The sequence below is a fragment of the Mercenaria mercenaria genome, chromosome 11 (genome assembly GCF_021730395.1).
Source record: "Mercenaria mercenaria strain notata chromosome 11, MADL_Memer_1, whole genome shotgun sequence".
NCBI lineage: Eukaryota > Metazoa > Mollusca > Bivalvia > Venerida > Veneridae > Mercenaria > Mercenaria mercenaria.
This window is the reverse complement of record NC_069371.1, coordinates 44,410,056-44,482,144: the sequence shown is the minus strand read 5'-3', so window position 1 is coordinate 44,482,144 and position 72,089 is coordinate 44,410,056. Positions and strand designations below refer to the sequence as shown.

The 72,089-nt window shown below is 32.5% G+C and overlaps 1 protein-coding gene across 1 annotated transcript; it reads right to left on the bottom strand.

Annotated features, from left to right (window-relative positions):
* Positions 1-16,301: 16,301 nt before the first annotated feature.
* LOC123532511 (uncharacterized) lies at positions 16,302-60,302 on the bottom strand. Its single transcript, XM_045313967.2, has 4 exons — positions 59,665-60,302; positions 20,681-20,782; positions 19,938-20,030; positions 16,302-19,379 (listed from the first exon to the last, which is right to left on the bottom strand). Exons 1-4 carry the CDS (start codon positions 59,866-59,868, stop codon positions 19,209-19,211), a joined length of 570 nt encoding a protein of 189 aa, XP_045169902.1. The 5' UTR covers positions 59,869-60,302; the 3' UTR covers positions 16,302-19,208.
* Between the last annotated feature and the right edge of the window lie 11,787 nt (positions 60,303-72,089).

Genomic DNA, 72,089 nt, shown 5'->3' with positions numbered 1-72,089 from the left:
AAAGTCCAATTTCTAAAAATGGAAATGGCCAAAATTGCGACAAAAATGTTAGCCAGAGTTATGTTTTTTGACCGACCTATTCAACAAATATTTAAAAACCTGTAAAGTTTCAAAGTTAGACAAATAGTATTTAAGAAAAGACCTAAACATAACTTTTACCAGGAAATTCAAACTTTCTTTGACCAAAACTAGCCCTAGTTTTTAGAAAATCTATCTGAATGTTATTGTTCTTTGACTACTTACTCAACTACTGATAAGAAACAGTTATACAAAGTTTGAAAGTTATAGCTCGGGTAGTGTTTTAGGGATAGTTGACCTAAACGAAATATTAACGCAGATGCCGGCGAACCAGTTAAGACACTATCTCGTAGATTTTATTTTCTAACATCATACAAGTTAAAAGCAAATATTAAACTTATAAATTGATTATCTATATGACGTTTTTTATTACATTTTATGTCTTCATATTAAGGAGATGATTGAAAATAGTTTTCAATACGAAGTAAAACTTATAATACAAGTTCCTGGAACTTTGTCTTTTCTATAAGATCTATGTCCTTGAAATCAAATCTAATTTAAAAACTTCAACTACCACTTTCATGTGATCATCAAAGCCATAGAAAAATTGGATTTTAAGTTCCCCTACTACCCATCATAAACATTCATAATTACCTAGCGTAATTGAAACTGAAGGCAGCAAAACACAAATTGCATGCATAAGAAAGCAGTGTCTGCTCTTTAATGAGGAAAATCAATATTAATAACTTCTTTAAATTTGAAACCATCTAATAATGTATCAAATTTTCGCATTGAGAAAGAAAATTTCTGCATGTTATCTTCCAGCTGATTTCATGTCTATGTAATTTTGTTTTTGTCGCTGTATTTAAGGCACTTGAAGTGTCTGACAGGTACAGCTACTGATATAGCAGTATATCTGAATAGAAACATTCGTCAGCTACAATTGTACTAACTATATATTATGGATAATAATTCAATTATAAAATCACAACAGATAAGCTGAACTCAACATACACCACAAGATAAAAGGTAAGGGTAGATATCCCGGAAGCACAGAGCACCCAAAACACAGCCATAGAAACATGCATCGAAAAGTAGGCATCCAACAAATATTTTAGACGGGCTGCTTAAAAAATCCAATAACAAGTACATTTAATTATTAATATATGCAAAATAAAGAAAATGGGGGGTTGTTAGAAAGAGGTCCATTGACACCACAAAACTTATTTAGATTGTAAAACATTATAACAGCTATGTATGATAATTTATATTTTTTAAGATTGATTGAAACCTCTCGTCCTAAAGATTCGAAAATGCGCAAACAAATGAACACTACATGCAAATGGTATTCGTAATTCATCATCTAATTTGTGTAATAGTACAACTTATCTTAAACGTTTTTTCAAATTGCTTTAGAGTAATAAAGCTGATATAAATTCAATATACTTTATTTATCTTTTTAAGATAATCTAAAATAATTTGTCTTTAAATAAAGATAGGAATTTTTAAATTATTTACGATCGGTATATAATTAAATTGTTCTTTTAAAAAAAGAATTACGTTATGCTGTCGATAAAATTTGAATATTGCTATCCCCTTATTCCTCGTATTCCATTTTATTCAAATTGTAATTGACTTTAAATGAAAAAATTTAGTTTTTGCAATAAGTATTTTCTTACAATGCTAATTCATGCGCAATTAAAATCTATTTCAACTAATTCGTATATTTGTACCAATTTTAATTTATAAGATTAAATATCGTACTTTATATAAACAAAGAAATGATTTCAACGTTATTGTCTTGTTCGTTAGAATCATTTCAAAAAGATCGACTGCAAAAATTTGACAATATTAAACCGCAGTTGTTAACATTACCCTCGTGAATATTTTAAAAACAAACAGGACTATTTTTTATTCAGACCAAATTTTTCCTATGTAAGTGGAAACGTATTTAATATATTGATACAGTAAAATTTTAGTTTATATACGCTGCTTGTATTATTCGCAGAATAAAACATCGTTCATTATAATATCTTAAGATGCTTCGTAAAAATAATCATTAAACGACAAACTACAATCAATTTCGAAATCAAACAATCTATACTGCTAATGTATTACGAGATTGTTTGAAAATTAATAAAATATATAAAGAGCACAGGAAATCTTTGAATGCATTCGATTTAAACAGCAATATGCTTTTCAGATTCATGGCTTTACACATGATAATGTAAAATATTGCTACATAGTGATAATGATCGATATACATTTACTATTACAAAGATGCGCACTGCATAAAAGTTTAAAATCTCCATGACACAAACATGTAAAACGTATTTATGCTTAAAACATATTACCCTCGTTCGGTTGCAAAATAACTTAACTTGAAAAAAGAAACAGAGTGAGAAACAAATAATATAACTTGTCGCGGGAAGTATATTTCCCAGAAATTAAAATGTCACATTCATTTTTGTGTCTATGTAAAAGCGTGTGAAAACCGTTATTTGAATCTATATTTGCTAAATTCTTCACAGATAAATGAAATATATCCTAAAACAGTGTTGTCTAAAATTGCTCTGTATTACATTTGCTATGTTCTATGTGTTATTATTTATCTTTGTTTAAGTTTAGTGATAATCATGAATTGTTTTCTGCAATTTATCAATCATGATACACGCAATGCCAATAAACGCATGATTGGTTCATGAAAATTTTGGTAACCACATCTTAATTACTGAACATAATCTTTTACAGTTAAGTCATAAAGGTATGTATTCAAGAAGAACAGAGCAAATAAAACTTGCTACAATGCTCATTAATTTTCAGATTTTTGACAAATATACAGCAAAGAATTACTGGAAATAGGATGTAACAAGAAATAAATATTTCATATTCATATCGGGAAATGGCATTCAGATTTAAACAAAGGCATTATGAGCCTTTTTTCAGATTGCCCAAAACTTGCCTTTTACCACATGTCTAATATATTGCAATGTATATTTGGCTTGATTTAGGACCAATACTGACCTAGTACTCGTAAAACTATATATTTCAATCATTTGCTCATCTCTTGTTTCAGTGCATTACATGTAAATGGACAAGTTTGGGTAATTTTGGTTTTAGAAATGTAATTAAATATCCAGAACCAGCCTAGACGTTAAATGAGCCATTTGCGTCAGCTATTCGCATGTGGTTTACATTAACTGGACAGGTTCTTGATTAGTATGGGAATAGCTTTAGTCTGTACACAGACTGTGGCCATGACATTTCTCAGTTTGATAAATTATCACCATCAGTTTTATTTTTGCATCCGAATGTCTGTTGGTATCAAGATAAAACTTTCCTACAAAATGTCATTTCTAAGCTCTGAAATTAGTTATCGAACAATAACTACATGTATATGAAAAACACTGAAAACAAGCTAAATCTTGAGTCCCATTTAAGTGCAATGGCAGATAAATAGGTTTCTGCAAATAAATCCACTGAGTATAAGATACACGGACAAATGAATATACTTAACACAAGCAGCATGTATTAAGTGGCCTTGCCATTTGAAATGTTTCTTTATACCGCCACAGGCTCCAAATGACTACGTAAAGTGAATTTCATATATGTGACACATAAGGTTCTGAAGTGGACCCTTGTTTAAATGTTGTTTTTATGATAACACAATGGCTCGAAGTTAGTTTAAATCTACAACAAGCATAAAAGATGATTGTGTTCAACTTTATTTCTAGTTTAGTTAAAAAAAACAGACATGATATATGTTAGCTAGAGGTAACCGAATTCAATTTAACTCGTAACAAAGTTGAATATAGTGTATGTGAAACTGTATGTTACAACAAACTTGTTAAAGGCAAATCGTTATTTCAGTAAAACATGATTCATTGTTTTAAGTTATTCATATCATTATTTTGGGAATAAAATGCCAGAACAGCACATGAGATTGTGTGTATATATTTTGTCTTTTTGTCTGTTAGTTTTGGGGCATAAGGTCATTTCAACATTATTTCAAGTGTGTAACGCCTGGATTTTAACCTAGCCACTGTTCCTGAATTCTTTGGTAGTTCTTACCTGTTCTCTGCCAACTTCTTCACATCACATAAAGCATATGTGGAGGATTCATCATTTGTGGCAAAAAGTATTTAATTCAATTCACTATGGAGAGTTACGCCTCGCAAAGGAATAGAACTCACGACCCGGCGATATAGAAGTTTGCCCTCACGCTATTGAGCTTAGCGGGCAGGCTTTTATAATATCATTTAGGAGACTGGGAAGAAGTTCAATACTTAGAGATTCTACATTATTTATTCAAGTATTCAAAGAATTTATAATGGTAAACATTTTGTAATGTTATGTTTAAATTGATTAAATTTCAATCAGCCCAATTAACTCAAATTAATTCATGATCTGTTACCTATTTTCAAAACCTGAACTTCATACATATTATATATTACATAAAGTGTTTACTGTTTCAGTATTTAGACAGTTTTGTTGTGGTTTTCTAAAATTTGTATGTAAATCGACACAATACGTCAATTAAGTATGAACCTATCAACATAGCAAAAGACAAAAACACCAAACAAGAAATATCTTTAAAAATGATAGTCGGCGAATTGTAATAAGGAAAGAAGTTTATGAATTTTTTTATCTAACATTCATCTTTCATCTAACATTTTTCAAATTGAAAAACTAAACACCGCACTGTAACAATTTAAATGGTTCTCTTTTAATTTTTCGCAAAGGTTTCGTAGGGTTGCAATTTTGTTTCGTTTATCCTTAAACGAATAATTACAGCAGTAGTTTGATGAAGATTCATGAAGCGGTTCATGAGAAGAGGTCATTAAACGTGTTTATATTTTTAGCTAAATTGGTCCCTATCCCCCATTTGTAACAAATAGCAGGAGACCTTACGATATTGTTACACATCGAGTTTGATAAAAATCCATTACATTTTAGTGGTTAATGCGAAGAAAGGCATATCTACTTTTAGCTATAGTGGTCCCTAATAGGGCCCAAGTTCCTATATAAATAAATTTGGAAGAGGACCTTATAATGATGCTTCAGACCAAGTATGACAAAAATCCACCAAGCTGTTCATGAGACGCTGTATAAAGGCATTTCTAGTTTTAGCTCTAGCAGCCCCTAAAAGGGATCAAATGTCCCGGCTGAACAAAGTTGGCTGCGGGCCTAATAAAGATGCTACAAATCAAGTTTGATTAGAATACATGAGAAAAAATCAAAGGATTTTTTTATTTATTATTTTTATTTATTTCTAAAATAGGCCAACTGATCCCGCTTTAACAAATGCATATTCGCTATTCATGAATCTTTGGATAATGACGTCACACCTATAAAAAAAGTGAAGGTCAAGCAAACATATAATTGTAACTATTTTAATATTTCTGTTTCATAAGCAAAGTTTGACCGTAGTCATATCACATAGATAACTGTATGCAACGTACCTTCATTTCAATGTAATGAGATTCAGTCATTATAAAGCGTATATATAATATAACAGATTTTCGGTAAAGTTCAATATTTGCATACCATACTAAAGAAAAATATTCATATATAATAAATCAGTTAAATAATTTATAACAAATATATCAAAGCAAACAAGTACTCATTTTAGTATGCAATCTGAAAAAGTCATAAAAGCAAGAAACCTTTTCATCTACAGACGACAAGTGTAACAAGGAAATTTTTTTAAAAAGCACTTCTCTACAAAAAAGACTCTTATCACACCCTTATTCATGTGATACGCAGACCGTATTCAGCTCTTTCTTTAATTTGATATATGTTGGTATTTGAACAGGTTTTTATCATATTTATTAAACTTACTTATCATTTTGAGATATATCAATATTCTTGCTAAATGTACTGAGCCAAAGTTAGCTTTAAAACTGTGAACAGCGTCGGGGGCCTCCGTGGCCGAGTGGTTAGAGTCGTTGACTTCAAACCATTTGCCCCTCATCGATGTGGGTTCGAAACCTCATTTGGGGCGTAGAATTCTTCACGTGAGGAAGCCATCCAGCTGGCTTACGGAAGGTCGGTGGTTCTACCCAGGTGCCCGCTCGTGATGAAATTGTGCACGGAGGGGCACCTGGGGTCTTCCTCCACCATTAAAAGCTGGAAAGTCGCCATATGACCTAAAATTGTGTCGGTGCGACAATAAACCCAACAAAATAAAAATAAATAGTGAACAGCGTCGTTTAGAATAAACGCTTTGTCTACATTTCACTCAGCGTAGCACAATCAACAGAGTGAAAGAAATTGACACTCTCGTCCAATCAGGCAGAGTGTTGCATAAATCTTCCATGTTGATAAATTATCTTTAATGCGTTATCAAGTAGTTTGATTTGCAAACTGAAGTCACGTGGCATAGGTAACGAAAACGAATTTAGACGGCGTCGCCGAAAAATAGCAAATAAAACAATTACATTGAATCGATGTTAAAACACTGACAAAGGCTATTTTTCAAATGATAAAGCATAAAAGATTTTAACTTAATGTATTTTCAAATGACATAGCTATTGAGCAAGCTTAATTACAAAACAAATGCTGAGTCATTTGAGCAACAAAGATAAAAGTAACATTCAGATTGAAAAATTTTTTCGGCGTGCCGTATTAAGCACGATTTTATGATCGCGTATGACCTTATGCCGCCTGAATAATGTAATCGGATTGCTTGGTAAGGTATTCTCGGTATTTTTAGCCAAAATGAGAGATTTTGTAAGAGCGGCGCTGATTGGAGGAAAGGCTGAAAATGTTTCACTCTGAGTCATGTGTGACACTGAGTGAAATGACAACGCGTTCGTCATCTATAACCTCTATAAGTACAGCACCATCGGGTTGTATGCGTACCACTTGAACAGGTGTGCGTAACCAAATATTCATCTGCTCATCCGGACATATTTCTGTTGTGTTAAGTTTTCTTGTTAAGTTATTTCTGTTTTATTAAGTTTCCTTTCCTTAAGTTTTGTTTTTACAAAAAGGTTATTTGTTTTATAGTCATTAACTCTTACCCTGCATTACAGCAACAATTTCTAACCAGTGCAAATCATTACTAACCTGCAACAACATGTCCGTTACTGTTAAATTTTAAATCAATCTTTCCGGTGAAAACAGTGCTGTAAATATTCTGAATGATAGACAAATTTGATAATAAGCTAAAGTAGGGTAAGGGTTCATGTTGCTTCCAACAATTCCAGAAATAAAGTATAGAACGTATTTCAATATCGTTTGCTTACTGTTACCATCTTTTAAGCACCAAAGGCTCAAAGTGAGCTTTTGTGATTGTTTGGTGTCCGTCATGTGTCCCTCCACAATTTCTAAACACAGTCTTCTTCAGAACTACTGTCCTCATTTATACAAAACTTCACAGAGGCCCCTTTCAACATTGCCAAAAGATTTAAAATACAGGTTTCTGCCCATATATAACTTGTGCTTCAGTTACATCACGCCGACCATCTTTTTTAAAGATATTTCTTGGTTGTATTGTTCTCTGATCTTAGAATTACACCAACACAATTTATGTTATATGGCCACTTCATCTGATTTTGATTCAAATGTGATACTTCAAAGTTTCGATGAGGGATGTCAAAGGAGTTCTATTTTCTGTACGTTTGGAATTTACACTTAGAAAATATAGCAAGGATGGGGACCTAGAATCTAACAATCTTTTTAAAAAAAATTATCCATACTTTATGTATGTTATTTTTTATTCATTATTCGAAGCTAGAATATTTATAACTGAAAAGACTGATTTGAAAATCACCAGTGGCTATCGTAGATATTCTACAGAACGTTCTGTTGTTGTTCATGAAAGTATGAAAGTATTGCCGAACGTCTTTGCACTAAAATAGGCATATTATCTAACTTCGCACTGTTTTGTGCATCTGATAATATATAATACTTTCCTTTTTCAATGAATTACATTAGCCTAGTCTGGATGTGATTGAGGTTAATATGACCCCTCCTAAGTTTTTTTCCATCCATCCAGGATGGGTCTTTCGTTTACCACCAACTTTTAGAGAAAACTCTTCTTTTTTTTCCATTACATTTGCCGATTATCAGTTTCAGCTCTCCCTGCAAACACTTCTTATATGGGGAACTATTGCTCAAATCTTATAATTAAACATAATGGCGGGCAGTACTTCAGAGATACTTTTGCGTGCAGGAAACCATCTTTCATACTATTTGTTTCAGAAGGTACGGCAGACGTATGAAACAATTATTGTTTTATATCATTATATGAAGTATCATGGGACAATATAAGTATTCTTGCTTGTTTACGTCAAATACGCAATTACCTAGGCACGTGATAATCCAGCCAAGAGAGGTTAAGTAATCTTAAAAGTCATTAAGCTAGAACAGAAAAACCTTTGGGTTTATTTCAGCTCATTTTTCTTTAATTTCAGTTTATGATATTTATGATTATTTATGATTGAACTCTAGCTAACATCTGCATTAAATTCGATTTAGGACTTGCGAGTATATTGATTGATAAGAGAAAAAGTGTTATATGGCTTCAGCAGCAAGTTTTCATTACATCAGTTCTAAATATAGAACTGTTCTCATATCATGCCAGCTGTTTTTCCTCATATATTCCGATTGAATATTTCTCCCGGCCCACTTAACTTTATTATCTGATAGTGAACCGTGGCGAGATATCAGGTAATTTTATATCGACCTCGAAGGTTATTTTTTATCGACCTCGAAAGAAGAACTAATGCTAAAATTAACCCAAATACGTTAAAATGCCAGGGGTCATATAAGTCTCAATAGCAAGATATTGATTCAGACACATACATTCTTATACAATTTGTTTACAAACAAGCTGTTTTGTAAGAGCTTTAAAAGTAATATGTTCGTGACAAATGTAGTTTAAGAGGCATTAAACGTTTTATGACATAGTTTTCGCTAACGAGTTCAAAGATTCGTATTGTATAATATCGATAAAGACAAAGGGTATAAAATGCAAACCCCATTTAAAATCGACCCGAATAGGAGCCAAACATCACATGAAACATGAACCGATACTTAATTAAGCCAACCAGTGAAAATGCCAGAGGTCAGACAAGTGTTAGCAAGGTATTGATTAAGAAATATACATTCATCTACCGGTGCTTACAGACAAGTTCTTCCTAAATCATTTTCAGACCTTTGTCATAATACTTTTTTCGTGTACTCTCCTTTATATATTTGTGAATATTAAAGTCGTTGGTATATATTTAACGTGATATTTTGTTTATTTCCAAGTACTTGCTCTCAGCGAAACATTTGCTCATCTATACTTTACAGTGGCGTGTTTTGTTCTTAATATGTACAAGCATTACACGAACATTCAACCCTAGATTATCTTTTATAAATATAATTAACAAAAGCTTTTGTATGTACTTGTAAGCATCTTTCTCTTAAAGTAGTAAATACTGGTAATCAAAACCATAACACATTTTGAATAAATGTGCTGGTACAAGGTGTAATTGTTGAATTTCATTTTATTTCATATACATATCTAAACTATTGGTATGTCATTGTTAAACTGCATGCTTCAAATGGACAATTTTATTGATTTTTTTTAAATGTATACCTTGACATATTTGTCATTTTCCAAGTTACTTTTAAGGCGAGTATTATTACATTTGTTGCTCTACAAAGGCATATTACAATTGTCCTTATGCATGCATATATTGCAATTAATATACTTTCAATATAGAGTACTATCACGTTGATACCAGTAATCAAAGTGCCAGACTTACTAATTGCTCGCATATCTTTAGATTTGTCAAGGTCTGACAGAAAGATGATACGATAAGTTAATCAAATGTGTCTTGGGAATCTTAAGTGAAGTTCTGTCTAACATCAGGTTATATTACCATTTCAGTTACTTCTCGTCGTCACTAATGTCATCATTTTACAGAAGATATTTTGATAGTTTCCAAAACATAAAATGTTTATTTGATAACAGACAAGCTATAATGTCATATGTATATTTTTTACAGCGTCAGATATCGTTTTGCTTCTTCTAATGTCTCTTACAGGCTTTGTAAATCTTCGCAAAAGCAGTCTTAAAATGAAGAGTGTCGATTGTCACAACACTCAACATACTTTGGCGCATTGGTTTTATTGTTGCTGGTCCTATATGATTGTGGGGTCCGTTTAATGGAATAGTGTAGACACAGAACTGTGTACGTTTCTTTACAGACTCCATTAAATATTTGAAGTTATGTTCTATGCTTCTAAAGGACCTTTCTATAGATAAGAACTCCTGAAATATGTCAAGTGTAAAAGTACCAAAACGTGTAGCTGAAATTCTGTCCACTAGCATCTGTTTCTATAATGCCAAAAATCTCCTGCCAGGTTTTGACAAAAAAAACAGGTTGAATACTCAATAAATTAATCAGACGTGAAAGAAAACTTCTGATCAAAAACACGTACCAATGTCTAGAACATAGTGTTTTGTGTAAACTAATGATATGATCCAAACAAGCATTTTCACATCTAGTTTTGAAAGAGTCATTACTGACAAAAGACGAATATACCTGAGGCATTTTCGCCGAAAACATTGACATAACAACCATTGACTTCTTCCTCTGTTAAAAAATAATAATTAGATATACATAAAAGCACGTCCTGCACAGTAAAATCGGTTTCCAATATTTATTATTTTATACACACACCACTGTATTAACCTTTCTGTTTTTGACTAGATTTATAGAATTAGGCGTAATTGTCTGTTGCAAATGTGTCTATTTTAAGCAACTAAATTCCTCTATGTTCTGAACAATTTCAAAATAACATTTCGACCGAGCACACATCTCAAACATATATCGTACTGCATAGTACAATGTTAAATATAACTGATTTATTATATGTTATCTATAGCTGAAAAAGTAATCAGACGAGCAAGACTCTATCTATACTGAATGTCAAGCTTATACAAGCTAAGAGCGAGTGGCGTTTTTGACGTTCAATTTTTTGCGGGTAAAGGCATTTTCTTTAAGTTAACACGGGCATATTTTTCCTCGGTCATATTCAACACGAACACTTATTTAATGGTCACACTATTATAATGCAAAATAGTTATTGCAGGAGAAAAATTAAGTAACATCTAAGCACTAGACACTAGTCAGTTGCAGCCATGAAATAAACCATGACCGTTACTACAGTCTAAAGTTCAACCCACTAGAAACTTCCTCACTATTTCCGTGTATCAAGCAAAAAGATTCTTTGTTTGGTTTAACGCCTCACCGACATAATTTTAGGTCATGTGGCGACTTTCAAGCTTTGATGGTGAAGGATGACCCCAGCTGCCCCTCATCAAGCAGAAAGAGGAAATGCTGCAAATGAAACACACAAATTAAAAATATGAAACTATTTAAAGGGCTTGTTTGGCAATATCCAAAAATAGCAAATATATTACTAGAAAACGACCTTTGTATTGATTATATATAAAATGCCAGTAATTTGGCGATCATCGATCATTATCTGGCTAGGAAACTTTTGACGAAAAAATGTATCTCTCAAACAAGGTGTCAGTTATATGAGATATTCTGACAATATTTTACGTATTGTTTGACTTCCAGACAGATTTTTATCAAACAGGAAGATGCAACAATTTTGTTTGCCGACAGCAGCAAATAAAGATGTCCGATTTACTACATTATGTTTGAATGATATAGAATTAGCCTACATATATTAAATTAAAGTCATTAATCTGTTGATATACACATGTGCTAACAAGTCTCAGCAGACTGTTTTCAATAGGAAAATTGTTTAGCTTTTAGATTATACATTGTTTTAAGGACAGGTCTATAAATCAGTAGTTTAATTCAATCTATAAAAAACGTCTTTGGAAGCATAGTAAACAAGCAAGTAAAGTAATATCATTCTTGGTTTGACATGGTCAAATCATAAGAGGTACCTAAATACAATTATCGCTGCAGCCACTGTTATCTAAGGAAGTGGAATTCCATTTTCTTGTTAAGCGATTTGTCATTCGTTGGACATTTATAAAGCTCAGCGCGCATGTAGCTTTTCGTACAAATTTTCCGATTGTTATCAGAGGCCAACTGACTAAAAGCAAAACAAAAAAGTAACACTGCATATGCATTAAGATTTAATGCATATGTGATTTTAAATATAATAAATTTCCGTCTGCTTAGGCCGCTTCTGGGGGCGTGAAGGATGTTGCACATTTCATTACCTCTCGTGTAAAGACTCAGTCAAACCGAGCTTGCTACTATTTTGTTTGGTTGCATTCTTTGTTTGCTTTTTTATATTTATACGAGAATATTGTTAGAAATAAATTACTATAATACAGAGGAAGTGCCAAAGTGCATGTCGCTTTCACTTTGCCAATAAGATATAGAAGGGTAAAATGCCAGTCTTTTATCCACTGAGATCCTGAGATCCGACCAGTTTCAAATCCATATGCAGTGGTTATCGGACATGATGTTTTGTCATTACTGTATTTTAAGTATGTGCGACCTTTTCAATGAAGTAGATGATAAGAAATATGCTTGTAATCCTCTAATTGTGTTTAACATCCGCTTTTTGGCTTCTTTTGATGTCATTTCCTTATCCTTCTTAAACGTATAAATAAAGTTTCTAACTATACCTAAATTCTTGTAATAAGTAACGTTTATCAGGATAGAGATAAGCATTAACTGGGTCAGTCATCAATACAAACCAGGTTATTGTCCGAGTAAAATAAATCAGGTCAATACAGTATGTATGCAATTGTTTGAAAAAGCATCTTTCTGGTCTATGGAGTGTATTGGTGAAACAATTTTGGAAGAAAATCGTTACTGTTTTGTTTCCTTTCTATATACTGGCAGACCCCAGACAGTTTATTATCACGAAGGAAATAATTGAATAAGTACATAGTGATAGATGTGTTCGGAATTGTTATCTTATGTTCACACATTGGTGATAATTGTTCTCCTGTCTTACACGGTACATGTGGTAATGCCATATATGATATTTATCAAGCCGAAACAAAATAAAAAACTAATGTTCACTATTGTTTGCTGGTGATACGCGGGGCTTATTGATACATATGGGTTTTCACCATATCTGGTCATACTGTTGTCATAGAAACGACCACAGTTATTACTCTATTTACTTTTGCTACCTAAACTAATGAGTAATTTTGAGGATATGATAAACATAGCCATAAAATAGAAGGTTGGTGGCCTTACAACAGTCCTATAAATAACTAAAGAAACAGTTCTGATCGGAACAAAAGGAAGTTCAGAATAGGCAAACGCATTACGGTTTACCGGTAATGACTGCTTAAAGTAACAATGAAATTATTTCATTGTTGAATCATTTCATTGTTGAATCTGAAGTCGTAATAATTTTGTACATGTAGCTTGGAATCACTAGTCAGCGGCCTAGTGACTGATATTGCGCTTAATACGCAAGTTTGATTCCTCCTGGTGACTGGCATCCTGACTTCTTTTTATTGCTAACTGAAAAATAGATGATTACATAAAAAGATATTTACACAAATGGGGTATTTGGCTGGAATCTGTAAGGTTCAAATAACTCGTGTCGTTAGATTGGCTGGAAACACAACTTCAAAAAGTATACAAGATATTTATTTAACCCACCCCAGCACACGCCACCAAAATCAATTGTACAATTTTCTCCCTTAGTATTCGAGCGCATAAAGTTGGCTTGTAGGTCAAAGGTCACGGTCCCAAATTGAGTTCAAATGGCAAATCTGTTGTTTGTTTGTTTGTTTTGTATTTTGTGTCCAAAGCACTCTTTTACAAGGCATTGACCTTAAACTTCAAAATGAGGGGGGGGGGGGGGGGGGGGGGGGTAGTAATGAGACGATGTGAGGACACACACTCTTTAACCGTATATTGCGCCTTTTTGCGGAGCTGTTGTTATAATTGATTGCACTGCTATCCATCTATATTAAATGTTGTTATTGCGCATTTTCTCTATTATATGCTCTCCTATTTAATTGAATACACTTATTAACTAAATTCTGCCTAAAACCGTTTAGCGTAGGAGGACGTTGTTTGTTGTTATATCCAGATGTTGTGCAAATTGATAGTCTGACATTTACTTTTGTTTTCTGATACTCATGATATAAAACCAAATATTATTGAAGTAAGAAAATGTTAAGTGAAGTTACAATGACTGACTTTTGTGCGCTAAAACGGATATAAACCACATTCGGATTTCTGGTGAATTCTTAAATCGACGTTAGTATTTATATTAATTTTAAGACCTAAAAACATGCAATTTCATCAAAACAATATAAGGCTTAAATACTATAAACTTCTGACGACAGTATCCCTTCTGAAACATTTTCCCGTAGGTATACACACTTGTTCTCTGAAAACTGTTTTCTCGAAGTATGTTGACGTAAGCCTCGATAACATTTGTTTTGTTATTATACTGTGGGTGTCTTCTTCTTCTTTTTCCAGAAGATCTAAATGGCTTCCTAATGAATTGACGTTCAGTGTGCCATACAATCACTTACAACCTGGAGTCAAATGATTTTTCTGCCAAGTCTTCACACGGCGTGTCGACTAAGCATGACTTGTGTTGCAGCAGCCTGTGCCCAGCTTGTTGTCACCACGGGAAGTGTCGTACAATATCATACTCATATACCGAATTCAGATTAACATTGTAATTCCATATGTTAGGAAGGCCATGTATTGTCTGTTATTGTCCCGTAAAATAAAATCATACTGTCAATTTTTCTGAAAACAACAATGTTAAATTGGTTTCGTTGTCCAGAGACAAGATATGGCTGAATTGTAATGTATTTGCCTAAAAAGGAAGTTATGTTCTAATATATTTCAAAGTTATAGAATTTGGTTTCGGCAGAATGGCGTTTTGCGTTTTTTAAGGATATGATGACTTCACATTTTTTAAAGTTAAATTTCTCTATGTAGTTACAGTTGTTTATGTTTTAGTTAATTAAACTGTAAAATCTTGCCACAATCATCTCTCACTTGGACATATAAAGACTGAAAAAAACCGGTCGATTTATTGTTCATATTAGACGTAAGATGTATTGTACGCTCGTTACACGTGTCATTGTTCGCGTAATTGACGCTGAATTAAATTTCATGCCATCATAAACTGGAAATGAAACTTTGATCGGATAAGACAATTTATCAGTGTTAGGGAAATGTCGATAGAAATTAGCGGTGATGAGTCTGACGCGTGCTTTTTACCAGAATAAGTGCATTTGATGGAAACATAATTATCACCTTTTCTGTCAGGAACTATGTCCTGTCCATGAAAGACCAGGTTTTTAATAAGTAATTGCGTAAAGTTTTGACATAAGTTTTGATTATATACCAGTGTGAACGGAAGTATATTTTCCCGTCTCTGGTTGAAGTGGCAGTGTGCCGGAGGTCATAAGCGTGCTGCATGGTCGCATCATAACAGGGGCGTGAAAACTGGTACTAGTAGCTTCCTTGTTTGGGGATTGGCATTAAGATGTTAGTTCTAGTACTGGTCAGCCTGCTGTCTGTGTAATGTGACTGATTTTTGATACTATTGCACGTGACTATGGTGTGATATTCCAGTGAGAAAACACTAAGGTCATTATGCTCACTGCTTCAAGTAGGCACTGTCGTTTAAATGAATGAAATTTGTTGAAAAAGATGCTGACCCGAACACAAATACACACATATATTGATATGCAAATAATGTCTATTTGATATACCTGAAATAACTGTGTCCATTATATTTGACTTAACATTCAATGTGCTTTCATAGTCGAAAGGACGTAAGTATAAAATTTACTTGTGCCCATTCCATTTAACTTAATGCTTGACATAAGTTTTAAAATCTGTTGGATAAAGCTGCCCTGCCAGTTTAAACGGAGATACAGAATAAAATGTCTGTCGTCTTCGGGTATAATATAGCGAGTACCACTGACTTGTTGAGTCCAGAGGCTCATTACAGGCCACATCAATTTATATCTGGTACGCTTTCATAACACATATCAGAAAAGAACCTTTTGCTCTTGGGCAAAACATAGTCCTTGCAGACAACGTATATTCCGTTTCATTTATAAGGCTGAATCTGCCTTATTGGTCTCCCGGATAAAGCAGCAACTTTCCATTAACAGCCAGTCAGCTTACTTAAAAATAAGGTTTTGTACCAATTTCAATTTTTCTCTAGCAGCCATCTGTCAAAATTGCCCCCACTTGACTGGCTGCCTACTACAGGTTAGACTGTACATTTAATACATATATAGAATACAAGTAAAAAATGAAAACAAACTACTAAAACTATTTGCATAGCGTTGTTTACATATCATTTTACAATATATTTTGACATATAGACCAGCTGTTTCAACATCATTTTTGTTTCAGTCCAGTATTTAAAGCTTTGTACGTTGTTAAATGTCTTCACATTGATATAATTATCAAAGAAAGATAAATCGTGAGCTCACGATATTTTCTTCCGAAGAAATTAAATATAAAGCAATTTAATATATCTACAAACAATGTAGTTTGAAAATTTAAACACGTACCACACGTGTCGCTAGACGTTTATCCTTACTTTGTACCAAATAAGAGGGTTCATCTAGAAGCCATATTACTGTATCCATAAAATTGAAACAAAGGCGTAGACTAACACCGGTATTTTTAGGGGTTTTTTTTAGATACATTGCAAACTCTTTTGACATTTAACTGCACACAGAGGTAGGTGTTTTTCTTTCATAACAGAACAACAACCTACTCGACAATAAAATAACACACCACATCATGTAAACATTAAAATGGTCTTTCAGCTGTCATCTGTGAAAATAATACTGGTATGCTCGCATCATAAAGTTCTCTATGTAATACTGAGGCATGTAATTACTTAGTGACAAAAACTGATTTTAGACCTTAATTAGATAGTGACATTTGGTGTTTTATCTATGTATTCTGATAACTCTATATTGTAAGCAATATTTTTATGAGATTTACAGACAACATTGCCAAAGGTACCAAGATACTAGGGTAGGAATACTTATTGTTTCTTTTTTTCTTTAGTACCCCTGTTTTATGGCTCCAGAGACAGTACTTCTGAATCAACCCTCTTTTTATAGCTATTTTAGATTGTGTATCTAGAATATGACCTTTCTTGACACGTAATTAATGGATTTCCTGCAATTCCTTCACAGATTGTTTATCAGACAAAAAGCATAATATCACGCTATTACTTAACAAATTTGTTTCCCGCCCAAGACATATAATATGTACCTTGACATTTTCGAATGGTACAATAGTTTAAACTGTAAAGCAGTATACCGCGCATTCATTTGTCATACAAACTATTAAGAAGTTGCTTTACAATTATATTGAACTGTGCTGACATGTATAAGTAATAAATGATCTTGTATTCGCATAAATGTAATGTAATATTTGCATGTATGTCACTAAGGCCTAAAAATAAAACATCTAAATTTTCAATAAATATTCTATAAACACATTTTGGCATTCTGAATTAGCATTTCAACTACATTATTAATTGCTAACATATATCAAATTCAACGCAATAAGATAATGAGTTTATGTACAAGAAATCAAGCCAGTTTGTTGATATGTCTTGTTTAACCCATCAAAGATCATATGCTTTGTTTATAATTTACACTTTCTAAAATCGTAGACATAACACCGTTTCAATACTGAACTTTTAAAAATTACACAGTATTTGTAAAGTTACTCTTGTGGAAGAATACATTGTTTAGGCTGAGCAGCATAAAACACTTTGATATATATTTCAGACAACATTGCAATATAAAAAATCCAGTTTAAATATTGCAGGAAATAAAAATGACACATTTTAGAATGCCACAATTTTAGAGTGCGAAGTCACTTTCTTACTTTATCAAGCTCTGTGACAGATAGTCTGCAGGCTGTATTTCAAATTAGAATTAAATAGTTTCCTTAGATTATGTACTACTATATTAAGGAAGTTAACGAAGGAACTAAAATTTTGTTAATACTATTATCATATTCTAATACACATGACACTTTTATATATTTATGCATCGGTGGTCAAATGGTCTTAACAATGATCAACGTTCTATTATATCAAGCCTGGGTATGTCAAAAATGTATATGAAACGAAAGCCACACTAGGCAAGACGTTAGAACTTTTAAACAAAACTCTATGCCATTCTGTAAACTTTACTTTTATGACTGTGGGTTTAAATGATCGAAGGTATTTACTAGCACTTTGATCAATGAATGTAGTGGTGCTCTTTAACTTACGTTCTTTATTTCTTACAGGGTTATCGAATTAATAAGAACGTATCGCGTCATTAATATCGTTTCCTTGGCATCCTTGCGTAGACATTAGGGTGCAGCTTATAAATCATTCTAAACTTTTTTGAATAACAGTCACACGATGCGCTATAATGCGAACGATGGAATTTAGCATGAAATGTTATTACGAATTCTTATTACTGAAAAATCATTATCTTAGACAATCAGTAATGAAAGTCATTTAACAGGCTAAAGATGTCTTCCAATATTGCGACAAAGAAATCTATTTTTCGTGTGAAAATAAATGTTTATGTAAATGATAAGTCACAGTTTCTCAAATACGTCTACACTAGATATATTTTTCTTTGATACGCCGCTTGCAAATTTGCCTTAAAACGGCTATATAATTATACGTCATTGAGATGAATTTTCTCATCATAAATACAACATATTCATATACGACGTCATTATAACACAGTATACTTAGCGTATCTGTTGCAGAATATAGTTTACAAAACACAGATCTGTTTTTGAAACAGGTATTTTGATACTCTTGTTGCATTTTGATTTGAAAGCTTTGAAAAAAAGAATATCTAAATATTTAAGCAAGCACTTGCTAAATTCAATTTAGTATAGTTTACACACCACACGTATTGGCTTTATATACATTTTGTAACTACAATATACTGATATCAAGCACAAAAGTACCTATTACGTCAAAAATTATATCATATTGGAACTATGATCAACATTCCTTTAGTTTATTTCGTTTGTTGATATCTTTGTTGGTTCTGTCCAGAAACTGTCTTCTGGAATGTCTTCATTATCTAGAAATCTCAAGAACATATCTAAATAGGTACTTTTCGCTACACCAAGTTTAAGCGCGTTAGCACGTCGATACACACGTCTAGAAAATATAATATTTATGTTTTAAGTGACTTATCACTTTGCATACACTTTTGACTGTTTGGTAAAACGTGAATATGCTGATGGTGTCTTTGATCTCTGGATTTTTGCTGACGGCATTTTCACTGTGGACGACTGTCTTAATTTCAATATACGAGTCCTACAAATTACACACTTGAGAGGCAAGCATCGTTGTGAGACTGCAACCTTGAATTGAAAATTTCAGATTTTATGAATTATAAGAATATATATGTCGTGCGAAAGCAACGAAGAACGACGTATACATATCTAAATCATGAAAGGAAAAATCATTTTTTACTTGCGAACATCCATTAATGTGATTTTGTATCATTCAAAATAAAATCGATGCAGAGCGGTGCACTCTGGAAATTGTCATCCTATTTCCCGACGAGAGTGTCTAGAAACAGTTAATAATTATAATATCTCATTAAGGGAGTAAAACTCTTTTACTAAACATTTAAACTTCTCAATGCTTCAGAATATTATTAGGTATCTTGAAATTCAATAAATCAGCTCCTATTGGATTTGTTTCAAAATTTAAAAAAAAAATCAACGTAAATGTAGACCATACCAACAACAACTGAAGACAAGTCATTATCCCATTCAATTATTTAATGTACATAAACGTAATGGTGCAGTACCTGGTTATTGGTCACGTGTCCAATTTTTGGCATTGGCTACCTAAGTGTGTTTTGCACAGTCGTATAACTATATTTCTATCTGATATATGATAAAACTTTATACCTGTATAGTTTTAATGAAGCACTTTCTGCAGATGACTTTATGGCCACATGGAAATGTCTGCATGGTTGCTTTAGCACTCATGCATATCACACACTACAAAAATACATAAATTATATATAAGCAGTTCACAAAATAATGTTACAATTATCACATGTATCTCTACTTCACAAGAACAGTTGAAATATGAGTCGTGCCATGAGAAAACCAACATAGTGGGTGTGCGACCAGCATGGATCCAGACCAGCCTGCGCATCCTCACAGTCTGGTCAGGCTCCATGCTGTTCGCTTTTAAAGCCTATTGGAATTGGAGAAACTGTTAGCGAACAGCATGGATCCTGACCAGACTGCGCGGATGCGCAGGCTGGTCTGGATCCGTGCTGGTCGCAAAGCCACTATGTTGGTTTTCCCATGGCACGGCTCATATGTTCTACACGTTTCAAATACTACGAATGTCATTTTCATTTACTAGAAATATTGTATCAGGAGATCGTTCAGTTTGGACTGATTGGTTTAAGAGTGCTTGTGAAATTCCCCCTTTTTTATAAAAGCGTTACTGGAGCTGACGACATATCAAACTGTATTCGGGAATGTATCCGATTATAAGCTCGGCCATATTAACTGTTATTTCATTACTTAAAGAAATGTTTTGCTGTTCTATCAAATTTAGATTTAACATTTATCCTACTACACCAGAGGTTTCACAGTGATTTTCTGAACTAAAATGATTTAATTATTAGACATACCTCTTCGTCTTCAGTGGTTACTGTTGACTTCACTGGTGTCTTCGTTGGTGACGTCACAGTCTGTTCTGTGTCTTTGTCGTCGATTTTCGCTAGCAATTTATCCTGAAAGCAAACAATAATATCATATGAAGAAACTATTAATTAAAGTGTGTAACCCACGTCAATGTAAATAACACGTGGTTTTAGATGTAGTAACACGACATTGTACTAATTACACAATTTATACAACTTACTGGGCCAAATGGTTCGCACTGATGCAACTATTGCCACATAATTTGATTAACAAACGCCGTCCATTAAGTATCAGCCAGACATTCCATAATTATCAAATGAATAATAAATTACAGGCAACATGCCATTCCGGGATTGTCTTCCTGTGTTCTTTACGAAATTAGAATTAATCTCTTGTAATTACTAGGACGAAGCCCAAGGAATAATAGTAATTAGTGTTAATGCAACTTAATAAATTCCCCAACAAATCACGATTCTTTTAGGACAGGTGATTTTTTTTGTGCTAAGGAATTGTACCACAAGGCCTGGTGCATTAGATACACAAAATATGATAAAACATTTAATTACGAACTGGTGTGCGATGGATGTTACATGTATTTGAAGATAAAAATTGTATATATTCCTTTTAAACGTATGAGAGCAGCAGCGTATTCTATTAGAAAATGTATATATGAATCTTATAAGCATACATTTAATGCCTTTGCAAAAGACAGAGCAACAACAGATGCATAAGAGTCCAATAAAGGAAGTCAGAATACAATGTCCTATAAACTCAACCCCATTATGCTTTACGTACTGACTATCATGGAGTCTGTCATGAGTTTCCACAAGGGACAGTCAAAGTATTTTTCTTAAAAAAATCCAAAGACACATAAAAGTGTTAAGAGAATCTTCCTAAGATATGTTTTGGGGTCAAATTCCCCACGCATGCTTCGAAATGTCTTCCGTTGCAAAACCAAATGTCGTCATTAAATGTGCATCAGCAGCACGCATTTCTTAACAGCATTGAAGTTTTTATTCAAATGGCCTATTGCACAAACACGAGAAATATTTGTTTTACTAGAAACTTGCGTGATGTGATTCTTTGCGTGTGTGTCACACAGTTAAATTCACACTTGCATGTAGACTTATCGTTATTACGTATCGTTAAATTTGTAACAGTATTCATTTTCTATTATGATTAAATATTGATTCAAAATAAAATATTTTCCTTTCCAACAAACGTCTGATTAATGAGAAATGTGTATGCTAATACATCAAATACGAACAATTCTTTCTGTTGCGAAATTCTTTATTTTGATTGCAAGCTTTGTGCATATTATGGTCGTGATGCAAGTTACAATGTCACTAAATATCTGCTATCAAACCATAGTTGCTGTCGGTAATGAATGAGTGTTTTACGGAATAAACAGCACAACCAATTCACCCTGAAACAGCTCATAACTAACATTATAAGACGTGTCTAAATATAGTGGAACACTTAAAAATGTAGAGCATTTATTTTGGGAAAATTGCCATGTTCAAGTTTTGTTGAACTGCCTAACTAGATTCTGAAACTGAAGTAAAGTTTGACATAGACATAGTACGTTTTGGGTTTTGGAAGCAATGTGAGATGTAATGTGTTACAATTTATCATTTATTTGATGAAGTGTTTTACATTTCAAACGAAGAAGAAATAAGGGTTGTTCTTTTAGTCATTTCTGACTTATTTGAAAATAATGATCAATACAGAAAAAAAACAAATATCATCGTGGTAAACTATCATGAGATGAAGTCGTCGCGCGTTAACTAAAAAAATAGTTTAAAAGCTTTTGATTCAGTTTTAGAATCAGTAGTGACGACAGAGAAATAACATGACAGATTTAAAGTTAGCTTTCATATGCCTGTAGTTCTCTAGGAAAAGTATTACAAACAATGAAAATTGATACAAACTGGAGCTAGACTACTAAACATAGTAACTCCTTTTCTAGATCATTTCTTCTATTTCTCTTTTTGCCAAAGAATGTTATCATCAATTTTTATTTAAATCTTATCAGATTATTAAATATAACATAAACTGTTTTGACAATTTGAACAGTTTTGTTTAAGATTTCTATGAAATCTAATCCATTCTTATTTAAAACTAGTTTGACTTTTGAAAAGCATTTATTAAATATATTGTTCGATTCGTATTTAAAATGATAATAAATTTCAAACATAAACTGTGCAAATTGCTTGCATTTTTACATAATAAACTCATACATTAAGCTTGCTGCAAAAACACACAATTGGATATTAAAACGAAAATGAGAAACAACTTGACGCAATAAAACCATATTTAATTTGAAAAATTCAACCAAGTGTTTCATGTTATCATCAAAGCCATTGCGCAAATGAACCTTAATTGCTCATAACCCGCCATAAACATTCATAACTGCATAGTTTGATTGAAATCGAAGGCAATAATGCATTCATTACATGCATTATATTGAATTTGCAGGAAACGTGAAACTAACTCCTGAGCTTTTAACGATGTTATTCGATATTAATATTTCTTTAAACTAGAAACCATCGAAGCATTTTCAAAGCCTTTCAGAGATATGGACATTGAGAAAAGGAAATTGTGAATATGTTTAGTTTCCAGATGGCTTCACGTATATTATTATGTCGCCACGTTATATAACATTAATTATATGTATGGATAATTCGTACTTAGCTGTATTTTAGGTTTTGAAAAAGTGTCTGTTACCGAGAACAAGGCAAACAGTGAAAATTGCAGACTCGGTTTGATTGTGTGTTCATGAAAAGTAACTGAAAATGCAACACTGCCCACGCCCCCTAGCACCGGCTTAAGCAGTATTCAATCTCTAAATCTAAATGAGTTGAAACCAATGATCCTGAAGGACCGGAAAATATATCAACACTGAGCTTCCTTTTTTAACATTTTGTTTAAGTTAGCCCTTTTACTCAAAAGGCTAATTCAAACCTTATCATGAAGTCTGTCTCTGGTTTCACAGGAACTTTAGAAAATAAAACCCAAAACAAATTAAAGCTTCTGAGAATCATCTTAAGTTATGTCTTATAAAATTCGAAATGACTTCCGTCGCAAAACAAGTGTCCTCATTAAATGTGCATTAGCTACCCGCATTTATTGACTGACGTGCAGATATTGTTCTAATGGCCTGTGGCACAAACGCGAAAAAAATTAATTTTAACTAGAAACTCGCGTGACGTAATTCTTTTAACATGTATAATTTATTTACATGAAGACATATTTTGTGAAGCAGTAACAGTACTCATTTACTTTAATGATTGAATTTTGATTCAAAAGAAATTATTTCCCTTTTCGAAGTGTCTAATTAATGAAAAATAAATACAGAGAAAATATGAATGATTTTTTCTGTTGCCAAATGCCTTATTTTAGTTGCAGAGTGTGTGATTGTGCGATGTATCTAAATATAGTGGAACGTTTCCTTCACATGAATCCTGAAAATGTAGAGCTTTTGTTTTGGGAATGTTGCAAATTATGTCTACCAGGTCAACTGAAGTTTGATATACATAAAGAAAGTTTAAGTTTTTGCTTTTTTGCAAAGCAATACAAATGTATTGTAGATAATATTTTTATCAAGTATATCATATGAGTAATAGCATCGCGGTACAATATTCTATTATGATATATATGATAAAGAACATTATAACTGATCAAGTAAAAAGCTCCTGTTTCCAATCAGATATAATAAATGGTCCAACAAAGCACACAAAAAAAGAAAAATAGCACAATATATATATATAATCCTGTTTTTATATTCATCTTAATCTTAGGGAAAGTATAAAAAGTATTACAAACGGTGTAAACATAAACTAAATTCAAATATGAAATATATTTCATATAGTAATAGAACAAGAATTATTGACTACGCAGTAGTTTATCATTTCAGTCAATACATATCATAGTAGATCATCAAAAAAAAAACTTTTCTTTTTATAATCATCTTATTATTTTCAGTATTATTAGCTTCTTGGTAATCATTTCTATGAAATTTTATTCGTTCGTATTTATAAAGAGTTTTACTTTTGAAAATCATTTATTTATTTTTTGTTCATTTCAAATTAAAAGAAAACACTCTTCTTTAAAAACCATATTATTAGATATTAAAACGAAAATGAGAAACAACTTGACACATCAAAACCATATTTAATTTGAAAATTTCAACCAAGCGTTTCGTGTTATCATCAATGAACCTTAATTGCTCATAACCCGCCATAAACATTTATAACTGCTTAGTTTGATTGATATCGAAAGCAGCAATAAATTGATTAAAAGCATTAAATTGAACTTTGCAGGAAACGTCAAATTAACGCTTCAGCTTTTACGGGGTTGTTCGATATCAACATTTTCTTCGAAATATGATTTTAATTACGTAATTATTGTGTCGTCATGTAAAATAATATTTAAGATCGTATTTAGCTGTTCTCGTATTGTTCTATTTTAGGGAGAGTCCCTGTTCAAAGTGCCGCCATAAAATTCTGATGCACATTTGAATTAACATGAAAAACAAATCCAAATGTACTGATCATTATAGCCAAATATTAACCTGGTCGTAATTCGTCGTAAACATTCGGAATTTCCCAGACAAATTAAAAGCAAAACGAAATGCATTTCCATTTATTTGACTTAGTTTCACTGATAAAATTGTAAACTTTTTCTGTGAGTATATCTAGTATAATTATATTCTTCAGCCTTTGAGGACGAAGATCAGTTAAAGTTATTTGAATTATTATTATCTAGGTATGAATCCCAAGTTCACCTTTTTCGCATTTTGTTTAAATAACACTTTTACTCTAAAAACTAATAAAAATATGTTGTTTCAAAAACTCGATACATATCTGTCTTTTAATGATACATATGAGTCATTGACATAAAATATATTTTCGTGCACTTTCACTTATATGCGTACTTGTTTGATGATAAAAAGAAAGTTCAATTACTCTTTAAGCTAGCTGACCAATCTTGAAAATAAAGGAATATGGCAAAACCATTTACTCTTAAAAATATATTCAAGAACAAATTTCAGTCGACACTCTTTGAGTCTCTAAGTAATTAACTTTGAAAAAAAAATCAATTTTGCTTTATTTTAAACAGAATCGATATTAAAGTGTATTGTTGTGAAATTGTCACAACATTCATTCATCTTAATTTAATAATGAACACTCCATGACGCAAACACGTAAAAGTCATTAAAGCTTGAGACCATTAACCCTGCTCTCCGCTCTATAATCAGCCGAAATAGTGAAACCAGTAATTTCAGTTGTCATTGAAAGCAGTTATTTCCTGGAGCTTAAAGATGCCAATTAATTTCTACGCCATAGTCAAACCGCATGAAATCTGTTCATTGCATTTTCATATTGCAAATTTCTTTGAAGCTTTTTGCAGCATTTCAATATTGATTTCTCGAAATATTTGTCACAAAAAAATGCAATATCATTTCTGTCTAAATCAGTCTATGATTAAAACGCTATCCTTTTGTATTTTATAATAAGTCTAATTTTAAAATAAGTGATGTCTTATTTATTTATTGAAACACTAGGATACGGATGAAATATATGTGGCGTCCATTAATGTATAAAATAGAATATAAGCATGCCAGGTATTGAGTACAGAAGAATATTTGATGAATTCAGATTTGCTCTATCACATTACATGTATTGGTTAATACAACCTTGATATCATGTCTTTTCATCAGCTCTTGCCTTGCCGCTAACAATAAATCTAATGAATTTAATAACGAAGCGTCATCATCTTGGAACAAAACAAAAGAATCTGATATGGCTGCAAAAATATGTTGAAATTATGCATTTCAAACATGCATTTATTTTTTGTTTCATTGCATTCCAAAATATTTTTAAATTATTGAAATCACTAAAGCAATTCTTTTGGCGAGACAGAGTATTTTTGTACTTGTAATTAGACATCCAGGACTGCACCAAACGAGAAAAAGCCATTCGCGTCAGCTGCCCGTCCCTGGCTTAGATTAACTTAATAGGTTCTTGATTAATAAGGGAATAAATTTACTCTGTAAACGGACTTGTGGACATGACTTCATTCGATTTAATTAATTGCTTCCCTGAGTTTTATTTGATACCTCCGAACGTTTGCTGCTTTCCGTTAGTATTATCAATAACACGTGTTTACTGAATAGACAAGCTCTAGTGTGTTCGAATCTGCATTGACTGCATGGATGAGACATATATGGAAATCAACATCCCATATTGGTATGAAGGTACAATAAAAAGGTAGGTAAATAGTATCTCTTGTCAAAATGGATGGACTTACTTTCTATATAATAAATGTTACCATAATAAATGCTACACATAAATGATCTTTTGTTTTTACACCAAAATAACACATATGGCCTTTCCAACATGTATAACACATAGGAGCCATTTTTCTATTTTAAGTAAAACAAAATGTGTCCTTATGCTTGCTTGCACCTCTTATTTCTATCAGGCAATGAACTGGTAAAATTTATTTTGCATTGTTTTGAAAGTAGCGACAGTATGGGCGGCGTTCTTTGAATGTTTCTTTTCTTGGTTGCATTTTGTCCTTGTTTTACTTTTATTTCAACAGAATCTACGATGGTTATGTAATTTCAGTTCAAACTTTTTAGGTTAAACAATATCTTTCAGTTTGATACGTCAAATGAAATAACTGTTGGAATTTTAGGGCCAATGTAACAATGCTTCAGGTAATGCATGCAGGTAACAATACATTCTTCATCAGCAACGGGAGGATTTCAAATTTTACCTTATTTGACAAGATCTTTTAATATTGTCAGTGTTGACTTTCGAGGCAACTTTCTATTTTGGACATAAGGAAACATAACTTGATTACATTTAATCTATCGAAATCCAAATCTGCTATATATTTCAATACATATAGGAGGTAAGTTATCTTTTATTATAGAATTACATCGTTTAGTAAATATGGGTGTGGGAAAGCAAAACGTATTAAATGTCAAATTTTGATAGACAAACGTGTTTGTTTCTTTAACCTTTTCATGCTAATTTGACCATTCAAATGGCATAGGTAGGACTATTTAAACAAGAGGGCCAAGATGGCCTTAGGTCGCTCACCCGAGAAACACACCATAACACACAATAACAGTGTAAACATGTTTGACCTAGTGATTTCATGGAAAAAAATATTCTGACCAATTATCATTAAAATTGGAGCAAAGATCTTGAGTATAAATAAGTGTTTTCTTTGATTTAACCTAGTGACCTAGTTTTTGACCCCAGATAAAACATATTCGAACTTGACCTAGATTTCATCAAGGCTATCATTCTGACCAAATTTCATGAAGATCAATTGAAAATAAAGCCTCTATCGCATACACAAGGTTTTCCTTTGATTTGACCTAGTGACCCAGACTACCCATATTCGAACTTGACCTAGATTTCATCAAGGCAACCATTCTGACAAAATTTCATGTAGATCAGTTGAAAAACTTTAGCCTCTATCGCATACACAATGTTTTTCTTTGATTTGACCTGGTGACCTACTTTTTGACCCCAGATTACCCATATTCGAACTTGACCTAGATTTCATCAAAGCAATCATTCTGACCAAATTTCATCAACCTCAATTGAAAAATACCTCATTGCATACAGAAGGGTTTTCTTTGATTTGACCTAGTGACCTACTTTTTGACCCTAGATGACCTATATTCAAATTTGACCTAGATTTCATCAAGGCAATCATTCTGACTTAATTGCAGGAAGATCAATGGAAAATATAGCCTCTATTGCATAACCAATGTTTTCCTTTGATTTGACCTAGTGACCTATTTTTTGACCTCAGATGACCCATTTTCAAACTCGGCCTATATTTTATTAAGGTTATTACTTTGACTTAATTTTAATTGAAAAATACAGCCTCTATCGCATATATAAGCTTTTCCTTTGATTTGACCTAGTGACCTACCTTTTAATCCCAGATAACCCATATTCAAACTTGACCTAGATTTCATCAAGGCAATCATTCTGACCAAAATTCATGAAGATTAATTGAAAAATACAGCCTCTATCGCATACACAAGGTTTTTCTTTGATTTGACCTAGTGACCTAGTTTTTAACCCCAGATGAACCGTTTTCAACTCGGCCTAGATTTCATCAAGGTAATCATTCTGACCAAAATTCATGAAGATTAATTGAAAAATACAGCCTCTATCGCATACACAAGTTTTGAATTTGATTTGACCTAGTGACCTAGTTTTTGATCCAAGATGACCCGTTTTCGAACTCGGCCTAGATTTCATCAAGATAATCATTCTGACCAAAATTCATGAGATAAATTAAAAAATACAGCCTCTATCGCATACAAAAGGTTTTTATTTGATTTGACCTAGTGACCTAGTTTTTGACCCGAGATGACCCCTTTTCAACTCGGCCTAGATTTCATCAAGATAATCATTCTGACCAAAATTCATGAAGATCAATTGAAAATTACAGTCTCTTTGGCATACACAAGATTTTTATTTGATTTGACCTAGTGACCTAGTTTTTGATCCAAGATGACCTATTTTCAAACACGGCCTAGATTTTATCAAGGTTATCATTCTGACCAAATTTCATGAAGATCAGTTGAAAAATACAGCCTCTATCGCATACACAAGCTAAATGTTGACAGACGACAGACAGACAGACGACAGACAGACGACGGACGCCGGACATCGAGTGATCAGAAAAACTCACCTGAGCATTGCAAAACTGCAAGAAATCTTTCAACGAAAACGCATCTTAGGTGGTGTCCCTTATATCGATCTAATGCTAAAAGGTTATTTTAAAACGAGCCTAATATTTTGGATTTTTTCATCATATACCTTAAAGTATAATTTAGATCTATTTATTATTTTCATTAAATGGATATTCTGAAATGTGGCTGTTTTACGGGACCGGTTATCTTGTTTCTGTAAAACATTGCATCTCCAACAATTTGATATATGTTAGCTGTTAAATAAATTCAAATCTCATGTTAATTGAATACGGCATTTCCCTCGAAACAGTTGAATGTCAATAGAATGTCAAAATTATGTTTCATTAAACATTTAAAACTATATGTTAGCTATGGGTTGACAACAGAAATGATTTCTTGTGTCTGTGAAATTATATGGCACCGCAAGGTTGATTTAAAGGCCCGTCATCATTTAATCTCATTAGTAATCAGTTATATGTCAACTACACTGTGTTTAGGTATTCTTGTCATTATCTCTGGAAGAATATCTCACAGAAATGATCCTCCTTTTTCAATATAACGCGAGAGAGAACGCAGTCCAAAACAAGTTACATTTTAACAAGTTACAGTTTAACAAGAGGCCTCCGTGGCCGAGTGGTTAAGGTCGCTGACTTCAAATCACTTGCCCCTCATCGATGTGGGTTCGAGCCTCACTCGGGGCGTTGAATTCTTCATGTGAGGAAGCCATCCAGCTGGCTTACGGAAGGTCGGTGGTTCTACCCAGGTGCCCGCTTGTGATGAAATATTGCATGGAGGGGCACCTGGGGTCTTCCTCCACCATTAAAGCTGGAAAGTCGCCATATGACCTATTATGTTTCGGTGCGATGTTAAATCCGACAAAAAAAAAACAACATTTTAACAAAGATAAACGTTTTTCCTATTGAAATACACCTCTGACCAAATGCTGTCAAGTTCTGACATACCATGAAGTAGATATAAGTATATGGTAACAATAGTAACTGAAATAGTGAAGAATACACACGAATGCACTTCAGTAATTATTTTATTCAATTTTTCTTTGGAAACTGGTTCACTGCAACTGAGTATTTCAAATAATTGTAGATCATTCTTGGCACAACAAATCCAATTTTTCCCCAGTGACAAATTTGTCTGTTAAAAAGGTAATTGTTTCTCTTTGCGTAATTCAATTGTTTTCAGCTAACCTTTCAACTGAAGAGCAATCACAGTCACAGTATCACATTTAATGAGTCAGATATCATCTTAACATTATTAAGGAATTGACTTCTTGCCCATCAACGGAGAGTTCAACTATTTTGACGTATCATTTTGCACTGACTGAATTAATATAGTCTCCAACATTTCCTTGTGATCTAATAATCATAAGTAACTGCTTATGTAAAAATGCACAAAGACTTAAATTACACACCAGATTCTAATAAAATCGTTAGGACCTGTACTCTTACATTTGTCCTTGTCCTTACGTTCGTCCGTACGGGTGTCCGTATGTCCGATTTTGTTTCGTGCGTATCTCACAAAGTAGTGGGCTAAAAGTCATTCAGCATGTGGAGCATGTGAAGCTGTGCACTTAGAGTTTTGTTATGAGATTGCATCCAATCAGACTTGAGTTATTACCCTTGATAATCGCACCTCGACTAAGTAATACATGTATATATGTATAAATAGCTTAGAAATTTGTGTCGCATATACATCAAAATACTATTTTACATGAGTCTAAAACAATACAGCAATGTTGTTCAGCATGTGAAGTTGTGCAACTGGAATATACTTCCTTCTTCCACTTACCCCAATCTAAAAGAATCCCCATACATAGTTTACTCTTTCTGTTCCTTATTTTCGTACCCATATCCCCTCATGATCCACACCCACATTCCAAGGTAATATGGAAGTTTACTTAGTGTTTTATTCCTAACAAGAAACATGGCCATACATTGACATGAAGTGGGGGTTTCAGTGTCCTCTGAATGCACATCTAGCTGATAAATAAGATTCACCTGATTTTGTTTTAAAATTCTTTTGGAATAAAAATATTTTAGAATCTGTCTTATTTTATGGTACAAATATCCGTATGAAGACATTGTCACTATATTACAGGCATGGCGATTGAAACATCTATAAAGCAGTAAAAGCCAATTCCATTTTAAGATATTACTCCTGTGAACTGGCAAAGGAAAGAAATATGTATAATTCTGGCGAATGTGAAACAATGACCCCACGAGATGTACGTAATGCATCATCAAAACCTAGCTTTTACTTTTGCATTCCCATATTAAACACACTGAGAAGTGTCTGGAAGTATCAACAAGATTTCGTTGTATCACCATCCGAAATTCTGAAGTTTTTTCACATACTCCGAACATATAACTGAAACAAATATTGAATGTGCTTGAAATGATACGGATGCATTGCTTAATATCGTTGATATCATTCGTCCAGAAGCCAAATGCTGCATAGTTTATACATTAGAAAACATCTTTGTCTAATTCCCGGCTTAAGTGATCATTCAACAATGTTTTATTACGCAAATAACCATTATAATTTGGTAAAGAAACATACTTTATTCGTACCAATATAAGTAAAATCTTAGTTGATCATATTGCAACATGCTTAAAGAACGGAAACTCGTCTCAAAAATGAGTATGACTGAGTATGTGGATTGCATGTTAATGAAATGGATTTCCATAGGCAGATTTTGTTTACTTGATATGTAATGCGATAAATGACAGAACACACTTGGGACTAAATAATATATAAACGATACAAAATAGTAAATTGCTAAATGTTGTGCGGTATGGCTAATACATACTGCAAGAAAATAAGTTTTTCAATATTTTTAATATTTTCAATTCGGACTGATTTTTTCTAAAAAAGAAAAGACTGATATCATGATTTACTTGTTTTCTAAATTTTGAAGAAACAAGTATAGTGTTTTTTTATACAAACATGCCTGTCTCTAATAATCCATATGTCATTCTTTGTGAGATGTAGGGCTTTTTGCAACTTACAGTTTACAAGAACTAACAAAAATAAGTCCTAAAAGCAGTATGGGATCCAAAGAAAAATATATTTCAGAGACAGTTTATTTCTTTTCTAAGCCAAAGTTTCTCGTTTTTTATCCCCACAGGAATGATAGATTTTCCAGAATATTTAGTACGTCTGTCATAAATCAAATGAAAGGAATTTGTCCAGATGCATTAAGAAATAATACTTTGCTGGTTTCGTATCTTTACGAAACCTCTCTGAACTTAAAAAAAAGTTTAAGGAGCCAAACTCTAAAACCTGTTTTTATATTTTAATAGCTAAAGTGTACACTTTACAACCGTTTCTAAAATATGACAGAAGAAGTCGAAGGCAGCAAAATAAATATGATGGTCCGTCATTTTGTTAATATATTACATTTCGTTTAATATTGCGTTGCTCTTTATGCTCCACCAACATCACATTTATCTTAAATATATCCTGCTCGTTGGGCGAATTTGCTTTAAGTAATAATGACTTTTATGGTGTGATAAGGTAGCTACATATCATGGCTTTGTTTATTATAATGTTACGACTCTGAGCATTGTAATTATATTGCAATTATATTGTAATTATTTTTATTTCTTTCATAGGATCAAGGAATGCTCACTCAATAGTCAATATATATTTAGAATTTCGTTAAAGCTAATGAATTTTACTGTGACAGGTGTTGCACTCCTCACTGTTTCTTATGAACATATTCAAACAAAATGAGGTTGTCACGTTTTGTTTACTTGTTTTCGATTTGTTCTGTTCTTTAAAATTGTCCTATAGATTCATTTAACTCAAAAAATTTAGATTTTTTATTTTGCAATATTTGTGCATATACTACTTATAACATAGCAAGCTTACTTGCTTTACATGTTGTTGACCATTTATTGACATTTTTTGTACTTGAGAATACTTTGTTGATTGCACGATAAAAACACAAACAAATATGTACCATTAGGGCTATTTATTTTTCACATACAGCATACAGCAAACATGGTTGAACATACAGAAATATAACAAAATTTACTTAGCTTTCATAAACGTAGTTGCTATTAAAGACATTAAGATACCTTGTTTGTATTTGTTGTGTAACCTTCTGTCGTCATGTTTAGACCAGTTTTTAAGCTGACTGTATCCGATATCAGCTATCTAATTGAAAGCAAATACATATTAAGCTTCTGTAAGCTGATTTGGCGATCATTAGTGAATAAAGGACTGCATTTCGTGCTGAGAATGAGTGTTTAAAAGGTAGAAAATGGTTATAAGTGAGCCACATTTAAGATTATTTTTATCTCTAACATTATCACACATCAACATTGGCTACGTTTGCCTGATAAAGTTTCTTATGTAGTGATGTTCGTATGTAAACTAGTGAAGTGTATATCCTGAAAATTTGAACAGTTCAATACCATAACAAAATGAAGAATAAAACTGCCCTTATAAATACAGCAGACATGGCCGTTGTTTTTTTTATATTTAAATTTGATTTGACGGGTCAACAACAACGTCTGCAAAATGATATATATTGCCTAACGAAATATAGGAGTTTTGGTAAATTTGGATTATCGTCATATTTTGATGGTGTTTTAATGAAAAGTCTGTGCATTCATTCATTTGAGTGTCGAGTCTATTTGTTGCATCTAACACCAGTACTTATCTTTATATTTGCCCTTAACTGCACCTTATAGAACTTAAACCTTGTCTTGTGACCTAATTATAATCTTTAAGAAGCATTTACAAAACATGTGCTAAAAAGTAATTGTATGCCTCTTTGTCAGAATTGAATGCTCATGGTCGTTTAAATTGACGCAGGTCACATCTCGAAGTATTTACTATCTGTTGTTTTATGTTTCATACATTGCTTTGTCGTAAAAATTACTGACAATTTATTACCTTTCCTTGGGAAAAACAATGTTCATTTCATTCGTAAAATGTACCGAGCGAAACCAACAAGCTATAACCCGAATGTTGTTTTGCATTAAGCATCCAGCAGATCATATTGAGAAACCATGCAATCACAGCGGGAGATGTACCTTCTTAATATCACAATTTTATATTTCACAGTTAAATGATTGTACGGCACGTTGTATATTAATAAATCTGAAAGCTGTTTTAGGCTTCAAGAAAAATAAAAAGGATCGCAGAACAGTAGTACAACAATCACAAAATGTTTTTAATTTTATTGTTCTTGGAGCACTATGGTAGCCCTGACGTTTTTCAAAGCAGTATTTGGAGGACACAAAATTACCCATGTCTCGTGATCGGTTATTGAAGCTCTCACTATTTAGTACACCGTATTTCCACATCTTTAAGACGACTTACTATTATTTACTTATGAACTTAATAGAGTTATTTCAAAAAGAAATGCATTCTCAAGAAATTTAATCATTTCATTTTTGATCCTTTAGTTGTCTTTAAGGAAGTTCTTAAGTTCATAGAAAAAGAATCTGCGAAATTTAAAAGTCACAGTATCTTTTTACCGGCTATACAAAGAAAAGAAATGTTCGATTTTACACTCTCTCTCTACAATTGTATAATTATAACTTCATCGAATGACTTTAGGAAAATGAAAATAAATGTCAGTCATTCGATATTTACAACGTCTGTGTAAACATCCAAAAAGCGACATTTAACTGTAAGTTGCCTTTCGAAAGAAATATATTTCTTTCTATAAAATATCTTAAAATCAATTACAAATTCACAAAGTATCGTCGATTCAATTCTAAGAAGAAATTATATAAAAGAATGGTCTTTTCGAACTTTGGTTACCGATTTTGATGGAAACGTTCGACCTATAACATTTTCTGTGTGTTTTCGTATAATATAATGTTCTTATAACACGCTGACGAATTTAAGGAGCTCAAACAGGCTAACATGAATGTTTGTAAAATGTTTTGAGCTGTCAGTCAAGTAGCGTTTTAATTTCGTCTTGGAATAAATTTGAATAACTTAAAGAAAACTAAATTTATTAAGACAATATTATGAAATGACTAGTATGCGTTAGCGGCCAAGCTGCATAGACTGTAAAACAGCATTTAACAAAGCATTTTAGTTTCCTACGTAGCTTTTAAGATCCCTCTATTCAAATGCACCAACCTCGGAGTTAATAAGAAAATAAACGTTAATAAAATATGTGCAGTCGTGTGCAGTTTGGTTTAAACAATATTTATTAATCACAATTCATTCACAACTTGTATATATATTATATAGATACCATAACAGTAGCTATTTCACTACCAATATCTCATTATTCTGCTATACCAGTGTCCCTGAACTCTTTCATCTAAAAAACTTTAATCTTAAGATCGTGAAATATATCTGACTATACATAGACATACAGTCAAATACAATTTCGTTGATTGTTCTTGACATCGTCTTGTTCACACTCAGGACTTGTCTTAAGTGTACGTTTATTGGATGAATATTGCTGCAGCTTTAATAATTCAAACGTTTGGAGATACAATCGGTTTTCTTTACACCATTCTATTTATGTATCGCAATGTAATATAAACGTCCTGTCCTAGAAATTAGACAGTGATTGCTATCTAGTTCCTACTTGACTGTATCGGAAGCACTGGCTTCAGCAATGTTTACTTTTCAGGTAAGAATTTAACTTAAACTGAAAATACTTCTCAAAGCAAATCAGTTCGAGTAAGGAGTAGACAATCCATTAAGCATCAAACTGTTTTTCTTCTTCTGTTTGTTTTTCTTTATTTTAAAATCAATATCTAATTATTTATTATTTATTTAGCAATCCAGCACGTTTACAAGATATTTCTGTCACGCAAAGTTGTTTGGAACAATCTATGTCAGTCAAACATTTCTTCCAATACCAGTTTATGCAAAGAACAACATAACAAAAGTATAAATGAGCCGCGCCATGAGAAAACCAACATAGTGGCTTTGCGACCGCGCAGGCTGAATTGGATCCGTGCTGGTCGCAAAACCACTATGTTGGTTTTCTCATGGCGCGGCTCAAATGGGAAATATTTCATTAAGCTACTAGTATGTGTATCTTTATTTTGTTTCTACAACATTTATATCTAGTGCAAATATTTGTGGCTGGTCGTCTCAGTGATTATAATTATCAAATCTCGGGGTATTGACCTGAATCACACTGTCTAGACATCCATCATAAAAACTGACAGTTCTTACTATATTCTGATACAATTGTATCTATTTTGCCCTTGCTATTTCTTTGGTATGAATCATATACTACAAGAACAACAGGAAATGTCAGATTATCATCACAAAGAGCAAGCAAACTGATCGTTAAAAACAGTTCTTAAGACTTTTGCGTGCATTTATCAGATTTGTGATATTTGAGCTGCAATTATATATTACACACATGTTAACTGTCTTGTCTTACCGGCATAAATATTGCCCGATGATCGAATAATTTCTGCTATTGACCGACAATCCATTCAGTATGTTTTTAGTAATTGATACCAAAGATAACTTTTCATAATTTCATTTCTATTTTTTTTACTTGTTATGTAGCACAAACATTTTTACTGAATATCGACCGGTCAAATAGACAGTTATATAAAGGGTCATGTAATAATAACATATATTTGCGCCGTGGCAATATTTCTAAGCTATATTTAAAGGGCCCCGATTATGATCGCCGCGCAATTGTCGGCGTCGTCTTTATTTATCCAAGTAATAGATCTGCCATTGCAAAAACCGTTTCAAAGGCAACAGGAACTATGTGAAACATAAATAGTCATCAATGTGCGAATATTGGATAACGATTCCGTACTCATCCATCACTGTGTACTTATTCAATTATTTCCCCTGTAATAAAGTCTCTGGAGTGTGCCAGTTTATAGTAAGAAAACAAAATACCAACTATTGTTTCATTAACTTGCTACATAGAAGAGAGATACACTTGTTTAAACAATCGCCTATATCAAATATATTGGCCTGTTTTATATTATTCAGTCATTGACCTCTCTTATATTTCTGACTTGTTGGGCTTATGTCAGTTATTGACCTGATATTTCCCAACGCTTCTGTCAATGCTGAAACTATTTTTCTGTATACATCTACGAAACATTAGCCGTATAAAACAAACTGTATGTGTTTCAGGAAATACAATATTATATATCAACGTTTAATACAAATCTAAGATTTTAGTATGTTAACGTCATGGCCTTTGTCCTTTGCAGACTTTTCAGTCAAAAATAAAACACTAAGAAGAGAATATTTGTGTACTTATATAAGCGGTTAAGTTACCCTCTGGCTGTGAAACTTATGTTTCATTTAATTAGTAAAACAGTTTCGGAACAACCGATGTTTTAGACTTGGTATATTATAAGTCTAGTTTGCCTTAATAATGTACAGTCAAAAACGTGCTGCATTCGGGAAGAAAATCGAAACAAACTAACACGTATTTAAAAACTTAGAAATCTAACTTTTCTAAAGATGGGTTTACATGATTACATTCAAAGAACTTCCATAACTGCTTATGAAAATGACCGAAGGGACGTTCAATATATGAGCCGTGCCATGAGAAAACCAACATAGTGGGTGTGCGACCAGCATGATCCAGACCAGCCTGTCGCATCGCGCAGTCTGTCAGGCTCGATGCTGTTGCTAATAGTTTCTCAATTCCAATAGGCTTTAAAAGCTGCGAACATGCATGGAGCAGGTCTCAAAATTAAGTCGCAGATGCGCAGGTTGGTCTGGAGCCATGCTGGTCGCAAAGCCACTATGTTGGTTTTCTCATGGCACGGCTCATATCACTGCCTCACTGCCTTTATGTAAACGTTAACAAAAGCAGAGACAACGACATAAAAAATTACACTTATTACTCTTTAAGTAATGGAAATATATCGTGTCAGATAACCACTTCCTATGGATCTGAAAACGGTCGGATCACCAGGGAAATAATAATAATTTTCTTATGGTCCATTTTTTTAGCAAAGTGAAAGCGACATGCACTTTCGCGTTTATTCTACTGTACAGTAATCAGGATCCAGTTGGTGTATAAAACTACACATACAATGCTATGATTGTATCTTGATGCATATGTATCTTGTTGCTTTTTAGGGGTGGGAGTGGGGGTGTATTGTTATATTTTAAAGAAACAACTCCGGATAGCGGCTGACAAGTTCAAAAAGCAGTGACAGGAAATATCTATGACTAAACTGACGTAATAATTTATCAGGTTCTCAAAAAATTAAGTCGTCTAAATCATTAGCTGCAGGGTAACTTGCTGAACGTTGAAAAGGTTACTTGTTGAATAATTATAGGAATATAAGTTGATATTGTCTATACGTGTTTATATACCAGCTGCTTTAACAGTAATATGTCTGCAGGCTATATCTATATAATTCACACGTCTTAATCTAGACATCTTTATTTGCTGCAAATGGCAAACACTTTTTTCATACCTTTGTTATTGGCAAAACTTTGTCTGGAGATCATACAATACTCACAATTCTGTCTGTAGTTTTCATAAAATAAACACCTTGTCTGAGATACATTTGGCGTTAAAAGGCCGTTCGATTGCCAAATTGCTGGACATTTTCCAGTACTGGTCATTTTCCAGTAATGCATTTGCTGCTTTTAGACATTTTCGCATCAAGTTGTATACGTTACATTTTATATGTGTGTTTTTCTGCTCTCGGTTCGGAAACAGAGTTTCATCCGATGACACAGGACATGCAGGCCTTACATATTCTCTACCAGTCAACGCTAATACACGACATACAATTCGTATATGTTCTATACGAATAAAAGGTAATACACGAACTGCGATTCGTAGATATTCTCTACCAGTTAAAGATGATATATGACATGATTCGTATCTTTTGTCTACCAGTCAATGATAAAACAAGGCACGCAGCTCATGCATATTCTTAACCAATGAATTGTTAGACGCCTGTGCCTTATATTCATACAGGGGTATTTTAACCCCATGACGATAACGATCCTTTGATTAAACTGTGCGAGACACTGTTTTCATGGTGACCGAAACGTGGTTTTACAGCGGAGGAGGAAATTCAGAAAGGCATCAGTACATACAATTTCAACAATATTCCTCATTTAGCAGACAAATACTGTCAGTTGGTCAACATATAGGCCAGTCTATAGTGAGGCAAATCTTACATAATTTTTGGTGGTTTTATCTGATTGTGTCAATATTTAATCTATTACTAAGATCCAGAAGTAATCAAAATAAACATATCATATCACTACATGATCACGTACATGTATCTTGAAATTTTTCCTTTCATGTCGTATGCGGAATATAATTCTTCATCCACTTCCGCAAACTAGAGAACAATTATTTGTGTAGCAGAGCGATAATACGACAAAAATAAGTGAATCGCCCTGGCATAACAACGTTTTTTGACATTTTATATGAATCAGTTTCAGTAAGATTATTCTTCTTTAATAACTTTTTGTATTTACGTACATTGATGAAATGCATATCCTTTTCTGAAATAGACTTAGATCTTCTCGTAATACACTTTACAATGTGGGAGCTAACACTATGTACAGTAATTATGAAAGGTATTATAAATTTATTGCCAAAGGCTGATGTTGAAAAATAAATGTAAGTAGAGAATGTAAAAAGTTAGTTCTGGGAAAACTTAACCCTTTAATTACGTGTTAATATTCGCTGATTGACATATCTTACTGAAAGTCAGATCTCTCAAGTGTGCATAAAACATCAATGAACCAAGTAAATGCAATACGAAAGACTGGTCACTTAATCTGTCTTTGCAATCAATGGTTATGCTCTTATTACTTTAATGGTTAACTCGGTTCCAGCTTTCATCAAATTGCTTTTAACATTGTCACTAGAAAACAAGATACCTTCAACACCCACAATCACAATGTAGCCCTAAACATTTGGTCACCGATTTGAAAAGGAATACTAGTTTTTAGACATTGGCAAATGCTTTCTTTTCATCAATTAGAACTTAATTGTTTTGGTCATACTTATTCTTTTTAATGAGTACTTAACTGATTGTTCACAGTTGTAAATTTTATAATATATCGACCAATTATCATTTTGATGTTAATTACTTGTGTTTTGATGTAGAGTGCACAGCTGTGGAAGTTTCTTTTTCAAAATTTATATTTAGTAGCAGTCAAAAACTGTTTTGTCAATGAAATCTAACGAGCTTGGCTGTATTAAAGAACCTGATTTTAATACCTACATACGTAACGGTAAGACTATAGTTTTGTATCATCATACATTGGTGATTAAACCTATAAACAGATCATTTGGAAGCACAGACATTCAAACAAAATAAAGCATATTGGTTATATGAGGCAATCAAAAACGTAACACCCAAACCATTCACATCTCTTTGCCAGGCATAAGCAAATAATACTATTCACTCGAGTCGATGAGCTTAAAGCAGAAGAACCGCTAACAAAAAAGAGTCACAGTCTGATGCAATTATTTACGACAGCCACTTGTCACTTAAATGCTGCGTATCTAAAGGCTAATAAAATCTGCAAAAAGTTTTGTTTTTTTTAGTCATAGAATAGAACAAAGACAAAACATACTTCTTAATCATTATACATAGATATGTAGACACACATATTAAATCAAAGCTTCCTTGTTTTTATTAAAACACCTTGTATGAAAATATTACGTCACTATCATTAGTGATTATCTCAGTGAAGCAAACACGATGATAAATTGTGTCGAGCATAACCTGATACCCAGACAAATATTTATTTGATATGTTCCCGAGAAGTATTGGATTTACTTATCTTATCATCTTTCTATTCATTCTAGATATACAGATAGAAGATGTGACGACAAGATGGGCAATTTGATTGTCTGGGACCACCTTAGTCTCTTAACTATGTTAGTCAGCGATCTTAAATTTATTGAAATATATATGTGTATATATAGACAAATGTTATCTCTTTATTCAGATTAAAATATGTCATTTGCGTATGTCTTTTTACGCAACGTGGGAAATGACACTTAAGTACCATCTGACTGAGATATCTTTGTCAAGTGTGTGCTAAATACCCGAATGTCTAGTACTCATTTGACCTTTTCCTAAAACATATCTGTTGCATTTTCTTTGTATTTATTTAATGTAGAAAATACTTTCTATTTCCGAAACCAGTGTTTGAGTAGCTTGATATGGACTATTGATCATAATCAACAAGATTTACAATTAGTTTATCCATTTTTTTCATACTTCAACGTCTTAAATGCAACAAAAGCTATTATTTTATTGTCCCCAAAAACTAGTGCTAAGAAATTGCTTTGTGCTGACTAACAATATCGACTCAATGTGTTTTATTTCGATTCCAATTATATTATTCAAAAATAGAAATTTAGATCTCGATGTATGGCTATAAATACTCTAAATACTTGTTTCACAAAATGGAACTCGTAATTAGTGTAAGCTAATCGTCACTACTTTATGGGCGACGGATGTTATGATTTATAAAAATATAACACAGCTTTTTTGTTTGTGAAATCTGTTGGTAGTTTCCTATTCTAAGCCTGTAAAAGAAATATGGTTACATTACAAACAAAAGTTAGGATTAATCATGCAATAACATAATACAGTTGTAATGTCTTTGCACTTGAAAATTGAGCACACTTGGTAAAATTGAAGACAAGTGTTTAATATGAAATCCGCTTCAAGCTAATATAAACTTGATTGCTTGCGTCATGCATATGTGTATAATGGCCCTAAATACCATAAAATCTGTTTTTGTGGAAATAAACAAATAACAAAATGATTGTGAAGCAATTAACTAAAACTAAAGCATAAAATGATTCAAAGAACACTTTTATTGGATCAAAAGCAAATAGATAAAATACACTGCAACCAGAAAATTTACAGATTAACAAAACGTATTGGTACCAATGTCTGAATGTTAGAAATATTAATACTAAAGGGGTGCCATTTCATAATCAAACGCGCGAACATATTAGTTTTGGTGGCTGTTTTGACATATCTTTTCTTTGCTGAGTTTAACCTCACAACGACATATTTATAGGTATTCTGGCATCTTCCTGCAATACCTCAGGTGCCCCTCTGGACATTACTGAATTGCAGACAAGGGTGGGTACCTGGATAGAACCAACGCCTTTCCGTAAGCCAGATTGATGACTTCCTCACATGAAAGAATTCTGCGTCCAAAGTGAGGTTGGTTGTTTTCCGCGACCTTATCCACCCAGCCAAGAATGCCCCCTTTGACATATCTTAGGAACAGCTTGTCTGTAAACAAACTGTAAAGGAATTTATATTTCTGAATCAATATCTTGCTAATAATTGCTTGACCTGTGACATTTTCATTCATTTCGTTAGTTTAAGTATCGATTCATGTTTTTTATAGTTCGCTTTGCTCCTACCTGATATCTCGTAACGGTCTGTTATCAGATATTGAAACAAGGTTAATCGAACATCGGTAGCGTGAATGTGAGACATAAACAATAGAAAAGAATTAAGAAAGATGGTTTGAATGCAATAAAATAGTGATATTTCGAAACATTTATACAAGCAATTGGCTTATTGAAACAGTTTGCTTTTATTTACTGATGCTATTTCGAGTTATTTAATTAGACCATTCCTGTCCTGAATTCGAGGTCAGATGTAATGCAAATGTTCAAACTAGCTTTTAAATGCAGTGAACTTGTTGTGGCAAATGTATTAACAGAAACATTTACTTTTAGGGACAAAATGCACTCGTTTTGCTAAGGTTGATCTAACACGTGTTTGATTATCCATGTTCAGATAGCTAATTGAAAATATATTGATACAGATATCATGTTATTGGATACCGAACGTCTGTCGATTTCCTTTAGCATTCAAATTGCTATACGTAATACGTCTCATTTTTGCACAACCTTTCTTTTCTGGCTTGTCACTACCAAGGCAATTGAAAGTTTGACGTAAACAGTCTGGTACACCTATGTTGTCGTGTGAAACTTCATTTTATGCAGCAAAGTTAGACTGTTTGTTAGACATTCGTCCTACGCATTGTATCGAAATGTCAAAGAAAATGATACTATATTATCTATCGTCGGCACGCAATTTTATCCGAATAATTTCATGTCAGTATTCCTTCCGACTTATCCCTTAAGTATTGTCCAATAATATATTCAAATATGAAAGCATGTAAACATACAAAAACACAGTACAATGAGAGTTCCTTGCTATTCTCAATCAGCACGACGTTTAGTTGTCACAGTTGTATAACTTCAAGGCACCCAAACAATATGCAAAGTACAAGATTGTTGTTAGCCCCCAAGACAACCCATACACTGCAGCTGAACAAGTATTATATGATATTGTCTCTCAACAGTATTCAATAGCTTGAACAGTCATATTACATTAGAACGCAAACTGATCTTTCTATTAGATCTTTATAATTGTAGCCCATTTCTTACATGGTTAACTATTGCAAGCATATCCTTTCTTTTTATTCTGTAGAAGTGTCAGAATTTCAAAGTTATTAAAATGTTTGATAGCAAGGTATGTAACTACATATAACCTATTATCATATTTTAACTAGTTTACTCCGATAACTAAATCCGAATTTGTTCTTGTACAGTTAAATCAAACCAGTATTTTATCGTCTAAATTACATGATCAATGATATATTTAGTTGATTCGAACATTTGACTTTAAGGATATAATTATGATTATCAAACAAGAGTTGTATAAAAAAGATCAACAGTACCTACACTTTATAAAAGCTTATATCCGAAACTTACTTTAAGTTCTTTAAAGTGTCTAAAATTGTTTGCTTTTTCTGTTCAACACTACAAAAAAGTTTTGATTGCAAAACGTGAAAAATGTCACTTTTCTTCGTTTAAAATGATTGCATATATTTATATTATTACTGGATGTAGTATAACTGTGTTTTACAGCAGTTTTTATTTGCATTGCAATCAAATTTTTACCCCCCCCCCCCCCCCCCCAACCCTCTCCCCCCAACTATAATAGCCATATGAATTCTAAAATGATAGGAAATGTTCGTATATTCCAGACTATTAATTCGATTACAAGTTCTTCATATGACCGCTGTTAAGTAAATATTATCCCAGATAACTTGTGTGTGTTTTTTTCTAATATTGTATCAGATAGATAGAGCTTGCCTTTGGGAATCTTTTTCATAAACAAAGTGGACATAAACTCAATTTTCTCTGAATTTTGTAATATTCGTTTACTGGGGTAAAAGTAATCAAATCACGTCAATGACCCGTTTCCCTTCTTTAGTAATTTTCTAAATGTATTTCTTCTCCCTTGTTGAAAATAACCGTTTCATTTGGCGCACTATCCCATAAATACTGTTTCAATTTTACTTGAAATCCTGGGACCCGCTTGACGTAAAGGTTATTTCCAGTGTGTTTACTTGACTATCTACTTTTAAATTTTAAACCATGTCTCTAGCATTCGTTACCGATAGGTCAATCAACTATGTGCCTCTTCCCTCTGCTGGTTTTGGGAACAATTTAATATGAAATGTGTGGAATGTTGCGTATTCCATACTTCCCGTGAACATATTCAGTCAAACCGAGTGTGCTATTATTCTTATGGATTGTATTTTATGTGCATTATTGAATAATACCAACATACCAAGATATAATAAGGTTGTAAAAATTGATTTAGGACTAAACCAAGTTTTCAAACTCATTCATTTAGGTCTAAACACTGTTTACTTTTCAAACGGATAACTCATAGCTTCAAACTATTAAGACAATTATTCTTTTGGATAACACGATAGAAGATTTGGTTCGATTATCCCCGTTTCCGTTTCAGGACCGTTAAATACTACTAAATATTGGACAGAATACTGCAGACAACATGAAAGAGACATGCGCTTTCAGTTATATTTATATCTCAGGTTACAAAATAGGACGTGCGGTATATTTATAATCTTCTTACGCTTATTACAAAGCTTACACTTCAAAGAAGATCAAGTTTTCGTGATAATTTCTCGACAACACAAACAATAAATAATGTTTTGTTAGAAATCGATGATAGAATTTCACGATTTGAATTATAGTAGTACAAAACAGCCTATTACTCATGTGAAACTGTTTGTATGTAAGAGAGTTTGGATTTTTGCAAGATAAAACATCTGCATACTGCAAAATAATGTGTTATATATAGCGTCTAGACAAAAATATTTAAGACAAAGATATCAATAGATGCTACAGTGCAGCGACAATACGTGTTTATTTCATTACCATACAGGAATAGAAAATGTTGTAAGACAGATAAAATCCCCAAAGGTTTGAATTATTAAATGAGCCGCAATATTTATCCAATAAACAAATACTTACGTACACTATTCTTAGGTGTGAGTGAAATGGTACGGAATTTGACCGCGGTTGTTTGTCCACAACTATTACGTCTAGTTATTATAGGTTGTACTGGAACTCAGGAAATGCAGAATAATTCAGACTAATTGAGGGGAAACGTGTTATTCAAGCGCGGAAAGCTAACGTTTGCGTAATGTGTATGCAAATTGGGTAGAGTGTAAGTTTGGTAGTTGATAATTATTACTGAACTGATTGTAGTTACATTTTCCATCTTTTTTATGAAATGACACCAAAAATACATCTGCAATTGAGTTAACAAAACACCTAATGATGCTGATTTTGGCCAAGTAGCGGATTTGTTTTAACCTAAACTAAATCCAGAGACTTTTCTATGATGATCAATTCATGTACACTTAATTATGTTCACCGAGAGTTCCTTAAATATCAGTTATAGTAGGGTTATTTCTAAAATTTAATTTTGCTATCCTACTTGCCAAACCAGTATAAAGATATCTTATCATAAGTATTTATTTGTTAATTTGTTAAACATTCTAAGGCTTGGAAATGATATGAAAATAAGATGTATCGTATAACATTTGTAAAAGATGTGCATAGACAATTAAGTATTTAGCTAAAATTTATGAAAATGCAAGTTTTTTTATTTATTGTTACCACTACGGTTGCAAGTCCAAGACAGATTGAAAATAAAAGAATTAGGACGATGAAGGCGATCTTAAATCTTGTCTTTTTCAGTATTTGACATATCCTAATATCAAGATTTTATACAATTACTACAGAACGTCTAATACTTAGCGTTCACTACAACAATCAGGTGACAGCAAGAACGAACTTTTAAAGGTGGTCAATCAGATTTAATCATGTAATGGATTTGTTCCAAACTTTATTAGCTGGAAGCTTTATGCATGATAGATGATGTTCACTGGTGGTGATTTTAAATTTGATTTTCCAATCCTGTCAGCCCAATCAAGATGAAGTTATCTAAGCATAAATATAAATGATAAACAGAATGTGCCTAAGGAATGATATTAACATAAGACTTATTGTATGATATTTGTACAATATTTGCATTTACAACTACATAAACTTACTTAGTTGAAGTTCATTAGAAATGCAAGTCTGAAATATTATTATTTCTTCCCTTTTCCTACCTTGGTCGCTCAACCAAGACAGATTGGAAATAAATGAATTTAGAAGCCAGACACAGTTTTAAAACTTGTGATTAAATTCAGTTTGTTAAAATATACAGATATTTATCAAATGCAAATGTAAAACTAGAAATTACATTGAAATGAAAGAAAATAAAAACAAATCCATATGAAGGGGGATGATAACAAAATTTTATAAAAGTCAATAAAATATACATTTGTAACCATGGTAACTGGGATATATCACTATGTAATGGGACTTTTTGTTCCTTAAATAAATCTCTAAAAGTATATATTAAAAGTGAAAAATGTCGTAAAAGGTTGCGTTATTACGGTGCCCCTAAAGTGACATGTTACGCACTTTTTTTCCACTTAGGTAATGTGAGACTTTTTTATTTCGTTTAAACGAAATCATTTCGTTTAAACGAATTAGTTATTTCGTTTAAACGAAATAGTTATTCCGTTTAAACGAAATCATTTCGTTTCGTTTAAACGAAATAACTAGTTCGTTTAAACGAAATAACTAATTCGTTTAAACGAAATCATTTCGTTTAAACGAAATAACTTTTCGTAAAAACGAAATCATTTCGTTTAAACGAAATAACTATTTCGTTTAATAAACGAAATAACTATTTCGTTTAAACGAATTAGTTATTTCGTTTAAACGAATTAGTTACTTCGTTTAAATGAAATAACTAATTCGTTAAAACGAAATGATTTTGTTAAAACGAAATGATTTCGAAATAAAAAAAAGTCTCACATTACCTAAGTGGAAAAAAGTGCGTAACATGTCACTTTAGGGGCACCGTACGTTATGTAATTGACCACCTTTAAATCAACCGTTCTGTTTTGCTTATTTTCATAAACTAAATTCTTGTGTTAATATTCGAATAAATTCATTCATTGTATGCAAAAGATAATAAATAATATCCCAATAATCTCGTAAACAATAGAAACGTTGATGATGTGGGCTGATTTATGAATACATTTGCATATGTATTACAATATTAATCAATCTGAAAGCATTTGTCAGGATTACAATCTTAGAGATGTTGCCATTTGGTTATTACATTAAACTATCTGTAAGAATGCTTTGATATCTGCAATCATTGGTAAATCATTATGTGATAAATTGTAACTTACGATACATTTTATATTATTCTATCATTACATGAAAAGTATTTGAATGTGATATTTGGTAAAAACATAAGTATTTGATTAATATATCGAGGGCTAAGCGCGAAAATATTGTATCTTGTTATTGATTTATATACAGTTTCAATAGTTTTGTACTCCGGCCATGATGTGTGTTTACATAGATCAAAATGAAGTAGTTTATATAATAAAGAAATACAATGTTTGTCATCTAAATACCATCACTCCATGACAGGAAATTACAGTGTTTATATATCGAAGGGAAACAAGCGCTTTTATGTTGCAAATGTAACGTTGGGAAATAAATGGAAATGGTTTGCATGTTTTGTGCAATAAGAACGCTATAGAAAACCATAAATCAAAATAACTTATTTCGCTGTCATATTGTTATTGTGCACTTTAATACCAAGGCCGACTTTAACATTCTTTATGTTAGTTTACCTTTTGTGTGCAACCCCGTAGGTGCACCCATACACAGTTTTTTTCTGCTTTTTTTGAAAATTGTAGCTAATTATCGCATGGTTTTGCATTCCGTTTATGACTGCCTAGATTTAGAAATAAAAACGTGTTTTCCCCCTATTTTTATAATGTCAGAAGAAAAGGATAGTTACATTGCATCAGTATAATAAAACCACGCCACTTTATGAAATAATAGTAAAAATACCTAAACGGTATTATAAACACTTAGTCATCGGTCATAGTTTATTAAAAATCAAAACGGAATGAAAATACTCAAATCTGATTATCCGCCACCCCATCGTGTAGCAAAAGTATTGTATGCAAAGCCTGGCGACATTCAGGTGTGTTTGCGCTTGTACTGCACATAAATTTCATGAAATTGCATATAACAGCATTTAGCTTAAATACGTCAGTTAAAATATCCGGCAGTATGTTGAAATGTGTGTGTGCCTTATGTAGATCCATATTTAGGCGATAAGAATAGAAAAATATAGACAGTAGGTAAAGGTCACATTGTCCTGGGAAAATAAATTGAATTGTCTGAGGATTCCGGGGAAATCACGTGACAGGTTTTTGTGAACCATTTGTTATATTGTGTCTGACTTTGTCAAAAATGATATCTCTCGTATAAATATGATAAAATAAAGTGCAAAGTCAAGACTTTCAATATTTCCTTTTGCATGCTCTTTTTGTCTTCTATGTCTTTTTTGTCTGGTTTGATTTGGCAATGACTTGATGAAAAGATGGTACTGATATCACGTAAGGTCTAAACATTTCGTTGAAAACTAGCTATGACCGCCGAAAGTAAAACTGTATCCACAATGATAAATCTACTATTCAGCCCTGTTTTTAAATATACCATATCTTACATACATCTTTAATTGCTTCACATGTAACAACGTAGAAGAAGGCCATAATCGCAAAGTTGTTTACTTATATCTTTTAAAGTTTGATACCACAGAACAGTCATAAGTATAACGTATTTGTCTCACATGAGTTTTATTAACAACTAGTCACTTTTATGAGAGTAAGTTACGGTAAAGTGATCGGATTAACTCCTGCATGATTTAAACATTTAACTGGCTTAAAATCTGCATTCTTGTAACATGCTCTTATGGATTTTGATAAATATCAAAGTTCGGAGAATCCTGAATTATTCACAGACATCAAATACGATCACAATTTACGAAATAGATATACACCGGTACTGGAGGGCACATTAATGGACTGTACTTTTATACATATAGTCAATAATATGAAACTTTTAATATATAATTTTTCGTTACAAAGAATTTGCGTCTGACAAATTTGAGCATACATTCTTAGGCTGCATGGTGGTTTGACGTATTAAATGATGGTCTGAACATTTGCTTTCTTGCAATCATTATGTAATATTTAGCATTTTGAATGTTAGAAATGATGATAAATGTATGTATTGCATTAGTTTTCAAGAGAAAGTTGTATTACATTGTAGGGCGTTTAGCTTCGATTGACTTTGACTAACAAACATTTTATTTCCATCAGATATGAAGCATAGTTACAAAAATACAATTTCTTGTGTATCTTAAAAATTACTTTCTTGTGCCATATGCATAACATTATGTTTAATTTAATGTCAAGTTGTAAAATCATATACTCTCAAAGGAGTTAAGGACGTGTTACACAAACATTAAATGTAGCTTCGAAGAGAGAGACACTGTCTTCGAATCATAATTATACGTTTGGACCCTGCTCTGCTTTTATGATTTTTCTTCATTTGTTGATGACAACTGCTAATGGGAAACGTCATACATCTCGCTGTCATTTGCTTTGAAATTTGGGAGGCAGACATGTTTGTGTCAAGTTTGTTAGTTTTAAATGAACAACGGTTTCAGCCAATTGAATAACCAATTCGTGCCTGTATTTTTTTGTTAATTTAAAGATTATAAATGAGCCGTGCCATGGGAAAACCAACATAGTGGGTATGCGACCAGCATGGATCCAGACCAGCCTGCGCATCCGCGCAGTCTGGTCAGGATCCATGCTGTTCGCTAATAGTTTCTCCAATTCCGATAGGCTTTAAAAGCGAACAGCATGGAGCCTGACCAGACTGCGCGGATGCGCAGGCTGGTCTGGATCCATGCTGGTCGCATACCCACTATGTTGGTTTTCTCATGGCACGGCTCAAATACAGATTGGTGTGTGTTGTAAGAACATAAAGATACACTGCCAATGATGTTATCTATCATTTTTAAGTAATGTAGTATGTGATCAGATTGAGGAATTTCATTTAAACATGCCAAACATCACGAAAAGAGTAATTTTCATAGAAGAAATATACTTATTATTTTTGTTTTTCTCAGAATTTGTAAAATCTGTTTTAGCTTTTTCATCTATAACTCTTATGGAGGGTTACAAATCATTGGCGAAAAATTGGATAATTTGCTTTACGTATAAAACGTGTCTAGATTTCTAGACAACTGGAAATGACTACTAGGCAGGAATTAATTGAACTATCAGTCCCGTAGAGTTATTCAGATTATAGAATTGTCAAAAAGGAAGGACAAAACTACATAATGAACCGATCCTCAAACTGAAATGTTACAGCTATGTACATTATGAAAATATACACAGAAATATGGATACATATAGACAACGCAGACAAATACAAACAAATTAAAGAACACAACTTGGCACCGTTTTTGGAACCGTCAGTGACAAAATAATAACTTGGGCATGGTGCACTAAACCTCAACCTTGATACAAATAATATTCAATAGTTACAGGACAGTGTAAGTAGCTTTATTCCCGCCGCTAGAGGACTTGGGTCATTCAGCGAAATTGATACGGATCATGTATCACAGTCGGGTTTGTATGGATTCGTTTGATCAATGTTTTTCTTTGGCGAACAAAATTATCAACGTCCTTCCTTCCTTCCTCAAGTAACCTTATATTGTTAAATGGTGATTTCTGTCTTTTCTTATATTTTCTAGGCAAATAGCTAACTAAATGTCTTTTTGTCCTTTTACAGAATGTTGTTAAAATTTAGCATTGGAAGCGGCTTAAGTGACATTTTGCACGATGCAAAAAACAAAATCCATGAAATGATACTGCCGACTCGGTACATAATTTGTTAAGACTTGAAAATACTGGGAACCATCCTGGAAAATTGGTTTTCTAAGAAGTACACACTGCTATACACTCTTAGAAAATTACTTTGCCTCTAGGAAATTGACCTTCCTCTGTTAATACAAATACCGTTTTCTGTCGTTTGTATTTAATAATTGGAATCATTCTTGCGAAAACATCTGACTCCTATATAAGACTTGTTCATGTTTGCTCTTAAGTATTGTTCACTTCATTTGTTCTGTTAAGTAAGTAAGTAAGTAAGTAAAGACTTTATTTAATGAGGCTACACATTTGGTTTCCAAATCTTCCATGTGGACTCAACATATATACATATAGACAACAGAGCATTACACAAAGTTACAATTCAAAACAAATAAGAATGGTACATAAATAAAAGTTTTGTACAAACTTGATTGATTGAAGAAAAATATGGATCAATGGCCGAGAGGGTAAAGAACAAAAATGCCTACTTCGTATAATTAAAGGCAAAACATTTCATTCTTGATACTATTAAAGTATTTATCAAATTGTCTTAAAGTGTAATTGAATATTAATATAGGAGAGATCGCCGTGACGTCACGCATTAACACCTGTTTATCTGGTGGCTGGCAAAACAATTGTTTTTACATTGTTTATGTATAGGATCGGAATTTTTAATTTTTAATAACATTTTCGTTTATTTAAGGATTTTAAAAATTCAAAAAGTTTTGAAATGCTTGCGATTTTCATATTTTCTTATGTAATCATCTTTTTAAAATGAATTACCATTTTAAATGACATTTGATTTTAATAGCGGCGTAGCGATGTTCAAAACTTTAAGAAAAACACTGGAAGTTAAGTGTTCATAATTGATCCAATTTACTTCGAAATTATAATTAAGTTATTAATAAATTGCTTGTTTTATTACCTTTCCATTGATTAAAAATTATTGATACAGTATGTGTTTTAAGGAAGTTTAAGCCGTTAGAAAAACATCACTGTTTACAAAAAAAAAACATGGAAGCTCGGCGTTTTCCCACCCGATCCCTGTCTTATCAGTGCTAAAAATAGAAAATACAACGGATTTGTACAAACACGATCTCTCCTATACACTGTATTGTAATCAATTTCTACGTTGTGCAAAACATACACCTTCAAATCGTTTCGCTTAATAAAATCTGTGAAAAAGGCTTTTCATACTCAAGGTATACATTATTTGTAATGATAAATTTTCTAATGCATACTGAACTACATCATGATGATTATGATTTGATGACATTTCGCTTGACGCTATGCCATTTTTACAAAATGTTTTTTTAGCCGTAAAGCAATGTACGATGTCGATTTTGTCGTACTGTAAATTATTTTTTTCAAGTCAGAACTTAATTATGACAGAAAGGTAAATTTTGCTGGGAACCTTTTTTTTTATATCCTGAACTATTGATACGCTGCAAATGTTTTCAATGGCTGGAGACAATGAGAAAATCCTAAATACTTCCGAACGGACAACTGTCGTAATTGCACAAAACAATCAATCTTCTTGATCGTTGCTCAAACCCGAGCAAATCAAAAATATGCGTAATATGTATTTTGATTGCTGATTTATATATCGTCCTGTCGCCGTGCTTACAAGATTTACCACCACATAGCATTTCCTGTAGATATTGAAATGGGATTCATATCTAAGCAATAAGAAACGTAAAAGATTATATGTAAAGTCTTTTTGTATGATTGATTTCCCTATATTATCGGGCAATTGTTTGTAGAAAATACAGAGATAGCAAATTTGTACAGAGGGCATACGTTGTAGAATTGGTCAAATAATGCCATTTTGAAAACGCGACTATCAAAATAATCAAATTATTTAAAATATCTGCCCTTAAATAGTCTTGTTCAATTTTAACAAGAAATAAAATATAATTTGCTCAATACTGCTTCTTCGATATTCATAATTTTAGCAGTAACATATGTTACAAATCCTTTTTAATTAAAAAGGGGGAAAATTAGGAAGATTCAAAAGAATCTAGTAAATAAAAGCCGCATACTGATAGGAAACTTTTGATCTGTATGAGCTGCGTCGTTCATATTATTTATTTAAAATAATTTGAATTAATACAAAATTATGTGCTTTATATAACGTCTAGAAATGGTGTTTTCAGACAATGACAATTAAAATGTCAAATATAGTTCAGTAACAAGGTGTATATGATACATTACGATACACAAATAGAACAATGTTGTAAGACTGCAAATATCCCCAAAGGTTTGAATTATTAAGAGAGCCGCAATATTTATCCGATAAACGTACACTAAAGACAATTTCCGAGTGTGAATGAAATGGTTCTAAATATATAATCAACGGAATTGCCCTTGGTTGTTTGTCCACGAGCTCGCAGGCTGTAGAGGTTAAATAGTTCTCGGACTCGGGCATAATAGAATAATTAGGTATATTATTCATTCAGATTGATATAATTGGTGTAGACTTGAGCGAAAACGTGTAATATAAAGTGCAGAATGCTTTAATTTCGCAATAATGTTTGCATTTAATGCATACATAAATTTTGCGGAGCACACGTTTTGCAGTTAAAAGTTGTTTAACACATTTGTTTTTCCATCATTTTAGGAACTTACGCTATATAAAGAATAAACATGTAAGTTAAATGCCGCTATGATAAATATGTCTTATTGTTTGTCCATAACATATAACACTGACAACAGATTTTGAAGTCTGACTGTTAAAAGTCCTACTACTAACTTGGAAACATCATTTTAACAACTAGAATAAAGGTTCCTTTTGAACGTAGATGGCTTTATGTTTTATTTGACATAATTTGAACCAACAGTTTACCATATGATAAAGAGCGTGTAAATATCCACGCTTTCCGCACTCCGCCAATAAAATAAAATCTGTCATGCGACAGTCTATCTGAACTCTATATCTTCTATTAAAATCGTACACAGATGTGATCGAGCTGTCACTTTTTTATTTAGTTTATTAGTAGGCTAAGAAAGCCCAGCATTTACAGAACAAAATATAGCCTCAAGAGACTTTCTTCATGACATGTTATTTTGTATCCGTAGTTTCAATTGAAATAAATATAATGCATGATTTTGTTCAGGAGGTTTTAAAAGTTTCTGGCACATTATCTTCAAAAGTGTCACACAAACACTTAACTGCGAAACCAGATAGTGTAACATGAACATGTCTGGTTTCCCGCAGAGTATTTGCATGGCTTACGTTAAAACCTGTTATCTGCTGCACATTTCCATATCTATGTATTGTGTGTTAGCTCTAGGTTAAACGCTAATAGGGCGTAAAATAAACATTACCATATACATATTGCAAGAATAAACGCCATGTCTGTTATGTTTCGGGAAAAAATGGAATCTGAGATATGTCCGCGGTATTCAAATGAAACCCTTTGTAAACTTTACTGACTGAAAATGAATGCAATATTTACTATAAAACGGGATCTGGTTTACTTGTTAGAGTGATATCATGTTTGCAATTAGGCTGTTTAGGATAATTGTCACAGACAAAAAGAAATGTCTAAAAATGTTTTTCAGTAGTAGGAGATATATCTTAGGAGATGTCTCAATGCCAAGAGCATTAAAATGCTACATTAGCCATGCATGCAGTTTTATGCAATTAATAAACTGAATGAAATAAACAACATAATTTACAACATAAATAACTTTACTTGATATGAGATCTATGTTTGGCCTTATTTCTTTTGAAAAGAAAGTTGTTTTTTATTTCATCTCCAATAACTGAGGCCTGTATTAACTTAAATAATTCATAACCGTAAATACCTGTTGATATGCACATTAGGTTTATGCATGTTTTTAAATTACATTTAAACGAAAAGTTTGTAAATCTTTGTCTTAGCTAATCTCTACTATATTATTAAAATTAGCATTTATATAAATTATTATTAATACATTCTGTTCTTCTTACAGAAAATTCCCAGATTTGGACAAATTTAGTTGTTTTTGTTTTGTTGAACTGGTCATAAGTTTGCAATGTTTTTATGGTGCCAACAAACGGACATTGCATACTTTAAACAACATTATTCATATCTAAATTATTTTTTTACATTTGATATATAGAACGTATTTCAATTTGCAAAATTTGACTACAATTACGAATTTTTTCAAAGGCTCTTTTTATTTATACTGTGTACTTTATGCTGTTTGTTGTGAATAGACAGGAGAGTTTTATTAATACCAATTTGAAATTAGATTCATTAATTTTATATACAAAAGACAACAAATAAAATCCCAAAAATGGTAGAGTGCCTCGATAAATTCCATTGTGTGGGATGCTATATGAATACATGTGCATGCGTATCGTAATATTTTTCATTATAAAACATTTGTCAGGATGCCAATCTGAGAGAAGATGTTGCCATTTTGGAAAACAATTTGAATATATGTGATATGTGTATAGTATTTCAGTAATCGTTCGTAAAAGCATGATGCAATGAAATTCTGGAAAACGTCTGTTAAAACTTATAAAAGAGAACAGATAATTTTACACTAGGATGATCATATGAATGCATTCTTGTAGAAAATATTTTATTTAGTTTATAGATTTAAGTTAAATGTATATTTTAAAAAATGCAATACTAACGAAAAACAGTTCTATGAACACCCTTCTATGTCCATGGTTTTAAAGCAATTATTTACAGATCAATATATACTTAACCTTCATTTATATAACTGGAAACTAACGGGGTTATCAATAGAAAGAAAACAAGCGCTTTGATGTCGTGGAAATAAATAGAAACGAACTGTGTACTTTGTGTTAATAAATGCGCTTTGGTGAATCATAAAATTTATCAAAAGAAATTAATTATTTTCTATCATGCAACTTTAGTTTCTTTTTACGATGTCATGTCTTGTTGCGGTCTTAAACGATTACTGTTACATTTTATAACGTACAACTCTGCAAGACATACACAACTGTGAAAATAAAATTTATAAAAATAAAGCGTGCCTTTGTTAAAAAAGCGTATTTATCTATATGACCAGATAATTACCCTGAAAACTTGATAAAATACTTCATTATAACACTAAATCGTTGTTTATTAAAATCGAAACAGAAGAAAGAAAATATTTCTCTGTGCTGAAATCGGATTATGCCTGGGGCTTGTCTGTTTAACGACGTTCAAATTAAACATGGTAAAAATTGGCTGCAAGCCGTCGCGTAGCTACAGTATCGTCTGCAAATTCCAGCGCAGACGACTCTAAGAACATGTTAAATCTTACTATTTAAATAATGAATGCCTTTAAATTGCCGAGGCTCCAGATAATATCTATAGCTTTAATACGTTATCGTGTAGTAATGTGTGTGTTCACGTTATCAGACAGTATGAATAAAAAAGCATATTCAACATAGTTTCTAAAGTTCATAGGAAGATAAATTCAATTGTCTGAGAAGGATCCCAGGGAAGTAACGTTACAGGTTTTTGTAAAGCATTTGTTATATTTCGTCTGGCTTTGTCAGAAAGGATATTCCTCTGATTAACATAATAGGGTACAACGCGAAATCAATGAATTTAAAATGCCTTTTGCGCTTGTGCTATTTGTTTTTGCATGTATATGTGGTTGATTCGATTATTCTAAAACAAAATCATAGAATAGATTCTACTAAATATTTTACAATGTCTTGTGTTGTAATCGTTGCTTTTATTGCTTTACAATATACGTCAATGGTAGAAACGATAGTAACAATGTAATAAAGTTTGTACATTTTTAGTAATAAACCAGTCATCACAATTCATTTCTGAACAACGATATATATATATATATTTTTTTTTGTATGAATTGACATACATAGAAAATACAAGAGTAGAAAAAAAAGATTAGCATTAACTAAGAAAATTCAGCCGAAAGATGTTGGCATGTTTAATTAAAGTCATATGGTTATTTGTACAAAATGCACATACTTCGAAACCTTTATAGCGTGCCATTACATTTGTTGAGTAAACAATAATGTAGGGCTTTTGTTGATATATACAAGCAGACAGTTCCATCCAAGGGAAGAAAGTGGGTCATCATTAAGTCTTTGATAATACAAATGCAGACAAATCCATCCAAACTAAACAAGGAGAGAAGTGCGTCATTATTTTGTCTTTGATAATATGTACAATACAGAAATTATTCCCCGAATAGATGGTTTACGTATTTCAAAAAGAGCATCCGCAGCACAAAATTTTCCCTGCGTCAGGTCAACTTTTGGCCACTCTCCAAACGTTTTTCCTTTGTAAGAAATAAGAATTCTAATTTGTTTTCTTTTGTTGTATATATTTACGAAAAGACACTTGATCTGAAAACAAATAAACTCATTTCGAAAACATACAGATATACGGTAGGGGAGAGTACATTAATGTACAGGCTTATGGCGGGTTAATAAGACATTAAAATGAAGATATTTCCATATTTTGTTGCCTTACAAAGACATACGTTGTTGACTCACTCTGTAGCAATATCGTTTAAGATTATAAGCTTGCGTTGGATAGTATTGCAGTTGATTTATGATTATTTAGAGAATATGACACTGAGCTAATAAAAAGTCCTAAGTCACTAACTGGTGTGCATTCACATACTTATCCATGATATTTAACCTGAACAAATATATGGCACTTATAAATACGTATTTGTATTTACAGAACTTAATAGAACTACACATTTTAACTTTTATAAATTTTCAAATATATATCAGTTCCGTCAAAAAACTATGAGAATTAAAGATTTAAGATTTATTCAAAATATTTTTTTCTATTGTATATGAATGTTTATGGTGGTGATTTTTGTGTTGCAAGAATTGTATAAAGTTCAAAACATGATCTTATAACCAGTAAGCAATGCAAAAGACAAATAAAACACTGCTTTTTAGAAATTAACAGTAAATGTGTAAAATGTTAAATGCAAATTAATAAAGGCATATTTTTTTCGTGTTATTCTATGCACTGCGAATTAGTTTTAGGAATGATAAGTTTTAGAATGACTGATAAAGACAGAAGAACAACAAAATGTTTTAAAACAGTTAACTGTTGTCCTTTGTGTCTTTATTCGACGAAAGACCCTAAATGATAAGTAGAAACCATGTGGAAACTATTTTTTAATCGATGTATCTAAATGTTTTTTTTTTTACCCTTATGCATCTTCATGAAATGATACTAGTGTTATTTTGTGTTCAATTATCATACATAACAATAAAAGTAGATAGTATATGCGAGGCCTTGTAGAACATAACGTAGAGCTGTTTTGTGATAAAACATACAAGTGAATTAAAAGTTAACATTCAAGAAATGATATAATAATGAAACAGATATTTAAATTTATGAATGTTTTTTGCAAATACAGTCGTTATATCTCATAACGTTGCACTGGTGCTTGAATTTATCTTTCTTTTAATACTATAAATATTGAACGTACACGTTTCAGTGAAAATAGCATTTAATTTCAAAAGAAAGTGTACACTTTATTTTCTACAATTTTTTAAAATATTTTACTTTTTAGTAAATGAATTTTTGAAATACATCCCATCCGAATTGGTATTACTCTTTAAAGTTTAGACTTGTCTCATTGTCCAAACTAAAATATACGTTACAAAAAATTTAAGTTATATATATATATATGCTTTCATTCTGGTCTATGTGACTATGGTATGAAGTAAACAAATCCTAACGATCTATCAAGATCTGGTAGTTAATTATCAAAGTGGTTTATACAATACACTTGTTCAACCATTACTTTAATCAGGAAAGGTTTTGTCAACAATATTTTCTAAGTAAATATTTAAGATTCTCTGTGTGTTGATTGTTTAACTGTTTTGATGTCTTTGCCGTATAAGCCAAGATTGTTATTTGATTTTAATACCAAATATGTCGTGTAGATCTGAGATGTTTATAATTTGCTAAATTCTCGGACAATATTTTAAGCCATGATTAAGATCACACATAAACTTACTATTTTATTATTATCTTTGGAATTTTTAAAAACTTACGGCCATGATTTTATGACAGTAGTGTAAGCCGTGACAAAAATCACAAAACAACTTACTATTTTATGATTAAGATGATCTAATTCCTTCTCTGTAACTTTTTTCCTATGTACTTCCTGTTGTTGTCTTTTAAATTCACTGTATTTATAAAACAGGTACATCCCGGGCACCGCTATGGCACTAAGTGGTTTAGTTAATGGAGAACCTGGGTCCGAGTGTGTCGGCATCTTTTCATCCTTATGTCTCTTTAGAAAATGAAACATTGTGACTTGTCCTGTTATACTTATTCAGTATCTGAAGGTGATCAATCTGTCATGACGTCACAAATAATTCACGTGTGAAGTACGCGCCAATTTGCACCTGACAATTCATAAATCTGTACGCGAATGCATATTATTTAGTGAATAATTAAGTCCACCTAATATACACTTCCACTTTGTAAATTGTTCCGTGAGTGTGAAAAATGGCAACACAAGATATTAAACCCGTCCAGCTTAAATGGGAACCAATATACATCCTAGACAGATCCAAGAAATGCAACCGAGTCGCGTATTGGTGAAAACTCCAATAAAGCAGAAAAGACGCTGTGGGGATCAATACCCTGAAAACTGCTATAAGAAGAAGAAACTTCAGCAGTTTTCCTGCAGAAAACCAAAAGATCAGATTATAGAACGCTTCTTAAAACACCGATCGAACGCTCAGCGATCACTGTTAGATTTTCGCGCTATTTCAGATCTCGTCTGCAACTTTTGTCAGAACGATTATTGGAAATTTTCCTTTTGTAATCTAGTATTCAAAGCTTGCAATATAAAGTCATTATATTGTGCGGCAACGGCACTTTAGTTATTATTATTCTAAAATGCGACAGTATCGAAACTCATGTGTTGATACTGCCGTCATTAAAGAAAAGCATGGAAACACAGGACGTAACGTAAAAAGGCTAATATAGGAAAAAGATATGAGCCGCATATCATAGTTTTATGTATCTAATAATTGCAAATTTTACAGATACTCTTTTCATATGAGATTCAATTTGTTTTATTGATCTCCGCCTGAAACTGATTAATATACAGCTTTGATAATGAAATATCAAATTGCGAATTATTTGATTGCATTTTCACCACCGCAGTGCATTTCCAGGAATGGGAAATAAGAACAACTGCAAAAAAACTGTCATTGTTTTATATTGTACAATGTGTAGTAACAAAGTTAATTTGTGCCCACAACAATAAATTCAACTTTATATTACCTCTATTAAATGGTGACTCCAGTTTCTATTTCGACGCATTTTGCACTGGATATGTTGTTGTTTTTTTTTTGTTTCACATGACAAAAGAAATGCTAAAAAATTGCGTATGCGTACGTATGAATAACTAAGGCTACAATCTTGCGCATATAACAGCGCCTAAGACAAACCATGTAAGATATAAACCTGCTATATGTCAATAGAAATAAAATTGTCAGTCTGCTGTGCAGTCAGTTCGATTTAGCTAATCATTGTTTTTGGTTTGATCTTTTTCAACAAAATCCAGACAAATTAATTAGGTCTGATTAGTCTTACCCAAACACAATTTCATTACTACTTAGCTTTGGAGAACCTCCAATAATGACATACCAAGGGCATCCAAAGCGTCTAATAACAAAGAATATGCTATTTAATTAAAAGAATATCTGTCGTTTCACGATGCCACCATTATTTAAATCTTCCCCTAGATGTACATTGTCACACTGTCATAAATGTAGCGTCTTTAGATCGGTTGAAAATAAATGACCTAAGCGAGTAAAACAACATGGCCTAAAATAACAAAATAAAATATTTAAACTCTCAAGATACAATATTTTTTTATTATAAATTTCTAGTTATTTCAAATCTGCAATTTTATTACTTAGTATGCATAATTTTATATCTTAAGAATTACTCTAGCGGAAGAAATGAGCCTTCAAAATGTTTTGAGTTTTCCTTCCAATATAAGTCATTTAAAATATCAATAGCAGTGCCGAATTTCAATAAACAGTTACTAAGATAAATGTTTCTGGACTCGCTTTTTCTTCAATTTTTAAGGGTGATGGCGGGGCATGGTTGAGGGATCTCCCGTGAAAAGAATATACATTTTAACAAGTAACAGTAATTTGTTTGAGTAATTACTTTTGATGAAACAAATGATATTGTCACGTCTAATTTATAAACATGGCTAAACTATGAAAGTGTTTTCCCTTTGAAGATTTAAAAAAGTACATTTTAACATGACCTTCTTGTAAAATGTTACAAACAACTAAACTATACTTCGGCTACGAATAGTCGTTACCTGATCAAGCTTCAAATGCAAATTTAAAATTGAATAATTTGTATATTATGTGTTTTGCACTTAAAATAAACCTGATAAGTACGATATATCTGAAAGCCGTTTGTTGGCTCTCAATGAATATTTCAACAGGCTTTTGAAATGGCTTTACAAACTCTCTAAAGAAACTTATAAATTAATCAAACAAGTTCCTTCTTTCTCCTATTGAATTTTCATCTTAAAAAAAGCAGTGTTGGGAGATGTAAAATTCCCTTAGCATTTAACGTCTAGCTATTTATCTGAAAGTACAGCTATTATTACTCATCAGCTAAATGTGCATACGCGGGTCAACAGACTGTTAAATATGAGACTCTCGTGTAATAAATATATTACTTACTATAGTAGTGACATGGGAAATGTTTTCAAACATCTTTGCAACACATTAAGTTAATCAGGATAATATTTGTGCATTTCATACAAGTTAACGGTTATAAACATTTACAGTTAACCCGATCATATGACAGAAAAAGTTGGTATCAATTTTTTATGTGTGTTTCATTAATAGCTCGGTTTTAAGTAGTTACATAATAAATACATGCAACGTTTTAAATGCCAGTGCCAAATTCCGAAATGCTTACTCTTAAAATTTTAGTACTTCCGGGAAAAATGAATTTTTGAGTTGGCTAAAGGCTGAAAGCCTTTTGACGAGTCCTTGCTGTTCAGCGATTCTCTAAATGGACCGAATAACACGTGAAGGGATGTAGTTCCATTAGATTTCTCAAACTTCAAACAGTTCACTGCATGAATGAAGTTAAGTTTTGTCAATTCCCTTTGCTATGACCAATATACGATGTAATCTGTCATATTTATGACTTGTAATTGTGCAATACTCGAATGTAACTCATTAAGCATAAATGTGCATTTTAAGAATTGCGCAGGCTTACAAAGCTTGGGTAACATCCAGCGAAAGACAAAAAAATAGTTCCACAGGGCTGCAGATAAGATGCGTATTAGCGTAAATTACGTATAGAAATAATGCAAATACGCATGTCTAATAATTTCTAAGCGTATAAAAACGTATATAAAATTACAGAAACGCACACAATGCTTTTTTAAAAACAAAATCTGAATCGTCTGGATGCGTTAGGTAACATAGCCGATCAGCCTTAATTCTCCCACATTGAACGTAAACACGCATCGTATGATTTCTATAAACTTTGCGTGGGTTGAACTTTGCAGTCAGTAAACGGATAAATTATCGGAAGAAGAAGCTCTTACTGGTTTATTTAGTTACTACTGATATTAAAAATGATTTTAATTCTTATTTTTCGAGAAATAAACAAATCGGTGAAACATTAAATTGTATTTTCTTGTAGTTTTTGAAATCGAAAGTAGATCGTCTATGTTTGGCTGCTTTCACGAAATGAAACAACTTTTTTATGAAAAGATTTAAATAAGAGGTAATTAACCGTAGACTTTAATGTCAGATACTGCCAATTGCTGCTAAATGTCTTCGTATCATCACAATTTGTAAAATATATTGTTGAAACTGGAGAAGAGTGTAATCGTATCCGGATATAATATTTTGGTTAAATATCGAGCTGTGTTATGAAATTTTAAGAAAAAAACTAAAAACAAACTGAAACTGGTAGACTATACTGTCAGTACATCAATCATTAGCCGACTCAGGCCCTTCAGGCCTTTGATTTATGTTTACTGTTAGCGAAAATGTGTAAGCTGAAATTTTATTTACTGAAACATACGTTCTTTTGTATAATTTGATTAATGCAAATTCTAACGTATTATTAGAAATGTCTAGTTTCTATAAAGTTCCACAGGTAGAAAGAACTTATAATGTTTAAATACCTAAAAGATTACCGAGTGTTGAACAACCTACCAAAATGACTTTATATGAAGTGAACTTGGTGGACAAAGTATTATCCAATATATCATAATATACTGGTAAAATACGTGTACATGTCTAGATAATCTAAATTTATTAAACATACATGCACATTGTTATTGACCAAAATATAACGGAAGTTGAACGGCTAATTTTGAAAATATACAAATAAATCAAAGAATGTTTTCATCTGACTTTTTTTAAAAGAAAGGACGCAAGACATATGGCTGAGTGATTTTAATAACATACATGACCAGCCTTTATTTAACTGGGTTGTAGTTACAAACGTAAAGTAGATATTTTATGAACTTTGTAATATATATTGACCTCATTCCATTTCTTTGTGACAGTATTTAGATTGACTCAATCCTTTACAACTGGGAAGTTGTTTGTCAAAGGTGATGCCCGCCTTCGTAGACATTAAACATCTATTCTCAATTATCGGTTCTGTGAAGAATTTGGTGGAACAAGATGTACATTCTTCAATGAGAGAAAGAACTATTTGTCTTGTTCGTAGGACGAATTAGAGAAAAAACGTTTACTTTCGAATGTAGAATTTTCATCACTTCCATAGCAATCTATCCAAAAGACGTAAGTACGTTCAGAAGAAATTAAAGTACAACATATGGGTTATTTCATTTTGTTTTAATACAGCCTTTACTGACTAACACAAGATCAATTGTAAATCAGAACCTTTTAAAATATTCGATCAGACCATATCGAGGTATAAACATGTCTGCTAAAAATACACGCCTTATCCGGCAACCTTTGTTAATATACTGTCAGCAAACGGTCAAATGCCATGCTGTTGTTGACAGTGCTTATCAACCAATCGTTCAACAACCGCTATGTTAAATCAGTTTCGAAAGTTATTTCCTGAACTGTCATTGCCACTTATTATACCCATAATCGATAATATATTACAATACAAGAACCGACATCTGAGGTGGATTAAATCATCACATGATAAAATTTAAAAGTAACGCCAGAATCTTGTTTCTTCTGGAAAAATCATTTTAGTGTACAAAGTAGGGTTATAGCAAAATATTTGGCAACAAAATATCGAGGTGTTCTATTGTTTTTATATCTTTTTTTCCGCCACTTTTAATTGTATTAATCGCGTTTCCCTTCACGGCTAAAGCGGTACAGGAAAAGTTGCAAATTTAAGGTCAATTTTCATGCACTTCATATATATATATACATAAGAAAAGACTATTAAAATAATATTGATATTATTATAATGCCCTGTATTAACACGTAACATAACTGTATTTAAAACATTATATGTACATATTAAAACACTTTATCGTCATGTTAAAACTATTTAAGCTGCGCCATGGGAAAACCAACATAGTGGCTTTGGGACCAGCATGGATCCAGACCAGCCTGCGCATCCGCGCAGTCTGGTCAAGATCCATGCTGTTCGCTAACAGTTTCTCTAATTGCAATAGGCTTTGAAAGCGAACAGCATGGATCCTGACGACCAGACTGCGCGGATGCGCAGGCTGGTCTGGATCCATGCTGGTCGCAAACCCACTATGTTGGTTTTCTCATGGCACGGCTCATTTATTTGCATGTCTAAACGTTAAAGCATCATATTTGCAATATATTTACCATGTTAACATGCTTAAAGGTCAGGAATAAATAACCAGTAGGAAAGGCAACGGTCTAAGAACACCACTATATTCACATGTTAAGGCATAATTTTTTTTATAGTTTCCGGTATCCCGACCTAACCTAAATTTTTGGCCCGATCCTAAATCTTTTTATGGCCTTGGAGAATATATTTTTACTGCACTTTTTGTACTTTAAACATGGCCAGTGATGTTAGAAATAAACTTACCGATGCTCTAAAGGCATAACCCCCTTATTTGTATTCATTTTTTGACACAGAAATAATTTCCGAAAAGTCTCCCTTAATAAAAAAAAATCCCCCCAAAAAATTTCCGACCTACCTACCTACCCTAATTGTTTTTACCATGTTACCGGAAACAAAGATTTTTTTAGGCTTAATACACTTTAAATGTTAAAATATTTTATATAACACTGTGTATTTACATGTTTACAGACTCTCTTATAAATAATTTACACTAATACATCGGAAATTAAGAAAATTAAAGGATTTCAGACTTATTTAATTTATTAATTACTAACTATCATTACGCTTGGCTATCATCTCTCCTTAAAATGCATAAAATTCTAACCTAGCGTTGCGGACTGTGTACCAGTTAATACTGGTATTTGACAACATCATCACATACCAGTACACGACTTTGTTTACAAACCTCCTGTCAACATTCCATAGATTGATGAAGAAAGTGATATTGCCAGTTTACAGTTGAATCACTTTGGAGTATGACGTTTTGGCTCTAACTCCAACTCTGATAACGATCGTAAGGTGAGTTGCCTTTGTTGAAATAAGTTTTATTATTCAACTTCACAATATTACGCACTGTATTAGATCAATTGCGCACATCATATGAAACAGATAGAGCTAATACAAAACATAACTGATTTAATAGGAGAAAAGCAGGGCCAATACGAGAAAACAGGGTCAATACAGAATTCAAGCATTCTGATTGGTTCAAAAGAGAGGGCCTATACGGAGATTTTTAAATGACGACATTTTGATTTACACAAAGTTATACATAACAATATTTTTTTAAATTTTTGACAAAATATCATCTAACATGTCCCATGTAATAACCATGTATGACAGAGCGCACGTACGACGTCCATGTACGTGTCTTTGTAGATTACAAGGATACTTTCGGCTTATTCGGTTTTGTGTACATACAAGTGTTCCTGTCAGAAATTTTGACAAATTTCAAGAAAAGTTTCGAGAAACTCAGATTCATTAAAAGGATGAGACATGTTTGATAGTGTGGACTACTTGTGCAATGAAAATAGCGATTCGTGTGCTGGGAAGTGAATGAAGAAATGGATTGCAAACACGAGTGTCGGTTGTAAACTGCAAACAATTTCGGATAAGAAAAGAACGAGGCATTGGGTGTATAGTATGTATGTGCTTGGTTGATTATCTTATTTTGATCAACACATATATGTACACTTAACAAAATTCCTAATCGGTCAGTTTATATTGTATTGCTATTTTGTTAATAATGCATGTATTTACACGAAATTTCACATACCGATTTTTTTAGGTACTGCAGCAAATAATTGATTTATTTTTGACCGACTCACAGCCAAAGTAACCGCATTAGGCGTTTTGATCAATATAGCATATTTTGCAAGTGCAGGGCATATGCTCGTAAAAATGAACACTTTTGGTATAACTGACGAAAGTCCTACTAGAAAAACACATATCATCGGGAAATTGACACCGGAGCAATGCGCCCGGGTTGTCGGAATTATACAACAAAATTCAAAATCGGTCACTTGAATGAATTGCACTTGGGTTAAATGTCACCAAAAGAGCGCGGATGGTAGATAACCAACGATTAAGGGTTCTTGTAAACGAAAATAAGGTTAAAAATGGAAATAACCATCAAAAGTAACAGCTACATACAAATTATATCAACATTCTTTTGAAATTACAAAAAAAATTACACACGTGTCGTAAATGTGTCCCAGCTGTCAACATTCCGACAGCTCGATCGTGTTACTCTTGTGTCAATTTCACGATGATAGGTGTTTTTCTAGTAGGACTTTCGTCAGTAATGCCAAATGTGTAAACGAACCCTTGCATGCTGGTGCACATGCTCTGTGCGTGCAAAATATCCAATATTAGTCAAAACGCCTAATGCGGTTACTTTGGTCATTAGTCGACAAAAATAAATTAAAAGTTAGCTGCAGTACCTATTGAAATGTCGGCATGTGAAATTTCGTGTAAATACATGCATTATTAACAAAATAGTAATACATTTATAAACTGACCGATTAGGAATTTTGCTGAGTGTACAATTTTGTGTATTGTTGCATGCAGCCTACAAAGAAGTGACATTAGAACCACTTTGAGTTTCTATTACAGTGCAAATCATGAGATGATAAGATGCGAACTCGAGAAAAATTAATAAGGTAAGTTCCAGTTACTGTTGATGTCAATATTCCAAGTTAGAGGCATCATATTATCTCTCAAACTTGTTCACACGTACCTATATACAACCCATTCTGTTTTACTGGCTAAAGTGATTATACTTTCGTAAGTAAATAAGTCTAAACAAAAGTCACTATCATAACTGTCATAAGGTAACTCAAAGAGTTCTTATGGTATAACCGCCAATATTCGAAAGTTGAATAATAAAATTGTCATTAATCAAGTGATTTAATAGTGGCCTAGTTATGTGTCTTCGGGCAGTCGTACTGGCCCTTAACCTACGGCCTTGGGCCAATACGACAACCCTTGGACAAATAGCAAGGCCAATATGAATTCTCTTGATTAATAACATTATAGCACAGCCTGGTAAAAAATTAATATAATTGTGAATATTACACACAAGTATAGTATGTACTGCCTGTTTTTATTAATAATATTTTGACCTGATAAACAAACTCACTTGTTTCAAAATCATTTCATAAATGAATTGTTTACATGTCTCCTCGTTTCGGACACTGATTGAACAATAAGGAAAGTCTGGTGTTAAACAAATTTTCAGAGCAGCTAAGTCCTATTATACACACATTAAAGAATGCCAAAGGTAATTATATATTTTTCTCGCGCTTTTCTTTATCATCCGATAAATCCATTTGAGCACATCTTCTAAACATGTAATTACTAATACTTCAAAAGTTGTCCTTTACATATTTATTCTTCATTTTCAAAATTTAAGGAATCACTAGTTGTCGGTCACATGTAAAAAGAACAGCGGCTTATACTATCAGAAGCAATTTATATCGGTATTTATAATTTCTCAAATGACGACCTAGACAAACCACGGAATAGATAATATCCTGCCTTCTGTATTTCCTCAGAAATACAAGGATCAGTCTGATCTGTAGCGTAAACATGCCAGCCGGATTAATACATTTCGATTGGTCTTGCCAAAACACAATTTCATTACTTCCTGGATTTTCCAGAAATTCTACAGAATTTTGCCAACTGAGTCAACAGACAAAATTTATACATAGAATAATTTGAGCACTATATGTAGCAGATGGTCAAAGCGACACGAAAAGATTACTTAATCCAGACCTATTGGTCCGAGAGCTCACGGACTTTTATTGCAACAATTGAGGCCAAAAGAAGTCTATACATTTTTGGAAACAATATTTCATATCCTCCATGAAAACCCATTTCTTAAGTGTCAAAGCCGTGCCTATCTACATTTTGTTCACTTATGTTTGTGATAGAGGAGGCAAGATTCACTTCTAAAAAATAAGGGGGTAGGGTAAAGTTTACGTCTGCCAGTCTTTCCATTGTTTAATTACAGTGACAATTGGATTATCAGTAAATGTATATATGTCAGACAATGACAGGAATAAGGAATTCATCAAAATGGAATGAAGGGCAAACTTGATATTCAAGGTCAAAGGTCAAATTCATGTGAAACTCACAAAATTTGGCCTATCTGAGACTTACTTTTATTCTCAGAAAATAGTTTGTTATCATTAGCTACTCATCTTCATCTATGTAATGTGTATTTATCAGTAAAACTCAGAAATACAAATATCATTGCAAAAGGTCAAGGTCAGCCCTGATAATTGAAGGTCAAAAGTCATTTTCATGCGCAAATGTTAAAACTGTTACAATTACCTTTTCTAATCTGTTTAATATGTCTTCACATTATTAGTCGCTGAAGTTAATTCATTTTAATGTTTGTATGTCAGGCAAAATCAGCAGTGCAAATGTAACCCCAAAACCACCAAGGATAAAGCTAATATCAGAGGTCAAAGGTCAAATTTGTAGGAAAAAATGCATAAATAGCTCCCTTTTTAAAAAATAACAGATACATTTTTACATCATTAGCAACTGTTCGTGATTTAGTTTGATGTATATATGTCCCATAATGTCAGTAATAAAATATAATCCGGAATGAGGCAAGTTCAAATGTGACATTAAGGGTCAAAGGTCATTTTCAAGAAAAGTGATGAAAATAAACCATCTTTAACTTTTCTCTTTTTTGATAATACCTTGTCGATATTAGTCAATGATATCTGTTCATTTTAATGTATAAATGTTAAGAAATGTCTGGTATGCACATACAATTTCGAAACATTCAAGGTTAACCAAAATATCAAACTAGGTCAAAGGTCAAGAGTGAGTAAAATGTTGCAATAATATCACCTGTCTTTAATAATTATTTTTGTTTAAAAGTATTTTTGTCATGTTAGCAACATATCTATGTTCATTTTAATATATATTGTAAGACAATGATATAAAAGAGAAAATAACTCAAGGTCAAACCTTGTTTAAAGGTCAGAGGTCATTTCTACATAAAAGATCAGTCATAGTAATCTTACCCATTACTATGTTCAAAAAGCTTGTTGTTACAATTCACTGTTAGCAATTTATTGTAATGTATACATGTCAAATAAGGGCAGCAATTTAGGTCTTAAGTCTTGAATTAGTAAAATTCAAATGTGATATTAAGGGTCAAAGGTCATTTTCAAGCAAAAAAATGAAAAGATAGCTCTTTACCTTTTCTCTTTGTTGATAACATCTTGTCCATATTAGTCAATGATAACAGTTCTATTTAATGTGTACATGTTAGGCAATACTAGTATCTGGTATGCACATACAATTTCAAAACATTTAAGGTCAATCATAGTATCAAAGGTCAAAGGTCAAAGGTAAAAATGTGTGTAAAATGTTGCAATAGTATCACCTGTTTGTAATAATTATTTTTGTTTAACAGTAATTGTTTTGTAATTTTAGTAATTGATCGTTGTTCAATTTACTGTATTTATGTCAGGCGATGTTATCAAAGAGAAAATATGTCAAGGTCAACCCTGGTATTGAGGGTCAGGGGTCATTTTTGTATAAAAAGCACAAAATGCAGCATACGTACACATTATTTTGTTCAAAGATATTTTGTTATTATTCATTGTTTCCAATTTACTTTAATGTATACATCTTTAGCAAGGTCAGCAATGTAGGTCTTATCCCAGTATATCAGAAGTAAACCTTTTATTTAAGGTCAAAGGTCAAACTTGTGTAAAACCTTCGCAGAAAGCAGAATTTCTGCTGGTTTTTCTTTATTGATTTAGGGTAATTTTGTCACTAGTAAAACTGATCATTATTCATCTTAAAATATCTAAAACAGGTAATATCACTGTTGAAATGACAATGAAAAATAGTTCAAGGTGAAACATTAAAGGTCAACGGTCATTTTCATGTGAAAATTCAAATACAGCATATTTATTTATATTTACGAAGACATTTCATTCGTTTCTTTCATTGAAAATATTTTTTCTTATGTATAATTGTAAGGCAAAATCAGCAATGCAGATCTAATTTCAAAAACAGTGATTGGTAAAGCTTAATTCAAAGGTTATAGGTCAACTTTGTGTCAAAGATCGCAAAAATAGCATTTTTGCAATACTTTTCGTTGTTTATAAATGTTTTGTCATGAAGATATCGTCAGAGATGAGTCCATAGATCAGCCCTGATGTTAATGGCTTACAGTCATTTTCGGGTAAAATTCAAAAGTTAGCACTGCTATCTTATTTCTTTGTAAAAAAGATATCTTGTCGTTATAACTTGATGTTAATTCATTTTTATATTGACCTTTACCTTCTTGTTTAGTGCGTTTCAGCTTCTTATAACCGTTTTTTATATTTTAAGGTTAGATGCGGCAATGAAATGTTCCGTATTCTGCAGGCCGCTGGCATCTCTCCACAGCTTGGTATCAAATGCGATGTCTGTGGTCCAACCTTTCTGGCGTGCTTTTTCCAGATAGGAACAGCTCTGCAGGATGTGGAATGGTGTCTGTTTGTTCCTCTAATCCGCACTAACATTTAGCTGTCTCTGCAGCACCCAGCTTCTTCATATGTTTTTTTTTCAGGCCACGGTGTCCAGTGCACAGATGGAGGATAGTTGTTTAGATGTGCCTGGTTGGCTTGTATCATGATGGGGCAGGTAGCCTCCATTTATGTTCTTCCGGTCTGACGCAAAGGTGTTCTTCAGTAGAGTCTGAGCACCTCTGTATGAAGTTGGAGGTTGGGGCTGTATTTGCTTGGTTGCTTTCTGCAAGTTTGTCTGCAGCTTCATGCCCGGCTATGCTCACATGTGCAGGAATCCACTGAAATGCTACATTTGTGCTCTCAGACAGGAGATAGCAGCTGTCTCATTAAGATGTCTGGTGGACCTGCTGAGAGAGCCTTAAGAGTTGATTTGGAG

What these genes read in the sequence shown, in the direction of transcription:
- LOC123532511 (XM_045313967.2), bottom strand. Translation starts at nt 59,868, where the DNA reads ATGTTTCATTTTCTAAAGAGACATAAGGATGAAAAGATGCCGACACAC. An exon ending in TAACCACTGAAGACGAAGAG is followed by an intron (nt 20,031 to 20,680) that starts GTATGTCTAATA and finishes GTATTTTTGTAG; the next exon opens with TGTGTGATATGCATGAGTGC. An exon ending in GCTTCATTAAAACTATACAG is followed by an intron (nt 19,380 to 19,937) that starts GTATAAAGTTTT and finishes TTTCAATTCAAG; the next exon opens with GTTGCAGTCTCACAACGATG.